The 72,089-nt window shown below is 41.2% G+C and overlaps 1 long non-coding RNA gene across 1 annotated transcript; it reads right to left on the reverse strand.

Annotated features, from left to right (window-relative positions):
- Window positions 1–31,863: 31,863 nt before the first annotated feature.
- LOC135051152 (uncharacterized) lies at window positions 31,864–34,294 on the reverse strand. The gene is made up of 3 exons (XR_010242073.1): window positions 33,806–34,294; window positions 33,273–33,367; window positions 31,864–32,504 (listed from the first exon to the last, which is right to left on the reverse strand). It is a non-coding gene; the product is annotated as an uncharacterized LOC135051152 (long non-coding RNA).
- Between the last annotated feature and the right edge of the window lie 37,795 nt (window positions 34,295–72,089).

Below are 72,089 nucleotides of genomic sequence, written 5' to 3' on the forward strand. Positions count from 1 at the left end.
ATTACTTTGCAACTTTCTCACCCACTCCGGCTCTCTTTGGGAAGGAAGAGGCATCACATTGCCTGTGCATCTAAAATGGGCTCCTCAGGTGAAGAGTCCCCCTGACTTCTGACATGTTACACGCGTGTACACACACACACCCACACACAGACCCCTTTCACACAGGAGCTATCGGGGACAGACCCACAGAGAAGTCTGTTAGAGAAACACAACGGATTTGCCAGTCCACACCCAGTGCCCTTATATAATGTGCAGCACACACTATAAACGCTTATCACCAATTGATATAACTATAATATATATATATATATATATTTATATATATAATATCTTTAAATGCTCCTTCCCTTGTATAACGGCTGGTACTTGTAGTAGCCGTGGCAGAGTAGAGCAGCGTGGATCCTCACAGCGGCGTCTGCAGGAGAAAATGGCATGCTGGTGAGTGAACTGGATGCCTGAGGAGAAGCTCCGCCCCCTAGCAATGGTGTGTTTCCCTCAGAACAGGGGAATCTTTATACTGGCCCCCGGGGGTCCCCACATGTGGGGAATACACTTATTTATCCAGGTAGAGAAAAGGTTTCATGCCGCTCAGAGCACGCCCCCCCTGCGCTCTCTACACCGGCTGAGAGACGTGGCGCGCAGCGTCCCCACTGCGCTGTACTTTACAAGCCGCCACCATGACCGGAGGACCTTCTCTGCCGGACTCCGGTAAAATACTCACCCGTCTTCTTTCTTCTGGCTCTGTTAGGGGGTGGCGGCAGTGCTGCGGGAGTGAACACGAGCCATGTTTGAGCTGTGTTCAGTACCCTCAGGAGTCCTGTCAGCAGAAGTAGAACCATTAAACTAATTGAGAAGTTGGTTCTATCTTCCCCCCCTAAGTCCCACGAAGCAGGGAAGCTGTTGCCAGCAGCTTCTTTGTAAAACAAAAAACCTAACAAAGTCTTTACTAGCAAAGCTTTGTAGAGCCCCACTAGAGTGCGTCCAGTCTCCTGGGCACATTTTCTAAACTGAGGTCTGGAGGAGGGGCATAGAGGAAGGAGCCAGTTCACACTAGTTGAAAAGTCTTAAAGTGCCGAAGGTTCCTGCGGAACCGTCTATACCCCATGGTACTACAATGGACCCCAGCATCCTCTAGGACGTAAGAGAAATTTTTATGATGCATTGTATAAACTATTATAAAACTATTATGTATATTTAGCAAAAGGAGGAAAGCTACTGTGCATTTTTATTTCTATTTTATTTAAAAGGGCATTTTTATATTCAACTTATATTATTTGCATTGTCCTGGACACACGCTCACAGATCACTGAAATAAATTCATAATACTTCTGGCCACAAGTATTGTAGGTGTGGGAGATTTCATCTGTATTATGTAGAGATGTGCACTTGAAATTTTTCGGGTTTTGTGTTTTGGTTTTGGGTTCGGTTCCGCGGCCGTGTTTTGGGTTCGACCGCGTTTTGGCAAAACCTCACCGAATTTTTTTTGTCGGATTCGGGTGTGTTTTGGATTCGGGTGTTTTTTTCAAAAAACACTAAAAAACTGCTTAAATCATAGAATTTGGGGGTCATTTTGACCCCAAAGTATTATTAACCTCAAAAACCATAATTTCCACTCATTTTCAGTCTATTCTGAATACCTCACACCTCACAATATTATTTTTAGTCCTAAAATTTGCACCAAGGTCGCTGGATGACTAAGCTAAGCGACCCTAGTGGCCGACACAAACACCTGGCCCATCTAGGAGTGGCACTGCAGTGTCACGCAGGATGGCCCTTCTAAAAAACACTCCCCAAACAGCACATGACGCAAAGAAAAAAAGAGGCGCAATGAGGTAGCTGTGTGAGTAAGCTAAGCGACCCTAGTGGCCGACACAAACACCTTGCCCATCTAGGAGTGGCACTGCAGTGTCACGCAGGATGGCCCTTCCAAAAAACACTCCCCAAACAGCACATGACGCAAAGAAGAAAAAAAGAGGCGCAATGAGGTAGCTGTGTGAGTAAGCTAAGCGACCCTAGTGGCCGACACAAACACCTGGCCCATCTAGGAGTGGCACTGCAGTGTCACGCAGGATGGCCCTTCCAAAAAACACTCCCCAAACAGCACATGACGCAAAGAAGAAAAAAAGAGGCGCAATGAGGTAGCTGTGTGAGTAAGCTAAGCGACCCTAGTGGCCGACACAAACACCTGGCCCATCTAGGAGTGGCACTGCAGTGTCACGCAGGATGGCCCTTCCAAAAAACACTCCCCAAACAGCACACGACGCAAAGAAGAAAAAAGAGGCGCAATGAGGTAGCTGTGTGAGTAAGCTAAGCGACCCTAGTGGCCGACACAAACACCTGGCCCATCTAGGAGTGGCACTGCAGTGTCACGCAGGATGGCCCTTCCAAAAAACACTCCCCAAACAGCACATGACGCAAAGAAGAAAAAAAGAGGCGCAATGAGGTAGCTGTGTGAGTAAGCTAAGCGACCCTAGTGGCCGACACAAACACCTGGCCCATCTAGGAGTGGCACTGCAGTGTCAGGCAGGATGGCCCTTCCAAAAAACACTCCCCAAACAGCACATGATGCAAAGAAGAAAAAAAGAGGCGCAATGAGGTAGCTGTGTGAGTAAGCTAAGCGACCCTAGTGGCCGACACAAACACCTGGCCCATCTAGGAGTGGCACTGCAGTGTCACGCAGGATGGCCCTTCCAAAAAACACTCCCCAAACAGCACATGACGCAAAGAAGAAAAAAAGAGGCGCAATGAGGTAGCTGTGTGAGTAAGCTGAGCGACCCTAGTGGCCGACACAAACACCTGGCCCATCTAGGAGTGGCACTGCAGTGTCACGCAGGATGGCCCTTCCAAAAAACACTCCCCAAACAGCACATGACGCAAAGAAGAAAAAAAGAGGCGCAATGAGGTAGCTGTGTGAGTAAGCTAAGCGACCCTAGTGGCCGACACAAACACCTGGCCCATCTAGGAGTGACACTGCAGTGTCACGCAGGATGGCCCTTCCAAAAAACACTCCCCAAACAGCACATGACGCAAAGAAGAAAAAAAGAGGCGCAATGAGGTAGCTGTGTGAGTAAGCTAAGTGACCCTAGTGGCCGACACAAACACCTGGCCCATCTAGGAGTGGCACTGCAGTGTCACGCAGGATGGCCCTTCCAAAAAACACTCCCCAAACAGCACATGACGCAAATAAAAATGAAAGAAATAAGAGGTGCAAGATGGAATTGTCCTTGGGCCCTCCCACCCACCCTTATGTTGTATAAACAGGACATGCACACTTTAACCAACCCATCATTTCAGTGACAGGGTCTGCCACACGACTGTGACTGAAATGACGGGTTGGTTTGGACCCCCACCGAAAAAGAAGCAATTAATCTCTCCTTGCACAAACTGGCTCTACAGAGGCAAGATGTCCACCTCATCATCATCCTCCGATATATCACCGTGTACATCCCCCTCCTCACAGATTATCAATTTGTCCCCACTGGAATCCACCATCTCAGCTCCCTGTGTACTTTGTGGAGGCAATTGCTGCTGGTTAATGTCTCCACGGAGGAATTGATTATAATTCATTTTAATGAACATCATCTTCTCCACATTTTCTGGAAGTAACCTCGTACGCCGATTGCTGACAAGGTGAGCGGCGGCACTAAACACTCTTTCGGAGTACACACTTGTGGGAGGGCAACTTAGGTAGAATAAAGCCAGTTTGTGCAAGGGCCTCCAAATTGCCTCTTTTTCCTGCCAGTATAAGTACGGACTGTCTGACGTGCCTACTTGGATGCGGTCACTCATATAATCCTCCACCATTCTTTCAATGGTGAGAGAATCATATGCAGTGACAGTAGACGAAATGTCCGTAATCATTGTCAGGTCCTTCAGTCCGGACCAGATGTCAGCATCAGCAGTCGCTCCAGACTGCCCTGCATCACCGCCAGCGGGTGGGCTCGGAATTCTGAGCCTTTTCCTCGCACCCCCAGTTGCGGGAGAATGTGAAGGAGGAGATGTTGACAGGTCGCGTTCCGCTTGACTTGACAATTTTCTCACCAGCAGGTCTTTGAACCCCAGCAGACTTGTGTCTGCCGGAAAGAGAGATCCAAGGTAGGTTTTAAATCTAGGATCTAGCACGGTGGCCAAAATGTAGTGCTCTGATTTCAACAGATTGACCACCCGTGAATCCTTGTTAAGCGAATTAAGGGCTCCATCCACAAGTCCCACATGCCCAGCGGAATCGCTCCCTTTTAGCTCCTCCTTCAATGCCTCCAGCTTCTTCTGCAAAAGCCTGATGAGGGGAATGACCTGACTCAGGCTGGCAGTGTCTGAACTGACTTCACGTGTGGCAAGTTCAAAAGGTTGCAGAACCTTGCACAACGTTGAAATCATTCTCCACTGCGCTTGAGACAGGTACATTCCACCTCCTATATCATGCTCAATTGTATAGGCTTGAATGGCCTTTTGCTGCTCCTCCAACCTCTGAAGCATATATAGGGTTGAATTCCACCTCGTTACCACTTCTTGCTTCAGATGATGGCAGGGCAGGTTCAGGCGTTTTTGGTGGTGCTCCAGTCTTCTGTACGTGGTGCCTGTACGCCGAAAGTGTCCCGCAATTCTTCTGGCCACCGACAGCATCTCTTGCACGCCCCTGTCGTTTTTTAAAAAATTCTGCACCACCAAATTCAAGGTATGTGCAAAACATGGGACGTGCTGGAATTTGCCCATATTTAATGCACACACAATATTGCTGGCGTTGTCCGATGCCACAAATCCACAGGAGAGTCCAATTGGGGTAAGCCATTCCGCGATGATCTTCCTCAGTTGCCGTAAGAGGTTTTCAGCTGTGTGCGTATTCTGGAAACCGGTGATACAAAGCGTAGCCTGCCTAGGAAAGAGTTGGCGTTTGCGAGATGCTGCTACTGGTGCCGCCGCTGCTGTTCTTGCGGCGGGAGTCCATACATCTACCCAGTGGGCTGTCACAGTCATATAGTCCTGACCCTGCCCTGCTCCACTTGTCCACTTGTCCACATGTCCGTGGTTAAGTGGACATTAGGTACAACTGCATTTTTTAGGACACTGGTGAGTCTTTTTCTGACGTCCGTGTACATTCTCGGTATCGCCTGCCTAGAGAAGTGGAACCTAGATGGTATTTGGTAACGGGGGCACACTACCTCAAGAAATTGTCTAGTTCCCTGTGAACTAACGGCGGATACCGGACGCACGTCTAACACCAACATAGTTGTCAAGGCCTCAGTTATCCGCTTTGCAACAGGATGACTGCTGTGATATTTCATCATCCTCGCAAAGGACTGTTGGACAGTCAATTGCTTGGTGGAAGTAGTAAAAGTGGGCTTACGACTTCCCCTCTGGGATGACCATCGACTCCCAGCAGCAACAACAGCAGCGCCAGCAGCAGTAGGCGTTACACTCAAGGATGCATCGGAGGAATCCCAGGCAGGAGAGGACTCGTCAGAATTGCCAGTGACATGGCCTGCAGGACTTTTGGCATTCCTGGGGAAGGAGGAAATTGACACTGAGGGAGTTGGTGGGGTGGTTTGAGTGAGCTTGGTTACAAGAGGAAGGGATTTACTGGTCAGTGGACTGCTTCCGCTGTCGCCCAAAGTTTTTAAACTTGTCACTGACTTATTATGAATGCGCTGCAGGTGACGTATAAGGGAGGATGTTCCGAGGTGGTTAACGTCCTTACCCCTACTTATTACAGCTTGACAAAGGCAACACACGGCTTGACAAATGTTGTCCGCATTTCTGTTGAAATACTTCCACACCGAAGAGCTGATTTTTTTGGTATTTTCACCAGGCATGTCAACGGCCATATTCCTCCCACGGACAACAGGTGTCTCCCCGGGTGCCTGACTTAAACAAACCACCTCACCATCAGAATCCTCCTTGTCAATTTCCTCCCCAGCGCCAGCAACACCCATATCCTCCTCATCCTGGTGTACTTCAACACTGACATCTTCAATCTGACTATCAGGAACTGGACTGCGGGTGCTCCTTCCAGCACTTGCAGGGGGCGTGCAAATGGTGGAAGGCGCATGCTCTTCACGTCCAGTGTTGGGAAGGTCAGGCATCGCAACCGACACAATTGGACTCTCCTTGTTGATTTGGGATTTGGAAGAACGCACAGTTCTTTGCGGTGCTTTTGCCAGCTTGAGTCTTTTCATTTTTCTAGCGAGAGGCTGAGTGCTTCCATCCTCATGTGAAGCTGAACCACTAGCCATGAACATAGGCCAGGGCCTCAGCCGTTCCTTGCCACTCCGTGTGGTAAATGGCATATTGGCAAGTTTACGCTTCTCCTCCGACAATTTTATTTTAGATTTTGGAGTCCTTTTTTTACTGATATTTGGTGTTTTGGATTTTACATGCTCTGTACTATGACATTGGGCATCGGCCTTGGCAGACGACGTTGCTGGCATTTCATCGTCTCGGCCATGACTAGTGGCAGCAGCTTCAGCACGAGGTGGAAGTGGATCTTGATCTTTCCCTAATTTTGGAACCTCAACATTTTTGTTCTCCATATTTTAATAGGCACAACTAAAAGGCACCTCAGGTAAACAATGGAGATGGATGGATACTAGTATACTTATGGATGGACGAGCGACTGCCGACACAGAGGTAGCTACAGCCGTGGACTACCGTACTGTTTCTGCTGCTAATATAGACTGGATGATAATGAGATGAAATTAATATATATATATATATATATAATATCACTAGTACTGCAGCCGGACAGGTATATATATTTATTATGTAATGACTGATGACGGACCTGCTGGACACTGTCAGCTCAGCAGCACCGCAGACTGCTACAGTAAGCTACTATAGTAGTATGTATCAAGAAGAAAGAAAAAAAAAAAACACGGGTAGGTGGTATACAATTATGGATGGACGAGCGACTGCCGACACAGAGGAAGCTACAGCCGTGGACTACCGTACTGTGTCTGCTGCTAATATAGACTGGATGATAATGAGATGAAATTAATATATATATATATATATATATATATATAATATCACTAGTACTGCAGCCGGACAGGTATATATATTTATTATGTAATGACTGATGACGGACCTGCTGGACACTGTCAGCTCAGCAGCACCGCAGACTGCTACAGTAAGCTACTATAGTAGTATGTATCAAGAAGAAAGAAAAAAAAAAAAAACACGGGTAGGTGGTATACAATTATGGATGGACGAGCGACTGCCGACACACAGGTAGCTACAGCCGTGGACTACCGTACTGTGTCTGCTGCTAATATAGACTGGATGATAATGAGATGAAATTAATATATATATATATATATATATATATAATATCACTAGTACTGCATCCGGACAGGTATATATATTTATTATGTAATGACTGATGACGGACCTGCTGGACACTGTCAGCTCAGCAGCACCGCAGACTGCTACAGTAAGCTACTATAGTAGTATGTATCAAGAAGAAAGAAAAAAAAAAAAAACACGGGTAGGTGGTATACAATTATGGATGGACGAGCGACTGCCGACACAGAGGTAGCTACAGCCGTGGACTACCGTACTGTGTCTGCTGCTAATATGGACTGGATGATAATGAGATGAAATTAATATATATATATATACTATCACTAGTACTGCAGCCGGACAGGTATATATATTTATTATGTAATGACTGATGACGGACCTGCTGGACACTGTCAGCTCAGCAGCACCGCAGACTGCTACAGTAAGCTACTATAGTAGTATGTATCAAGAAGAAAGAAAAGAAAAAAAAACACGGGTAGGTGGTATACAATTATGGATTGACGAGCGACTGCCGACACAGAGGTAGCTACAGCCGTGGACTACCGTACTGTGTCTGCTGCTAATATAGACTGGATGATAATGAGATGAAATTAATATAAATATATATATATATATAATATCACTAGTACTGCAGCCGGAAAGGTATATATATTTATTATGTAATGACTGATGACGGACCTGCTGGACACTGTCAGCTCAGCAGCACCGCAGACTGCTACAGTAAGCTACTATAGTAGTATGTATCAAGAAGAAAGAAAAAAAAAAACACGGGTAGGTGGTATACAATTATGGATGGACGAGCGACTGCCGACACAGAGGTAGCTACAGCCGTGGACTACCGTACTGTGTCTGCTGCTAATATAGACTGGATGATAATGAGATGAAATTAATATATATATATATATATATATAATATCACTAGTACTGCAGCCGGACAGGTATATATATTTATTATGTAATGACTGATGACGGACCTGCTGGACACTGTCAGCTCAGCAGCACCGCAGACTGCTACAGTAAGCTACTATAGTAGTATGTATCAAGAAGAAAGAAAAAAAATAAAAAACACGGGTAGGTGGTATACAATTATGGATGGACGAGCGACTGCCGACACAGAGGTAGCTACAGCCGTGGACTACCGTACTGTGTCTGCTGCTAATATAGACTGGATGATAATGAGATGAAATTAATATATATATATATATAATATCACTAGTACTGCAGCCGGAAAGGTATATATATTTATTATGTAATGACTGATGACAGACCTGCTGGACACTGTCAGCTCAGCAGCACCGCAGACTGCTACAGTAAGCTACTATAGTAGTATGTATCAAGAAGAAAGAAAAAAAAAAAAACACGGGTAGGTGGTATACAATTATGGATGGACGAGCGACTGCCGACACAGAGGTAGCTACAGCCGTGGACTACCGTACTGTGTCTGCTGCTAATATAGACTGGATGATAATGAGATGAAATTAATATATATATATATATAATATCACTAGTACTGCAGCCGGACAGGTATATATATTTATTATGTAATGACTGATGACGGACCTGCTGGACACTGTCAGCTCAGCAGCACCGCAGACTGCTACAGTAAGCTACTATAGTAGTATGTATCAAGAAGAAAGAAAAAAAAAACACGGGTAGGTGGTATACAATTATGGATGGACGAGCGACTGCCGACACAGAGGTAGCTACAGCCGTGGACTACCGTACTGTGTCTGCTGCTAATATAGACTGGATGATAATGAGATGAAATTAATATATATATATATACTATCACTAGTACTGCAGCCGGACAGGTATATATATTTATTATGTAATGACTGATGACGGACCTGCTGGACACTGTCAGCTCAGCAGCACCGCAGACTGCTACAGTAAGCTACTATAGTAGTATGTATCAAGAAGAAAGAAAAAGAAAAAAAACACGGGTAGGTGGTATACAATTATGGATGGACGAGCGACTGCCGACACAGAGGTAGCTACAGCCGTGGACTACCGTACTGTGTCTGCTGCTAATATAGACTGGATGATAATGAGATGAAATTAATATATATATATATAATATCACTAGTACTGCAGCCGGACAGGTATATATATTTATTATGTAATGACTGATGACGGACCTGCTGGACACTGTCAGCTCAGCAGCACCGCAGACTGCTACAGTAAGCTACTATAGTAGTATGTATCAAGAAGAAAGAAAAAAAAAAAAACACGGGTAGGTGGTATACAATTATATATATATTATATACAATTATATATATATATATATATATATATATTAAACTGGTGGTGATTAATTAAACTGGTGGTCAGGTCACTGGTCACACTATCAGCAACTTGCAAGTAGTACTCCTAAGCAGACAATCACAATATATACTGGTGGTCAGTGTGGTCACAATGGCAGTGTTGCACTCTGGCAGCAAAAGTGTGCACTGTACGTTAAAATATGTACTCCTGCTCTCAGACTCTAACTGCTCCCCACTGTCTCCCCCACAAGTCAGATATACAGTCACACTATCACTTCAGCAAGTAGTAGTACTCCTCCTAATGCTCCCGAAAATTACTAAAGTAAATATACTGTGTCTCTCTCTACTCTAGTCTCACTCTCTTCTCTATAAACGGAGAGGACGCCAGCCACGTCCTCTCCCTATCAATCTCAATGCACGTGTGAAAATGGCGGCGACGCGCGGCTCCTTATATAGAATCCGAGTCTTGCGATAGAATCCGAGCCTTGCGAGAATCCGACAGCGGGATGATGACGTTCGGGCGCGCTCGGGTTAACCGAGCAAGGCGGGAAGATCCGAGTCGCTCGGACCCGTGTAAAAAAACCTGAAGTTCGGGCGGGTTCGGATTCTGAGGAACCGAACCCGCTCATCTCTAGTATTATGTGTATTCTTAGACTTGTCATACTGGATTAAAATTCACTTGTTTTCAATATCTGTTTGGTTAGTTGAATTTTGTTGATGAAATTAAGTTTGTGCACTTTTGCTCTTTGATGGGTCAGTGTGCACAAACTTAATTTCATCCACAAAATGATTTCAAATATTGTATAAAATTCCCTTCAGGCTATGTGTATAAGGTATATATGAATTCACTTCATGCTTAGATTTTGGTCCTATCCCCAGCATATCTCATTATAGAATGCAAGTATTCCAAGATGTAGAAAAATCCCAAATATAAAATACTGTACTTCTGGCCACAAGTATTGTGGGTGTGGGAGATTTAATCTGTATTATGTACAGAGCCGGCCCTAACCAATATGATGCCCTAGGCAAGATTTTGGTTGGTGCCCCCTAGCACCACCGCTGGTTCCGCCTCTGACCTTGCACCTCTTTCCCAGCACTATCACCCCTCACCCATAGCAGTCCTTATTTTGGTGTTTGTATCCCCTAAAATGACACACATACAGTAGTACCATGTTACACATATGTTGCACATTATTAATGCATTTTTACATGACACACATAATACGCCTTACACATATTCCGAACACTATTGCACAACCAACCCACTCACGTGCACACAGCACTCACACTGCCACTAACACTGTGACCTCTGCCTATGCTTGAATACAGATGTGTCCTCATACATCTTGCCTCAATGCTAACGTCGGGCACCTTTTTTTATGAAAATCCATCTTATTTGCATTGCTAGGTGGCTAGGATACACAAGCTGCTTCTGCTGATTAAAATGATATGCAGCATGCCTGTATACTGTGTGCGACTGTGGCTGTATCTGCATATGAAATGCTACACACAGAATATAGGCATGTTGCATATCATTTTAATCAGCAGAAGCTGCTGATGCCCCTAGGCATATCAAATGCCCTAGGCAATTGCCTAGTTTGCCTATGCCTATGGCCGGCTCTGATTATGTGTATTCTTAGATTTATCATACTGGATTAAAATTCAGTTGTTTTCAATATCTGTTTGGTTAGTTGAATATATGATTTTTGCCAATAGCCTCCTACAGTAATCAGCTTTTTTTTATACCCCAACTGCTCCAAGAACTACATAGCAATTATACAGTACAGTATAGCCTGCTTCCCACATTGCAAGTAAAGCCTAGTCACCCTGCAGTTGATATACTTAAGGTTAAAGGGTTACCATGCCCAGAGGAGGTCATAATCCAGTAGTTGTTTAAGGGGATTATATAATCATATGCAAATTAAAAAATAAAGTATTTAGACTACCCTGTAAGGTATTTCATAGCAGTAAATTGTTTTAATCAATGACTTCTGAAATTAATGAGTGAATCGTTTTACTTCTTTGACCAAGCTAGGTTAAACCTTTGCTAATCAATGTATTGAATAGAATACTGAAGCAGTATAGCCGTTACATCAAAGCCAAAATCAATCTGAGCATTTTAACGAGATCTCTTCATTTACCAGGAAAAAAAAACAAAAAAACCAAACAAACCATCATATAGCAATGCAAATCTGATCCTTTAATGGTGTGGTATTTATAGAATAATTTAAATAGAAGGCTATGATTATCCGACCTAACCAGCATGTCAGTACACTAAGATATCACTAACATTTAAAAGTCAAGTAACACCTTATCTATTGAAATGGTCATCAAATCAACCTACAGTAGCATGATATTTATGGGAATAATTTGTGAACATATTACATGAGAGCAATAGTAATACATTCAAAAAAGCTTGTAAACAATTGTCCTTCTCAATCCAGCACTGTGCAGTATGGGTCCTGCATCACTGGATGCACTACCGCTGCAGATGTCACTAGAGTGACAAACTGCAGACACTAGGGGGTGGGGAGGGGTTGGCAATGACCTTCATTTCCCAAAATAGAGGTGCATCACAGTCATTTAGAGGGAGTGCTGAGGCCAGGATCTCCATTAGAAGATGTAAATTTCCTGGTCTCTTTGTAGGAACTGCAACAGCTGACTTGTAAGACCTTGTAAGGCCCCATGAGTCATGCAGCTGGCTGATGGTGTTGCAGGTGATCTGATAATGCATCTTAGGACACAGCACAAATCACTAATTCAAGCAGGAGGCGTCTACTTATATCAGACAGCTCCTGCTGCATTACAATACCAGTGCATTGCTGCTGCTTCCAATTAAGCAGCAGTGATAGGAGCTCAAACCTCATCTTAATTAGACCCACATTTAGCACAACAGTTAGGAGATATAAGCTAAGCCTTACCAACTGTGCTTTTCTGTGAAGAAACTTTAGTTCTCCTATAGACTTTCCTCACACTGAGCATTCTGGTAGTCACAGATCAAGACCACCCAGTAGACCAAATCCTCGTTTATCAGAGAAAGAGCGCACAGAATAAATGGCCAACTGTGCCTGTACTGTGACTGTACCTGTACAGCACTTTCTCCTGCAATGACCATTACACAATAAAAAGCAACTTACAGAGCAGCAGCTTGGTCCCAGGGTTAAAGCTCTTGCATCCTCTGCCTGTTCTGAGTTTCCAGTGCCACTATCTGCTGGTCTCAAGGGGGGACTGCAGTTTAAAAATCCAGTAATGGCTGCAGAGCCCGAGATGCCTCACAGTGCAGCTCAGCCCGAGATGCCTCACAGTGCTGCTCAGCCAGAGATGCCTCACAGTGCTGCTCAGCCAGAGATGCCTCACAGTGCTGCCGCAGCCCCATGAGGAGTATCTAGTGCTATAGTCCCAGAAGTATAATCTTGTCTGCCAGAGGTCTGAGAAAGGCCTGCTGCCTTGCCTGAGTGTCCGTCTGCTGTTCTGCCTGTTTAAGAAAGATATCTCTCAGTGACTTTGATGCAACAATGTGCTTTTCCAAACTACTGAGTTATTGGAATTAAACCACTAGAACAGAGGTTCCCAAACTGTGTGCCGTGACTCCTTGGGGTGCCTCGGGACACTTGCAGGGGTGCCCTGGGCTGGTGGTCCAGGACCAATTCAAATTATTCATGGTCAATATAATAGGCAAAACCAGCGCTGGTGGCTGCCAGTCATAAAATATGTGGCCAAACAGAAGCAAATCTTGTCCCTCACCACATAATTGACCATAAGGATGAAATATAAACGCAATCTACTTAATGTAATATTTCTTTCTACATTTCTCAATAAGAAATTTTTGGCCTAGGGGTGCCGTGAAAAAAATTCTGATATTCTAGGGCGCCGTGATTCAAAAAAGTTTGGAAACCACTGCACTAGAACATCTTAGAATCTGTGTTGATGGAGTTCCGAGGTGAAGCCCTGAAGTGGACAAATGCTCCGACTGACTCTAAAGACCCAGCATTGCAGGATCTCACTACTTTCCATGAGGCAGTAATCAGAAGGCTTTACCCACCCTCATGTCTTACCCTCAGCCCCAGCCAAAAGAAAAGGCTAAAAGAGGGACTAGAAAAGATGACTTAAGGCATCTGGAATCTGCCTTCTAAGGAAGGACATAGTAGTAAGAATCTGCTCTGACAGGTTTCTTTGCAGTTTGATTCCCTGCCACTAGGGGTTGCCATCCCTGCTCTGTTCTGTGGTCAGGTGGTTACTTAATACAATTATAGTTTACACCTGAGATCTGCCTATGAACTCTGCCATGTCCAACCATTCATTGCTGATCATTGATGTTGTTTGACGCTTCATGAGGTTCAGTATACTTCATGCCTGCCGTGTGATGTTTCTGCTGTGATTCTGCTCACAGCCATGTCTGGAATTGTCTTTTTCACGGTCACAGCAGCCACAGACTTCTATTTGGACTCTCTTGAATCTTGTCTCAGCCTTGCCCACAGCATTCTGTGTCTCTGCATATTTCTATGGTATTTACCAAAGTGTTTTCTATCACAATATGTCAAAGTGTCCTATAATATCTGCATTTTCATAGTGACTCTGTTCTGTAATATCTATGTATGCTGCATCCTGCAAGGATATAGCCTAAAGTACATTCACGTTTGCTGTTTAAAATAAATAAAATAAATAAAATTACTTTGTGCACCTGCAATTGTATATGCCATCAGTATTTAGTTATGCATACTGTGAATCCTAACATTTCTATAACAACTGGAAGTTTCCAAAATCAGAGAAATATAAATGAAGTCTGTGCACTGGACTGGTGGAATTTGGGTGCATCTAGAGCAAATGGTTAGTAGAAATGAGAAACGTTTACAATTATATTATAGCTTAAATAAGATATGTATGTGAACATACAAAATTTCATGTGATTATTACACAGGGGAAATTATGTTCAGTTATTTGTACTTAAGTTAATAGTTTTGTGGGTAGTTCTGATATGGACCCTTTATTTAATTAACCAGTCAGTAATCAGGAACTTGGTCATGATTATGCTCCAGAACCCAGTCTTTGAACAAGTTCTAAGATCGCTATGGTTGCACTATAACTATTATTGATTGTTAGAAGCAGGGGGAGACCATCTGAGTACTATTTTGTGTCACAGATAATGCACAATTGTGATAGAGTGTTAAACAACCTGTGCCACCTTTATGTTATCCATGGGTGGTTGCAGTAGAGAGGTGTATGGTATAATTAGCAGAGTGATAAAATACTTGTTGTGAGTGTTATATTAAGTTCTGCCCTCACTAAATCAGGACTTGGGGATCGGCATGATCACAGTCCTGATGCTAGTGTGGTACCAGTCAGGGTGACTCACTGGCTCTGGCCAAAGCCAGTGTCTAATTCAGAAATACCTACTGATGTCACTGATAAGTGGAAAACAAATAAAAAGGGAAAACAATCCACAGAACAGACATGCTTTACACACTGTCTAGAGCAAAACCCTCTAAATTTTGTGTGAACAATTAAATGTAATATTTAAACTGGCAATGGGAAGGTAATTAACAAGAAAAGGTGGAGGGGGTCATCAAAGGAAGTTTGAGAAACACCTCAACAATTTCCAAAGGATATTGAAAGGAAGGAGACAGGGGGAGGAAACTCAATGCTCTAAATGGGAATGTTCAGGAACTCCTATGGAGGGTTATGCAGTAGTTAATCACAATAGGCAGAAGGTGAAGCTACAAATAAAGCCAAGAGGCTTATATCTGATTACTTTTATATTCTTTGTCATAGAGATAACTTGTACTTTTTTTCCATGTGTGCAGTTAACCAAATGAAGGGCTTCAAATTAGAAAGCTGGATAGAGTTATATTGTTTCAAGTGCTTAGCTATCAGGCATTGGGCAATTGCAAAAACATGGGAGTCTAATTTTGCAGAGATGGGGTCAGAGTCTGGGTGTGAAAAACAAAGAAGGACCACAGGTATTTTTGGACAGGTGGCGAGGAAAGGATGGAACAAAATGTGTCCTAAAAAGAAGAAACTTTTGGTCACATCCACCAGATATGGATTATGATACATGCATTGCTGCAGCCCTACCAGCAGGAACAGGGATACATTTTAGAAAACTTATTCATACTAAGGTACCATCAATAGTATTCTGTACCTTTTTTGCATTTTCTTTGATAAACTGAAAGTTAAACTGGTGGCTATTTTTGTCCTTAATAGTCTCCCTATAATTCTCCTCTAATGGGATCCCAAGTCTTCCACTCCCTCTCATGCCTGCATTCACAGTGCAGGGTGGCCTACTGCTCACATACACCCATCCATTCCATCTCTGACCATGGCCCACTAGACATACACAGTGACATGGCAGATACTTGATGGAGAAATGTTGCACATTGCAGAGATTAGCGTATGTGTAATAAAACAAAAAATGCAACTTGCAGCCAAAAGCATTTATATTTTACTCTGAATACAGTCATGTGATGGTGAATTTAGATACTTTGACAAAAACTGATAAACATTGCAGGGGACCAGCAAAATCAGTGATACAATACTCATTGTGAAAACATACAGTATGTAGAGTGAAAGGTGGGATCACTCTTACCCTACCTATCCTGTCATGGGTGTGGTATAACAGATATACAGTGTCTAGTTTGACAGTCAATAGATAGACACCACATGTTAGACAGTCAATAGATAGACACCACATGTTAGACAGTCAAAAGGTTGACAAGGTCAAAAGGTAGACATGAAAAAAGTAGACAGCACAAAACATCGACATGGTCAAAAGGTACACATGGTCAAAAGGTTGACATGAAAATGGTCGACATAAAAAAGGTAGACAACATTTTTTTTGCATCCTTGGGGTTTGTGTGGATAGTTTTATAATCTGGGACCCCCAATTGTAGAAAGGCATCCGCTCGCCACGCTTATAACCAACTCTATAACTAACTCTATGCCGACATGGATAGAGAACTAAGAGAAGGTATGAAAAAGTACAAATACATGAAAAATTGAAAAAAAAACCCGTGTCTACATTTTTAATGTTGACCTTTTGACCCTGTCTACCTTTTGACCCTGTCGACAATTTCTACTGTCTACCATTTTCATATTGACCTTTTGACCCTGTCAACCTTTTGACCCTGTCGATGTTATGTCTGTGTAGCATATGGTGTTGATCTATTGACTGTCTAACTAGATACTATCTATCATCCGGATACTGCCTGTCATTTGGAGATTAAAATGCCATTATAAAGTACAGTACATGACATTAGTATGTGATCAAACTATACCTATATGATTCATACTTTAAAGGGTGCATCAAATGGAGTAAAACATGTATATCCTGTCTATATGTTCTTAACCTTTCATCCTAGACATCTGTTACATGGTCCCTTCCATCAGTTTAGCACATATTGCAATTCCAGACCGTAATCAAGCTGCCCGCACTGTTCTCTCAAGGAAAGCCTGTATAAAAGAAAGATTGACACTTACTGCAATAGTGCATCAATTTAAAACAGATGGTAAGACTGTGAATAGTTCAGTAGTACTAAATGAAATACCCCAATTTCTACATCCTGAGCAGTGATAAGAGAAAAGGGGAGATTATATTCCATTCCTATTCCATCAGAAATGATGTCAAATATACAGCAAACTTGAAGGCCCTTCATATTAAGATGAGCAAGCAGTTCTGCTACAGATAAAGATATCATATATATATATATATATATATATATATATATATTATATATATATATGATTTATATACTGTATATATTATGTTATTAGCTTATGATAAAGAAAAATTGGTTCATTCACAAAAACTACATGTTTCATAAATATTCCCATAGTTTGGTTTGTGTCAATAGAATTTGTAGATATATTTTTGTTATAGGATTTTACCTACAGTAGTTTTTAGTCTGCTTGTAAAGCTCCCCTCTCAGTACATTTACAGTACCATTATCTTCTCTCCTACTGAAGCTCTTTTTTCCACCAGAACTCACATGTCAATTTCTTTGAGAAATAATCATATTAGAAAACAATGGCTTAACTACTTGTCTTAGTGGAGAAATATATATGCAATATGATTGGGGTGAGGCATCATTACGAGGTGTCTGCAGATTTGGTAGGAACCACACATATGACAGGAAGCACGCGCAGAGGTAACAGACGCTCACGTTAATCCCTAGTGTGAAAAGAAGGATTGCATTATACTATGCACCTTTGACCTTTAAAATAATTGGTTTTCAGTTCTTTCTTCTATAAAATAGTATTGTTTTCAGTTCAAATGGAAGAAGTTGAGTCCACTGTCTATACTTCTTCTGTGCGCTATTTATTTAGTTATCATTATTACTATTTATTACCAGTTATTTATATAGCACACGCATTTTCCACAGCACTTTACAGAGAATATTTGGCCATTCACATCAGTCCCTACCCCAGTGGAGCTTACCATCTATATTCCCTAGCACATTTATACACACACACACACACACACACACACACACACACACTCGCACTAGGGTTAATTTTGTTAGAAGCTAATTAACCAACCAGTATATTTTTGGGTTGTGGGAGGAAAACGGAGTACCCAGAGGAAACCCATGCAAGTACGGGGAGAATATACAAACTCCACACAGTTAAGGCAATGGTGGGAATCGAACCCATGACCTCAGTGCTGTGACGCAGTAATGCAAACCATTACACCATCCGTACTGTCCTAAAGAGAAATGTGCCTTGAGGAAGATATTCAGATATCAAAACGCGTTGGAAGATGACTGTTTGGTGGAGCTCTCTCTTGGGTAGACAGTACAGTGGGGACCCAGGGATGCCTGTTACACTGTTATATCCATGCGCTATTGTCTACTTTTATATTGTAGACCATATGACCGGGTGAGAGTCCATTTTTAAACTGTGTTGTATTTTACATTTTCATCTTTTAATTAAAAAAACATTATTACACTATTGGAAGTTTTCCTTTATCCCACATATGTAATGGAACAATACCGACAGTGAATTGAAGGAAGGAATGTGATTCCAACTGGTTTAAGCCGCTCCAGTGAATGTGCTAATGTTTACGTATTAAGTAGACCATCATTTCCAGTAGGGGGCTGAAATATTGATTGTATAAAGTAAATTGTATTGAAGGTGTGATACACTATGACATTTTTCCTTCTGTTTTTGAGTGCAATATGAAGTTCTAAAGAAATTTGCTGCTTGGAAAAACACCAGAGGAGGTGGAATCTTGAGAGTGGTTATAATTTTGTTCACAGAGCCACAGGACGAAGTGGTGATATTGTGTCTTATATGTTTCTAATTATTTGGGTGGAAGCTACTACACTAATTTGTCCTATAGGCTGCTTAAAGGCGCATTTGAACAAATTACACAAGTATTTCTGTGTCTACATGTGCCCTAAAGTTCACTAAAAGATAAAGATACTATACAGTGCTTTCCAAAACCGCAGCGACTTCTGTGGTTTTGGCCACTAAATTTAAAGGGGCAATTATATTAAATACTAAATTCAGTGTTTTGAAAAGTGTTACATAGTAAATTTTACCACATAAACCATTTGCATACTGTAGCTACTTTTTATATCTTAAGAAGCTTGCTACAAGTTGAGTCCCCCATATCCAAAAATCATATACTGTATGCAAAATAATCTGAAATCTAAAATCTTTGGAGCGTGACTGTGATAGGGACATTTGCTTTTTGATGCTTCAATGTACACAAACTTTGTTTCATGCACAAAATGATAAAAAATATTGCATAAAATTACCTTCAGGCCATAAGTACATATAAGGTGTACATATAAGGTGTATATGAAATGTATTTTGTGTTTAGACTTGTGTCCCATCCCCAAGATATCTCATTATGGAATGCAAATACTTCTGGTCCCAAGCATTGTGGATATGGGAGACTAAACCTGTATCAGTCTAGCGTAAGATAGCTTTATGGGGCCTAAATGTATGTGCAGCAGTTAGTCTGTATTGACAAGGATTAATGCGCTAAAATAGTGATGAAACCTAAACAGACGGTCTCCCAACAAGTGTCATTATATAAGTATAGTCACAGAGAAAGTGGACAAGAATTATGGCTGATGAGAATACTAGAGAGCATGTATCCGTGCACATGTGGTTCTCCAAGATTAATGTTCTACAAAATTCTAAAAGTGAAGACAAATTTTGCATTTTAAAAGTATGTACTGTATACTGTACCTAAATATATATTTCTTGACACATACTGTATGTATATAATTATATTGTCTACATTTATTGTTTAAAAAAAATAACAATTTGCATAAGGAACAAGGGGGCAGATGTATTAACCTGGAGAAGGCATAAGGAAGTGATAAACCAGTGATATGTGCAAGGTGATAAATGCACCAGCCAATCAGTTCCTAACTGTTCATTTGCATATTGGAGCTGATTGGCAGGTGCCTTTATCACCTTGCACATATCACTGGTTTATCACTTCCTTATGCTTTCTCCAGGTTAATACATCTGCCCCAATGAACCATAATTCTAAATTCATTTGTATAAGGGTAATAAAGAGTAAACATAATATAACAGAATAGCAACATTCATGCAAAGTGTTCAAAAAGTAGCTTTTTTGAGAAGACTATGTATATCATGCAATGCAAATTAAATTCTGGTACACTGAAGGTGTTTTGAGGAGTAAAGAGAATACTGATAAAAGCATTGTGAGAAATATTCTTTATCATGTCTTCACTCTTGCAATGATAGTGGGGATGGGAAATATGTCTTCATTTATCTGAATTTATGTTAGCCTGGGATTTTAAGCAGGAGCTCCTGTTGATAAAACACAAACTCAGCTGTGAGGTTCTAAATTCTGTATGACTTACAAAAGTACATTATAACTTAGCTCCCTGCCATTCAGAAGCCAGTGGGAATCCAGGCTTGGTATTAAGACATGTAATACTGTAGTTCTTCAGCAATACTTTTTCATAATGTAACTGTCAGCTGACCCTTATGCTCAGACTCACTGGTTGATTTTAAAGATGTGTCCTGGGTAGTTTTTGTTACTGACTAAATGGTATTTACTAACATGTTTCAAAGATGGAAACTACTAAAATCATAACACCCTGTTAACCATTTGTTTACATATAATGCAGCGTATGAAAGGTTGCCATTATTTCATAGTTTTAACAATTTGAGTAAATAACTGCTAATTAAGATAATTTATGAATGCAGAAGTGCAAAATCAAAGTAAAAGGTTGCTTTGTGATATCACATGACTTTTTTTGTCTAAGTCAAATGATTTTCTGGGGAAAGCATGGATTTGTCTCAACTGTGGATCTGGGCGCATTGCTAAATACAGACTAAGGACATGAATACTTCTAGCTGTGCACCAACATACATAAATATTTTTAGTTAAATTAAACTTAATGAGTGTGGAAGATAAATTTAGGAGAATACTCTTTGTTGTACTGCAGGAATGCGCAATAAATCAAGATTATTTGGGACACCTTCAACAGCATTTAGTGAACATTGGGGGCATCTTTCAAAACTTCTAAACAAAAAAAGGGGCAAAGTGGCCAATAGCATCCAGATATTCAAGCTATGTAGCACAGTTTGTAAAATGACAGAAGCTGATGAGTTGCTATGGAAAACATATCCACTTTTTCTCTTTAAAAGGATTGATACATGTGTCCTTTGTTTGAAAAAGTCTATGGGCTATTTGTAGTAATGGAAACATGCATTAAAAACCTTGTTTTGGGGGTTATACTGCATTTCCTGTATATACTAAGACCTCGGGTCTTTGGTGTGGAGGGTAACATCAGAAAAAGCTGGCATTACCCTCTACAAGCCTATGGGTTTCTTTCTGCAACGTTGCTGTCACAGGGATCAGATCCCTCCCAGCAACCCCTGCGTCACTCTGGCATGCACAGATGGACTCCTGGGTCATAAAGCCGGAAGTCGAGGAACAAGCGGCCATAGCAAATGGCAGGTCTTATCAGGAGAACTGCCCTTTCGATACTAATTGCATATGTTTGTGCATATGCGATTAGAATTGGTACAGTAAGTAGCAGGACCGGGATGCACCAAGCAAGGTTGGTACATCCCACACTATATATGTGTGTTTTTCAACCAATGTAAAAATGACATGCAAAAGGGACATACTGTAGGCTTCAAAGACAGTTCCAATGTTCCCCCACTCTTAATATTAAGCTAAGGCATAAATTAGTTTTGGTCAAGTAGTATTTTTGGACCAAACCAGATAAAATGTAAATAATTGAAAGTGGAAATCCTAAGGTGGTAGTAGGATGAATTTCTAAGTCTTTTTACCATTAGTAGACACAGAATCATTTTCTGGTAGTGTTCCTAACACCAGGATATGGAAATTGACCTATGAATGGACTAAGCGGACCAGTAATCACTCTGCATCAAATTTTTGTGCCCTGCATGTTTGCATTTTTGTAACAAAACTTTTGCTGCAGCCCACAGAAGCTAGATATGGCTGACAATCAAACAGGGAGTGGATTTCTACAGGAAGACAGCACTCTGCTAGTTGCAGCCCAGACTGGCAGTCCTGGAAGGAGGAAACACCTTCTAATCGTTCTGCCTGTCCTGCAGGTGACTGACAGGTAGAATTCGAATAGGAAGTCACTGCCAGCAACAATGAAGTAACTGGGAAACAAGTGCAGTCACACAGACGGCAACTGAATCAGCTGATCTCACTGAAGTGGTGGATTTTACTAGGGGGAGGTAGAAGTCCTGCAGCCCATAGGTAAATTCTGCCACTTAATATAATAAAAAACAGTGATCATGTTGAGGGTACCGTATATCATTTTCTATATTTATCTGTCAATAGTGTGTGGTCGCCCTGCATAGATCATGCTGCAGAGCCCGTGGAAATTATATTTCCAACTACCGCCCTGTACAACAAATTAAATCATGATCAGTAGAAAACTATTTCTTGATTGTTCCAAATCAAAACAGGGATAGGGTTTTATTTTTAGGAGTCTATGTACTAAACCTTGGAGTGATATAAAGTAGTGAAAAATAAAGTACCAGCCAACCAGCTCCTGTCATTTTTCAAACACAGGCTAAAACATGGCAGTTAGGAGCTGATTGGTTGGTACTTTATCTCTCTCCACTTAATATCTCTCCATGCCACACTAACCCCTTAACATTTTTATTATCATTGATTCAAATTATACAGTATATCTTCATTTAGGTGGTCTTTCTAAGGGCTGATTATTTTAAAATTATTATTCTATTCCGTCCCTTCATCAGCTTTGCACAGATCTATCTCGATTTGTGTACGGTCTGCTAGCAGAGGTTGTTCTGTAATGGATGACTGCTCTCCTAACTGAAGTATAAATGTCACTAAATCGGACCTAATTAAAACATGGTGCAAACACCACCATTTACAGCAGAGGAAAAGAAGGGGAGAGAGAAATATTTGAATATTATACTGGGTAGCATGTTTTAGCACTGTACCAGAGAGGAAGGATCGGAAAGAAGGCTCTGGAGTTAATTGATTCAGTGATTTCACAGTCTAAGGAGCAAAACTCACTCTGAAAGCACATAGAAGATAATGAGGTCTCACTGGTTGATAAGATAATCCCTAGAGCTCAGACTGTGAAGTAGTATCTAATGATAACATGGAAGAAGTAAAAATAAAGGAAGGTTAAAAAAATATATAAAATAAATTATTGTAGCAGGTAAATGGTGCTACCATGATCTGAGGAATCATGATTAGAAATAAAAAGCATCAGAGCAAGTAGATGCTACTAAGAAAGCTAATGAGGAACAATTCCTGTCAGCATTTCTCTGTAGATTATATTTTGAAATAGTACCACAATAATTCTCACCTTGGCAGGGAACTGAGATGAGTCTTCTAGATGGAGAACAATGACCTTAACAGCATCTATCTGTGGCTTTCTGTTTATCAATTTCTGTTGTCCTTATTTCTTCAGTTAACATGTAATTACTGAGTGTATTGCCATGCATTGCAATTCAGATCCTTTGTTGGAGCTAACTTATGTTAATATATGTTTAGTTTATCATTGTAGATCTAGCAAGCATCACACTAAGGGCCTGATTCAGATTGGATTGCAAATTCTGCCAAGTAGCAGAATTTGCAAACCATGAGATTGGTATGCTGGGGGCCACCCATCGCAGGACAAAGCCGCCCAGCATGCTGACCGCCACCTCCCCCCTTTTTTATCAAACAGAAATTGCGATTGCATCGCAATTTCTGCTTGATAGCAGAAATTAGGGTTTCCTCCTGCCAGTAACTTTCCGATCGCGGAGGCTGTGTGTGACATCACGCAGCTGCAAGGATCATGCTCACGCCACGTCCCCGTTTTGATGTTGCAGCCCAACTTTCACCAGCTCCGCCCCCACAACACTCCATCTCCACCTAGGAAATGGAGCGTTGCGGCCCCCCCATCCCGCAAACGCTGCATCCTGTTTGCGCATGCACCCACATCCTTTTTGCAATTTTTGCAGTTGGATCGCATTTTGCGATCCATCCCGAATAAGTCCCTAAATACATAAGAAACTACATACTAGGATAAGAATTATGGATGATTCCATAATATTTACTAAATCTAAGGGAAATTGCTAAATATGTTTCCTGTTTTATACAGCAATTTTGAGTTTTTGCCTGTAGGGGACATTTTATTCTTATTTATTATGTAGACAGTGAGCATGGGACAGATGGTTAGGATGAGAGATAACTTGGTTTGATGAACAAGTATGTCTTGAGAGCTCATTTGAAGTTTTGTATAGATGTGGAGTGATTGATGGGGAGAGGCAAAGAATTCCAGAGATAAGCAGCAGCAAGTGCAAAATTTTGGAGGCAGAAGTGGGAGAAATTAATAAGTTGGCAGGAGAGGTAGGATGCATTTGTGAAGTGAAGAGGACAGGTGGGAGTGTAAAGGGATATAATGTCAGATATGTAATTGAAGAGGAATGGATGATGGCCTTATAAGTGAGTGCTAGAAACTTTAATTGGATTCTGAAAGGGAATAGGAGCCAGTGTAGGTTTTGTACGTAAGGTGAGATGACATAGTATGCTTAGAGAGGAAGATGATCTGGTCAGTAGCATTGAGGATAGATTGGAGTGGAGAGAGGTGGATGCCAGGGAGGCCAGATAGAAGGAGATTACAGTAGTCCAATCTGGTGATGACTCTATGATATGTAGAGTAATTGATCGCATCACAATCACTTTATTTTATGCTGCAGAACCTTGGACGGCCTAATGCACATGTACACTGATCAGACAGTGCATGTATGAGTGGCTATTATCAGAGAAGGATCTCGAGGATACCTCTCCAGGTGACTTATGTGATATTCAGCCTATAGACTAGAATGGCTAATGCTATATTAGTTAACGGGGTCAAGCTTGACAATTCTCACAAAATATCAAACCTGTGGGACTCTTATTGTGATCATTAACAGCGGGATGGCAGCTGAGATCTCTGATGCCTGCTGCGGAACCCCTGCAATAAATCCAGGGATACTTGCGTTTTGTGGATATTGTGGATATTTTCGTGGGATTTCATGTAAAGTTGGTTTAATAAATATGTCCCTCAGTGAGTGGGAAATTTCAAATTATTTGGTAAGTCAAGATAAAGAGAATACATGAGTAGGTGCATAAACAGGGGATACGTGAAAGTAAGCCTTACTTAGTAAGACTATCAAGGGCTGTCATTTCTAAACAGGGTCATAAGGAGGGCAGTCTGTCTGGTGTTGTTGTACAGAGCAGAGTGCTCTAGCTTGGGACAGCACCCTTGCTGCTACTACATCTTGCTAGCATGGTGCCATTTGGCACCCTGCAGACAGTTTCACTGCTGCAGTGCCAGTCAGCATGTCTTAGTCTTTGTTTTAGAGTGTGGAGGAAACCAGAGCATCCCAGAGACAACCCGTTCTCTGGGTAAACATGCAGTCTCAACACAAAATGTCATGCCCAGTTATGTAGAATGGCACATTCACCGCTCCCACTCAGCACCCCTGTCAATCATGCTGTGGCAAATGGGAGACTGCAAATCATGTAGAACCTATTCTGCACATGTGCAGTAATAGGATTGGTTACACCATTGCCACCTTGGTACTGTACGTAGTGTGTATAAAATATATGGACATGTTTATGTTGTAAAATAATTATGTTTATTTGGATATTAATGAGAGTCACAATGCTCCTAATGTTTTGAAAATGGTAATACAAGCTATGTATATGGTCTTAAAGATAATTGTTGTGTGCCAACATATTGCACCCACCCAGGGGGAATGTATTATTTTGTTGATGATGAAGGTTTCTTGCAGAGAGTACGTTCCTCACATACTGTAGCTTGGACCCAAGGGGGTAAATTTGCTAAAGACCAGTTTTGGGTCTGTTTAAAAAACAGCAACTATCAAATGGATATCAACAATTATCAACTTCAGATTGCAATCAAAAAAATATTTTTTTTTCTTTTTTACAAATTTTTTGTTTACCACTTGCTGAGTGATTCATTAGATCATCATATTGTGAATACCATCTCTACAGTACACAGTAGGTATTTCTTCAGTTTGTATTGGACTGAGGGCTCAGAGTTACTTTCGTACAATATCCTTTGCTTATTTTCCCATTAGGTGAAGCAAGGTATTCATCAAGGGCATCCACCTTGGCAGGAATTATTAATGCTTTACTGCTGAAGTGAAAATGCTGCAGACTTGTTAGAAGATCACCCTAGCATTGCTATCCCCCCCCCCCCCCCCCCCCCCCGCCACCACCACCACCACCACCACCACCACCTTTTTTCTTAAAAATGAACACTGCATGAAATGATCTACAATGCTTTGGTGTTAGCACCTGCAGAACCCCCTCACTTCTGCCCAGGTCATGGCACTGATAGCCAGGGCTCTAGAGAAAATTACAATATCAGTATGCAGCCTTCATTTTATTATTTATATTTATAATTTATTTTAATTTTATATTAAAAATGTAACCCTCAGTCACAATAACAAACACAAATATACTGCATAAGAGTGTAGATGATGGTAATTTTTAAAACTGTATATGTCTAAGTTCCAACAAGCAACCTCATAAAATGACCATTATTGATTATTTTTCAGCAGTATGGAAAGTGAAGCAGACTCCCAGCCTGTCTCTTTCTTCAATTGCCTCTCAAATAGTCTGTCCCATCTGTCATGCTCAAAGCCACAAAATATATACAGTATAAGATCATTTTTTAGCAGGATGGAAAGTCAAGCAGACTCTCACCCTGCCTCTTTCTTAACGCTCCATTGAGTGCACCTCTGGGACTCCCGGGTTCGGGCACAGTGCGCCTGACAGGTGTCTGTTAGAAAATCAGCATTAGCACCTAATTAACTCAATTCTAATGCTCTTAAAGTGATCAGTGACCTCCATTAGGATGTACAAAGAGAGAATATTCGAAATCTGATTAAAAAAAACTCATTTATTCACCTCACAGTAAGTAAAACAAAAAATACTAAAATTTAAGACCCGCCACCACATTGCCTTCAGTTTTCATGACAAAAAAAATCAAATGAACGTTAAATTATGAACAAAACTCAAAATATAGGCACAGTAGAGTCAGACTCACTCGGAATCACTGTTGGAAAGTTCAGCAGTAGAGATGCATTGGCACAGTGAAGTGCAAGGTTGACAGACCATATTTGCATGGGGCAGGCAGATCACTCTGTGACATTTATGGCATTCATAATTCGATATCCACAAAATATCCACAACCTTTGTAATTTTCATTCATAAAACCAAAATAAACAATTAATAGATGAAATTAAAAGGAAATACGAACCTTTAAAAGTCGGAGAGTTTGGGCGCAATGGGCCTGAGATGCCAGGAGGGTCACTACTGCACTCCATGCAGGAAGTGAGAAAACTGACTAAGGGGGTTTCAAACAGCACCTAGAGATAGGAAGGTACTATGAGGGACAGGCCCCTGTGCCCCTTTGGGGTGGAGAGGGGACAGAGAACTTTGCGGCACCTGTCTGGCCAGCTGAGCCCGAATGAGGATTAAACTGCCTCCCTCTCTCTCTGTCACTCATACAAGCATATTTATGAAAATGATTATCACTAACATAATGTAAAAATGTGTATTTTCACAACCTTTTCACATTAGTTTGGTATGACAGGCATGTGCGGTACAGTACTAATGGGCATTTGGAGTAGAATTCACAAAATTCTCCTCTAAGCCTTAAATTCGATTGCATTTCCAATACTTGTAATGGGAAATGAGATTTGACAGAATTTACTAAAAATAAATTGTAAAAAAATATCAGGGGAGACCTGTGATAATAACACTATCTTCAGATAGCATTAATAGTGCTTCCCTTCAGAATCTTTACTGCAGCTCAGCCTTCTCTGCATGCTGGCAGTGAAGGCATAGCTCGGAGACAGCATTTATGATCAGTAGTGATGAGCGGGTTCGGTTCGTCGGAATCCGAATCCGCCCGAACTTCACCTTTTTTTGCACGGGTCCGAGCAACTCGGATCCTCCCGCCTTGCTCGGTTAACCCGAGCGCGCCCGAACGTCATCATCCACTGTCGGATTCTCGCGAGATCCGGATTCTATATAAGGAGCCGCGCATCGCCGCCATTTTTCACTCGTGCATTGGAAATGATCGTGAGAGGACGTGGCTGGCGTCCTCTCAGTTGCTATGTTCAGAGGGCTGCAAATATCTGTGCTCAGTGTGCTGCAAATATCTGTGCTCAGTGTGCTGCAAATATCTGTGCTCAGTGTGCTGCAAATATCTACGTTCTCTGCCTGAAAAACGCTCCATATCTGTGCTCAGTGTGCTGCAAATATCTGTGCTCACACTGCTTTATTGTGGGGACTGGGGACCACCAGTATTATATAGGAGGAGTACAGTGCAGAGTTTTGCTGACCAGTGACCACCAGTATTATACGTTCTCCGCCTGAAAAACGCTCCATATCTGTGCTCAGTGTGCTGCAAATATCTGTGCTCACACTGCTTTATTGTGGGGACTGGGGACCACCAGTATTATATAGGAGGAGTACAGTGCAGAGTTTTGCTGACCAGTGACCACCAGTATTATACGTTCTCTGCCTGAAAAATGCCCCATATCTGTGCTCAGTGTGCTGCAAATATCTGTGCTCACACTGCTTTATTGTGGGGACTGGGGACCACCAGTATTATATAGGAGGAGTACAGTGCAGAGTTTTGCTTACCAGTGACCAGTGACCACCAGTATTATACGTTCTCTGCCTGAAAAACGCTCCATATCTGTGCTGCATTGTAGTATATATACTTATATAGTAGGAGTACAGTGCATAATTTTGATGACCACCAGTAAATAATAAATAGCAGTACGGTACAGAAGGCCACTGCTCTACCTACCTCTGTGTCGTCAAGCATACTATCCATCCATACCTGTGGTGCATTTCAGTTTTGCACAGTTTGCTGACCACCAGTATATAATATATAGCAGTACGGTACAGTAGGCCACTGCTCTACCTACCTCTGTGTCGTCAAGTATACTATCCATCCATACCTGTGGTGCATTTAAGTTTTTGTGCGCAGTATATATATAGTAGTAGGACATTGCTATTGATATATTACTGGCATATAATTCCACACATTAAAAAATTAAGAACAAAAATGTGGAGGGTGAAATAGGGAAAGATCAAGATCCACTTCCACCTCGTGCTGAAGCTGCTGCCACTAGTCATGGCCGAGACGATGAAATGCCATCAACGTCGTCTGCCAAGGCCGATGCCCAATTTCATAATAGAGAGCATGTAAAATCCAAAAAAATAAAGCTCAGTAAAATAACCCAAAAATCTAAATCAAAATCATTTGAGGAGAAGCGTAAACTTGCCAATGTGCCATTAACGACACGGAGTGGCAAGGAACGGCTGAGGGCCTGGCCTATGTTCATGGTTAGTGGTTCAGCTTCACATGAGGATGGAAGCACTCATCCTCCTGCTAGAAAACTTAAAAGAGTTAAGAAGGCAAAAGCACAGCAAAGAACTGTGCGTTCTTCTAAATCACAAATCCCCAAGGAGAGTCCAATTGTGTCGGCCACTTGGGTCGCTTAGCTTAGCCATCCAGCGACCTTGGTGCACCTCTTTTTTTCTTTGCATCATGTGCTGTTTGGGGACTATTTTTTGGAAGTGACATCCTGTCTGACACTGCAGTGCCACTCCTAAATGGGCCAGGTGTTTGTGTCGGCCACTTGTGTTGCATAGCTTAGTCACACAGCGACCTTGGTGCACCTCTTTTTTTCTTTGCATCATGTGCTGTTTGGGGACTATTTTTTAAATATGCCATCCTGTCTGACACTGCAGTGCCACTCCTAGATGGGCCAGGTGTTTGTGTCGGCCACTTGTGTCGCTTAGCTTAGTCACACAGCGACCTTGGTGCACCTCTTTTTTTCTTTGCATCATGTGCTGTTTGGGGACTATTTTTTAAATCTGCCATCCTGTCTGACACTGCAGTGCCACTCCTAGATGGGCCAGGTGTTTGTGTCGGCCACTTGAGTCGCTTAGATTAGCCATCCAGCGACCTCGGTGCAAATTTTAGAAATAAAAATGTGAGGTGTGAGGTGTGAGGTTTTGTGAGGTGTGAGGTGTGTGGTGTTTGTGAGGTGTGAGGTACAATTGTGAGGTGTGAGGTGTTCAGAATAGACTGGAAATGAGTGGAAATTATGGTTATTGAGGTTAATAATACTATGGGATCAAAATGACCCCCAAATTATGATTTAGGCTGTTTTTGAGGGTTTTTTGTAAAAAAACACCCGAATCCAAAACACACCCGAATCCGACAAAAAATTTTCAGTGAGGTTTTGACAAAATGCGTCCGAATCCAAAACACAGCCGCGGAACCGAATCCAAAACCAAAACACGAAACCCGAAAAATTTCCGGTGCACATCACTAATGATCAGCCATGTATGTCTACAAGCTGATCACTAAAGAAAAACAGTTAAAAAAGAAAATACTAATAAAAGAAAACTTGCCTGCAAGCTGCTGCAGCCATGAATTGGTGACCGGCTTCTTCTCTGTGTGTCCCCGACCAGCTGTTGCTGTGAATCTCCTGGTGGTCATCAGTGCTGTAAAGTGTTCTCTTACATGTGATGAATAATTGTAAAGTGTTTCCTTACATGTGATCAAGAACTATGAGCATTGAGAATTATAGTACAAAAATTTTGCATCTGTAACTATGCACAATAATCCTTACTGGCAACCAATCAGCTGCTCTGTATCATTTTTTAGTATGCAAATTATTAATGTTACTTCAATGCTGATTTGTGCCATGCGCAACTTCACTGTCTCACTTCTTCACCTTTTTCCCTTCTTCATGAATAGATCCCTAACTGACAGCGGCTATGTACAGGAGCACCATCAACGGTACCTCACTATTCACCAATCACTTCACAGGTCCAACCTGTGAAAGAGAGCTGCCTCTTAGTCTGCCTCCACTGGATGATAGGAGTCTGCATCTCCAACCATAGGCTGTCCAGCAAGGGGAAGCCCGACTTGGCTGAACCCCCTCCCTCTGGCACCCTGGGAGATCTCCAAAAGATGACAGCCAGGACAGGCACCATTTCACTACAGGCAGCACTTCTCACCGCCCATTGGCTGGCCACTACTCGCCTTCACAGGCCTGGAAATCTCCAGGTTGGCACACCTCTCTCCCCTTAATATGGCCACCATTCTTTCAACCTCCAACCACACCCAGAGCCCCACTGTAACGGTTATAGTTCATTCTTGCTCCATCTCCCATTGGACCCATGTGCCACTTCACTGAGACTGGCAGCTGGCAGTGTCCTCATGCCAGATGCTTAGAAAGTTCTGGCACTGTACTTATCACCCTGTGATAAATTTGGTGGTGCTAGCAATTCTGGTGGGCAAGAATACAATTTTTCATAGGCACCTCATCGGTCATTAAGAGTATCAGGACGATAAAGGCAACCAGACCCTTTTAGCCTCATGCACATGTCACACATAAAATTTACTTTGCATTAGGTGGGCAACCCAGGCTTACTTTAACAAACTAGTAGGGTATCACATATCCAATAGAGTCAGTGGTTTCCGATGATTGCTTCTGCCTGGACTAGCACCTCTCCCACTTGCCCTTAGGTGATATTTATTAGTATACACTAGGTCCTTGCATCACTGTCTACATATTAGATTGGGCACAATTATACTAGGTAAGGCCTTGATACATTTATATAATGTGTCAGTATTAGGGATGAACAAAAAAGAAAAAATGTTAACCATTCCAATAAGCATTTCTCTTTATAACACGTGTAATATCAAGAGCATAATAGAATGCCAAAACACCCTGATGTGCAGGGGATGGAATCTTACTCTCACAATCAAGTTTAACTAAGTTCCCAGAGTGACTTTTTAATTCCCACTAATTGCAGTATTTGTCTTAAGAAATTACATAATCGTGCAATACCTTAAATTAAAAGCAAGGTTTTTTATTTACAAATTGCATATCTACCACACACAGGTGGAATTGTCCACAGCAATGCTTAGACTGATGATGTCATCTCCCCCATTGCCCCATTAGTTGAATCACATGTCAGAAAAAAGGACTCGAAAACCGATTTCCACAGATGAGGGTACAGTCCTTGGTATACCAACTGTCCTTCCCAAAAGAAAGTCTGCAGCTTAACGCATTTCAAACCTTATAGCTTCTTAGGTTCTTCATCAAAAGCATGACATTGTCCCAGCAGTCCATATAAATACCCCTCTTAATTAGAACAGAACTTCCTGATTGGAGCCAAAGTTTCCCGCATTTAGAAACACTTGACGCTTCCAGATGACGTTCCATCCGTCCGAAAACCGGAACCTGGAAGTGACCGCAACCATCTTGTTGACATGCGGTCCATGTGCGTTCCAGCACATCACTTCCTCCTTCTGTTCATCTAATTTATTCAACCCAGCTCGATCTTCATTTTCTACCTTATTAGCATGTGAAGACCATCCTTCCCTATACCTAGGAAATATTTCATTAGACGGGCGCCATTTTACTGCGTTCCATATCCAACATCAAAGGTGGTTTGTACATATTGATTAAAAAAGGAGAAAAGTATATTATAAGACACGTTAAGAATAAATTGTCATATATCAACAAGATAAAAAATATTTTTTAAATTTTTTAATTCAAAGTCCACATTGAGTCCACTTGGGGATCAGTAGGATTTACCTAAAATAAAAATCCTAATGGCCAAAATACAGGCAACAATTGACCGATGGCCAAGATACCGACAAGGTCAAAATACCTACATGGTCAAATTACTGACATTTAAATGTCAACACGGTCAAAATACAAACATTTAACATATCGACAGGTCAAAAAGGTGACCTGAGTTTGTTTAAAAAAAAATTGGTGTGTATGTCGACATAGGTCAACATGGATACCATATACAGTAAGTGTACTGTGTACCCACACATGCTGCTATTATATTCCCCCTCCAGGTCCACTGGGATGGTAAAGTATGAACAAGTCAGTCTCAATGAAAAAATCATGAAAAACTCATGTCAATTTTTTGACATGTCGACATTTTAAATGGAAATATTTTGACAGTGTTGATATTTTTTATGTCGGCATTTTGACCATGTCAGTATTTCGACCATCGGTCAAAGGGTGCCGGTATTTTGACCGTCGGGATCTTGATTGTAGGTAAATTGACTGCATCCCTCCACTAGGGGTCAGAGCTTTTAACCAATAAATCCATTTCCTCTAATTTTCTGTTAATCTTACCTCCAAATCTCTTGTTATTCATGAACTCTGGCTCTTTATATTTCAGACAGTTTAGTTCTATGATGAAATGCCTTCACAGAAGTCACAAGTGCAATCTGAAAAGTTTAAATATTTTTTTTTCAAAGTACATAATATGAGAAAAAATAAAGAACTCAAAATGTGCAGATTTTTGGGCACAGAAGATACTCATTATGTTGCAGAGACTCAAACAGTGTATTGAACTCAGAATAACATTTGTTTTGAAGTACCCGTATTAAAGTATGTCAACATAAGACTTAATTGCAGTAAATTAAATGTGGGTGTGGACAAATGTTTTAAACCAAATGTGCAGCAATAGTATTTTAATAGCACCTATAACCCATTCCACATCGAAATGAATTACAACAAATGAATTGACAAAGACTTGAAACATATGTTCAATAAATTTAATTAGACAGTACTGAAAGCCTGGAAGAAGCATTGGGAACTGCATGAGGCATTTGGACAGACTCCTGACTGCTTTACTATTCATCAAAAATTTTGGAAATAATTACCTTCAGAAATCCAGTGTATTTTGTGTTGGCAATCACCATCGAAAATTACGATATAATGAACCCTGTGCAACTCATGGGGTTTTATCTGTCAATTAGAATAAGAATTTCACATCTAAATTCTAAATGGAAGTAGTTATTTACCACAGAATTTGTTTGAAAGGACCCCAGTAAAGGTCATTCCTATTTTTTCAGATATTATGATAGCTTCACAGAAATGTCTCTTTCGTATCTTTTCTTCACTTAAAAAAATAAGATTTGAAATGAAATTCTTATTATTTTAAAAGAAAGCAGCAGTTCTATCAATGTTGCAGATCCAATTACTGTAAGTGAATATACAAAAGCGCTGCTGAAATTAAGTGGGTAACAAACAAGAGGTAATTAAAAAAAAATCCTGAATAAATAAATAAGACAGCTATTGCTGTCTGTAGAGCAAAGGTCTGCAAACTCAGTCCTCAGGACCCCACACAGTGCATGTTTTGCAGGTCTTCTCACAGAATCACCAGTGAAATAATTAGCTACCCATGTGAACCTTTTAAAATGTGTCAGTGAGTAATTAATACACCTGTGCACCTGCTGGGTTACCTGCAAAAACATGCACTGTGTGGGGTCCTGAGGACCGATGTTTGAGAACCTGTGCTGTAGAGCTTACCATGTGGTAGTGTGTCTAAATCAGAGCTGGCCAAACCAGTCCTTGAGATCTACCAACAGTTCACATTTTCCAGACCGCCTAGCTGGTGCATAGGTGTAGTCATTACTAATTAAGATGTGCTGCATTCATTCCTAACTGACAATTCTACATATCTCCAGGTGGCCTGGAAAACATGAACTGTTGGTAGATCTTGAGGACCGGTTTGGCCAGCCCTGGTTTAAGTTGTTGCAACTTCAACAAAAAAAAGAACATTATAATAAACTATACCACATATTTTTGATAGTACCTTGAAGTATAAATAGAAGAAGAAGAAGAAGAAGAAGAAGAAGAAGAAGAAGAAGAAGAAGAAGAAGAAGGAGTTTTATTTATATAGCGCTCTTTCTCCAATAGGACTTAAGGTGCTTAAATGACAGCTCACTGACAAAACAAAACTGTTCTCTATAGAGGAAGATAATAAGAAAAAGATTATTTAACTAGAGGTGAGCGAATCCGGGTCTCCAAGAATTGGACCCACCTGATCATAGCGTTCCAAGCCTGGATCCGAGTACAGCTCAGGTTTTCCCGCCTGACTCCGATCTCAAAATGAGGCAAAATGTCGGATTCTCATGGGTTTTCTATTCTATAAAGGTCCCTGGTGATAGCGCCATCTTCACTCCATAGTGGAGCTTGTATTGACTAGACGTACCTGTGCTGTATCCATCCACGGGTGCTGTGTTGTATATCCAGGAGTGCTGTGCTGCAGTGTCAGATTAAGGTCAACAAGGGCCTGGTGCTTAAAATTATTAAGGACCTATTGTGTCCTTCTGCAGTGGGTGCGATCAGCATGGTCTGCACATGGGGTGTGTGGCATGTGGCTAGCACCATGGAGGGCATACAGTAGATGCTGCCTACCTCATTCTTTACCTCACCCTGGAGGGAAGCACTGCAGACTCACAGCATGGAGTGGCACAGAAACAGCTGTTTTCCTAGAGTTAGCATGGCCTTAGTGGAGTCAATGGAAATCTGTTTGATCATCATGTGTGGAGCCATAAATGGGTGCTAGCATATGCAAACCAATTATACCACGAGCCTTGCACAAAGGGTTCACCGTTACACAAGTTGAGTATTCATTTTTTTTTTTTGTGATATAGATAGATAGATAGATAGATAGATAGATAGATAGATAGATAGATAGATAGATAGATAGATTGTTTCAGGGCTGTACAGATGGTGTAATGGTTAGCATTACTGCCTCACAGCACTGAGGGCATGGGTTCAAGTCCCACCATGGATCTGTGTGGAGTTTGTATATTCACCCCATACTTGCGTGGTTTCTTATGGGTGCGTGGTTTCCTTCCACAATCGAAAAATATACTGGTAGGTTAATTAGTTTCGGACAAAATTAACCCTAGCGTCAATGTTAGTGCATGTAAATGTTCTAGGGAATAGATTGTAAGCTCCACTGAATGGGGCAGGGACTGATGTGGATGGCCAGATATTCTCTGTAAAGCGCTGTGGAATATGTGTGCACTTTATAAACAAATGGTTATAAATTATATATATATATATATATGTATAATCTAAAGGTACGGCACTCTACGGACTTGCTCAACCAAATAAATAATTCCAATAGCCTTGCTTCTCTTGGCAACGTTTCAGCTTTTTATTAGCCTTTTTCAAGCAGCATCATAACCAAACAGTGCTCATAATGTTTCTTAAATACCCTTACCTCTCCACGATGTCCCGGGCTCCAAACCGCGTCTGTGCACGTCACTGCCGGCTTCCTGGTGCAGCCTAATTCTTACTTCGCGTGTAGTACACCAAGCGTTCCCATGGCAACCCACAACTACGGCCCGTGATCTCCACCGCCAAGGTCTCTGCACGGCGCCCACACATACAGAGGGAAAAAGCCTCCCAGGCCCACACATGCAGTGACATCACCTCATACGGGTCTGTAAGAATCCGGGCATCTGAACAGAAAAAAACACCTATAAGAAAAAGTGCATGACAATACATTTAAAACAATGAATAAAACATATACATAAAAGCAAATGAACTCCAACTCACATAGTAATCATATCAGGAACTAATACAATAAATCATGTCAACAGAGATTTTAGAATGATGATGTTATACAAAAAATATCACAAGATTAATAAATCATGCCTCAAACATTTAAAGGCATTATTTATATAAATATATTTAAATTCAATTGCTCATTCAGGCCTCTCGGTTTAACTGTATCTAACACATAGATCCATCTGGCTTCACATTGAAGGAGCCTTTTCTGCCGATCACCGTGCCTCCCATCATCCGGAATGTGGTCAATCACCATATGGCGTAAATTAGCCATACTATGTCTTGCTTCCCTAAAGTGCCTTGCTATAGGTTGGTCAGATCCCTTTCCACTTAGCGAGGCTCTAATGGCCGATCTGTGTAGGGCCATCCGCTCCCGACAAGTGCGGATGGTTTTCCCCACATAGCAAAGTCCACAGGGACACTTAATGAGGTAGATAATGTACGAACTCATACATGTGAGAGAGTGCCTAATCTCATATCTGCGACCCGTGTGTGGATGAAAGAAATATTTACCCGCTATCATACGGCTACAAATGGTGCAACCTGTGCATTTATGGCACCCGTTAATGCGTCCGGTTACACCATCCTTGATTCTCATTTGTTTCGTGATGTCAGTATGTACAGTCCAATCACGGATGTTCTTCCCCCTTTGATAGCAATGTCTAATTTTAGTGTGTTTAAGATTTTTAATATCATTCTGCACTATAGGCCAGAGACTTGTACTACTATTTCTAATCTTATTGTGTGCTACTGTATATCTATGTACCCAATTAAGTGATTCCTTGGACCCATCAGCCATACTTTTAATAAATGTACTGTCTCGTGATTTGGCCATGACCTTGTTCTTAGCTGATCTTATAGTTGCATCCTTATAACCCCGTGACCTGAATTTACTGGCCATAATATTCAGATTCTTTTCCAACATATTTTCATCACTCGTGATCCTCTTAACCCTCAGCAATTGGGAAAACGGTAAGCTATTGATGGTAGCTTGAGGGTGAAAGCTATCAGCCCTCAACAGGGTGTTTCTGTCAGTGATTATAGAATATAAATTGGTGTTAATTTTATTGTCCTCATCTAGTATGATACTAACATCTAAGTATGTGATTTCCTCACGGCTAATAGTATAAGTAAACTTGATGGGACAATCCAAACCATTAATCCCTTCAATCAATTCTACTAGATGGGAATACGAACCACTCCAGAACATGATGACGTCATCAATATAGTGCTTATAAAACACTATACTTTCACGAACGTCACTGTTGAAGAACAATTGTTTCTCAAGCACTGACATGTACGTATTGGCATATACCGGTGCCACGGGAGAACCCATGGCACAACATGAACACTGATTGTAATATCTGCCATTAAAGTAGAAATAGTTGCGCTTAAGTACCAATTCAAGTAACATAAGAAAAAATTCCACATCTGGACCCTCATATAATGGATTGTCCCTTATAGTGATAGCAACAGCCTCCAACCCTCCCTCATGGGCAATGTTAGTGTAGAGGCTGTTGATATCCATGGTGCACATCCAAGTATTCCGGGGTAGTTCACCCAAATCCTTCAATTTAAGCAATAGGTCAGTTGTATCCCTAAGGTATGTGACACCCGCCTGTACACAGGGTTGCAAAAAATGGTCCAAAAATTTGGATATATTGCTGTAAAGCGAATCCCTTGCCGAGACAATGGGTTGTCCAGGCGGGTCACACATACTCTTATGGATCTTAGGCAGAGTATAAAGCAGCGGAACCCTGGGTTGATCCACCTTTAAAAAGCTACATACTTCAATATCAATGACCCCATCCTGCGTAGCTTTCTCCAAAATCAGATCTATCTCAGATTTATATACATCAGTGGGGTCTGAGGGTAATACCATGTAGACATTTGTCATTGCTAACTGGCTGTAGATCTCAGCACAGTACATATCTACATTCATCAATACCACCCCTCCCCCCTTGTCCGCAGGTCTGATCACGATGTCATTGTTATTACTCAAATCTTTCAAGGCTGTCCACTCAGCTTTAGTTAAATTATTCTTGTAAGGTTTAAGTGCTTTTTGATCATTCAAAACCTGTGAATCAAGCGCTCTCAGAAAACTCTGAATAGCCACATTGTTCGAAACAGGGTCAAAATGAGACTTTCTTTTGAAAATAGGACCCTCAACGGATTGTTCTCCTTTGTCCTGTTTAGTGAAAAATTCTTTAAGTCTTAATTGTCTACCCAGTCTGAACTGCTCCACCTTCCATTCAAATGCATCGAATGGTGTGGTGGGCACAAAACCTAAACCTTTACTGAGTACAGATTTCCCAGCATCTGACAACACATGGTTAGAAAGATTAAAGACAACCTCTACTTCTTCCCCTTGTTGTTCTTCCTTCCTTTTCCTCCTGCATTGGCTGCCCCTTCTCGTGTGTTGCCTTTTCCTCCATGTCCAGCACGGGTTTTCACCCCTAAAGGGGGCTTTCCTTTAGAGGTTGAGGGACCATCAGCATCGGTGGAATCCTCACCTGAGGATGAGGGAAAATCACTATAGGCGGACCGGTCTCTGGTACCCCGGAATCTCTGATTTCTCTGCCATCTCCTTCCAGTGTGGTTAGTATCTTGGCTCCCTGCAAGCCACCGGTATACATTCATCTCCTCATAATCCAAGTTGACTCTATCAAATTTACGTTTCTTAAATGCTATTAATTCTTTTTTGTATAGCATAACTTGTGAATTGAGTTTCTCCATCCAGTCACAGGAACAATCCTGTATGAGTTGCTCTTTAAACTGTTTTTCCGTTCCTTCAATTTTACTCCTAATCAGCTGTAGTTCCCTAGCAGATTCCTCCACTACCAGTGTCATCAAATCTAGGGAACATTTATTCAATATGGCAATCCATCGGCGTACAAATTCTTTGTTGTACCGCCCTATTGTGGGGATGTTGCGCACCCTAAAGCCTCTGGGAATCTTCTTCTCTCTCACATATTCAGATAATGTAATCCCGTGCATCAGGAAATCAATTTCTTTCTTTTTATGTTTTAACAGTGTATTGTATACATCATCATTAGAGGTAGACCCCTCAGTGTCAGCAAACCTCTCTTTAAATAAAGCAGCTTCCATTTCACTCTCAGAGAAAGAAAGAGTTTCCCCCACAGGGACTTCAGTCCACGTAAAGCCACTGGCTTGATCCATATTTAATAATGAAATGAGCAACTCGTTGTGAATCAGACACTTTGGCCAGACAGAGACAGTCTCTAAATGCTGTTCACTTCCTCCTCCACATGGTGTTTGTAAAGGATATAGTAAAAAGACCGTGGGTGCTTCAGGTTTTCTGGGTTATCTATCAGATAAATCTGAACTAACCCCATGCAGCAAACGTATAACCGGCACTCACACTTCTGCTGTCATCCTGCCGAGGTGCACATTGGTAAGAATCACCATATAATCCAAAGGTACGGCACTCTAAGGACTTGCTCAACCAAATAAATAATTCTAACAGCCTTGCTTCTCTTGGCAACGTTTCGGCTTTTTATTAGCCTTTTTCAAGCAGCATCATAACCAAACAGTGCTCATACTGTTTCTTAAATACCCTTACCTCTCCACGATGTCCCGGGCTCCAAACCGCGTCTGTGCACGTCACTGCCGGCTTCCTGGTGCAGCCTAATTCTTACTCCGCGTGTAGTACACCAAGCGTTCCCATGGCAACCCGCAACTACGGCCCGTGATCTCCACCGCCAAGGTCTCTGCACGGCGCCCACACATACAGAGGGAAAAAGCCTCCCAAGCCCACACATGCAGTGACATCACCTCATATGGGTCTGTAAGAATCCGGGCATTTGAACAGAAAAAAACCCCTATAAGAAAAAGTGCATGACAATACATTTAAAACAATGAATAAAACATATACATAAAAGCAAATGAACTCCAACTCACATAGTAATCATATCAGGAACTAATACAATAAATCTGATAGATAACCCGGAAAACCTGAAGCACCCACGGTCTTTTTACTATATCCTTTACAAACACCATGTGGAGGAGGAAGTGAACAGCATTTAGAGACTGTCTCTGTCTGGCCAAAGTGTCTGATTCACAACGAGTTGCTCATTTCATTATTAAATATGGATCAAGCCAGTGGCTTTACGTGGACTGAAGTCCCTGTGGGGGAAACTCTTTCTTTCTCTGAGAGTGAAATGGAAGCTGCTTTATTTAAAGAGAGGTTTGCTGACACTGAGGGGTCTACCTCTAATGATGATGTATACAATACACTGTTAAAACATAAAAAGAAAGAAATTGATTTCCTGATGCACGGGATTACATTATCTGAATATGTGAGAGAGAAGAAGATTCCCAGAGGCTTTAGGGTGCGCAACACCCCCACAATAGGGCGGTACAACAAAGAATTTGTACGCCGATGGATTGCCATATTGAATAAATGTTCCCTAGATTTGATGACACTGGTAGTGGAGGAATCTGCTAGGGAACTACAGCTGATTAGGAGTAAAATTGAAGGAACGGAAAAACAGTTTAAAGAGCAACTCATACAGGATCGTTCCTGTGACTGGATGGAGAAACTCAATTCACAAGTTATGCTATACAAAAAAGAATTAATAGCATTTAAGAAACGTAAATTTGATAGAGTCAACTTGGATTATGAGGAGATGAATGTATACCGGTGGCTTGCAGGGAGCCAAGATACTAACCACACTGGAAGGAGATGGCAGAGAAATCAGAGATTCCGGGGTACCAGAGACCGGTCCGCCTATAGTGATTTTCCCTCATCCTCAGGTGAGGATTCCACCGATGCTGATGGTCCCTCAACCTCTAAAGGAAAGCCCCCTTTAGGGGTGAAAACCCGTGCTGGACACGGAGGAAAAGGCAACACACGAGAAGGGGCGGCCAATGCAGGAGGAAAAGGAAGGAAGAACAACAAGGGGAAGAGGTAGAGGTTGTCTTTAATCTTTCTAACCATGTGTTGTCAGATGCTGAGAAATCTGTACTCAGTAAAGGTTTAGGTTTTGTGCCCACCACACCATTCGATGCATTTGAATGGAAGGTGGAGCAGTTCAGACTGGGTAGACAATTGAGACTTAAAGAATTTTTCACTGAACAGGACAAAGGTGAACAATCCGTTGAGGGTCCTATTTTCAAAAGAAAGTCTCATTTTGACCCTGTTTCGAACAATGTGGCTATTCAGAGTTTTCTGAGAGCGCTTGATTCACAGGTTTTGAATGATCAAAAAGCTCCTAAACCAAACAAGAATAATTTAACTAAAGCTGAGTGGGCAGCTTTGAAAGATTTGAGTAATAACAATGACATCGTGATCAGACCTGCGGACAAGGGGGGAGGGGTGGTATTGATGAATGTAGATATGTACTGTGCTGAGATCTACAGCCAGTTAGCAATGACAAATGTCTACATGGTATTACCCTCAGACCCCACTGATGTATATAAATCTGAGATAGATCTGATTTTGGAGAAAGCTACGCAGGATGGGGTCATTGATATTGAAGTATGTAGCTTTTTAAAGGTGGATCAACCCAGGGTTCCGCTGCTTTATACTCTGCCTAAGATCCATAAGAGTATGTGTGACCCGCCTGGACGACCCATTGTCTCGGCAAGGGATTCGCTTTACAGCAATATATCCAAATTTTTGGACCATTTTTTGCAACCCTGTGTACAGGCGGGTGACACATACCTTAGGGATACAACTGACCTATTGCTTAAATTGAAGGATTTGGGTGAACTACCCCGGAATACTTGGATGTGCACCATGGATATCAACAGCCTCTACACTAACATTCCCCATGAGGGAGGGTTGGAGGCTGTTGCTATCACTATAAGGGACAATCCATTATATGAGGGTCCAGATGTGGAATTTTTTCTTATGTTACTTGAATTGGTACTTAAGCGCAATTATTTCTACTTTAATGGCAGATATTACAATCAGTGTTCATGTTGTGCCATGGGTTCTCCCGTGGCACCGGTATATGCCAATACGTACATGTCAGTGCTTGAGAAACAATTGTTCTTCAACCGTGACGTTCGTGAAAGTATAGTGTTTTATAAGCACTATATTGATGACGTCATCATGTTCTGGAGTGGTTCGTATTCCCATCTAGTAGAATTGATTGAAGGGATTAATGGTTTGGATTGTCCCATCAAGTTTACTTATACTATTAGCCGTGAGGAAATCACATACTTAGATGTTAGTATCATACTAGATGAGGACAATAAAATTAACACCAATTTATATTCTATAATCACTGACAGAAACACCCTGTTGAGGGCTGATAGCTTTCACCCTCAAGCTACCATCAATAGCTTACCGTTTTCCCAATTGCTGAGGGTTAAGAGGATCACGAGTGATGAAAATATGTTGGAAAAGAATCTGAACATTATGGCCAGTAAATTCAGATCATGGGGTTATAAGGATGCAACTATAAGATCAGCTAAGAACAAGGTCATGGCCAAATCACGAGACAGTACATTTATTAAAAGTACGGCTGATGGGTCCAAGGAATCACTTAATTGGGTACATAGATATACAGTAGCACACAATAAGATTAGAAATAGTAGTACAAGTCTCTGGCCTATAGTGCAGAATGATATTAAAAACCTTAAACACACTAAAATTAGACATTGCTATCAAAGGGGGAAGAACATCCGTGATTGGACTGTACATACTGACATCACGAAACAAATGAGAATCAAGGATGGTGTAACCGGACGCATTAACGGGTGCCATAAATGCACAGGTTGCACCACTTGTAGCCATATGATAGCGGGTAAATATTTATTTCATCCACACACGGGTCGCAGATATGAGATTAGGCACTCTCTCACATGTATGAGTTCGTACATTATCTACCTCATTAAGTGTCTCTGTGGACTTTGCTATGTGGGGAAAACCATCCGCACTTGTCGGGAGCGGATGGCCCTACACAGATCGGCCATTAGAGCCTCGCTGAGTGGAAAGGGATCTGACCAACCTATAGCAAGGCACTTTAGGGAAGCAAGACATAGTATGGATAATTTACGCCATATGGTGATTGACCACATTCCGGATGATGGGAGGCACGGTGATCGGCAGAAAAGGCTCCTTCAATGTGAAGCCAGATGGATCTATGTGTTAGATACAGTTAAACCGAGAGGCCTGAATGAGCAATTGAATTTAAATATATTTATATAAATAATGCCTTTAAATGTTTGAGGCATGATTTATAAATCTTGTGATATTTTTTGTATAACATCATCACTCTAAAATCTCTGTTGACATGATTTATTGTATTAGTTCCTGATATGATTACTATGTGAGTTGGAGTTCATTTGCTTTTATGTATATGTTTTATTCATTGTTTTAAATGTATTGTCATGCACTTTTTCTTATAGGGGTTTTTTTCTGTTCAGATGCCCGGATTCTTACAGACCCGTATGAGGTGATGTCACTGCATGTGTGGGCCTGGGAGGCTTTTTCCCTCTGTATATGTGGGCGCCGTGCAGAGACCTTGGCGGTGGAGATCACGGGCCGTAGTTGCGGGTTGCCATGGGAACGCTTGGTGTACTACACGCGGAGTAAGAATTAGGCTGCACCAGGAAGCCGGCAGTGACGTGCACAGACGCGGTTTGGAGCCCGGGACATCGTGGAGAGGTAAGGGTATTTAAGAAACATTATGAGCACTGTTTGGTTATGATGCTGCTTGAAAAAGGCTAATAAAAAGCCGAAACGTTGCCAAGAGAAGCAAGGCTGTTGGAATTATTTATTTGGTTGAGCAAGTCCGTAGAGTGCCGTACCTTTGGATTATATGGTGATTCTTACCAATGTGCACCTCGGCAGGATGACAGCAGAAGTGTGAGTGCCGGTTATACGTTTGCTATATATATAAATATATATATATGAGAATCAAAAAATGGTCAGTGCGCTACTTCCCCTTTATCCACCATCAAAATATATATTAAATAAGTCTTTCCTGTAGTCTGTCTGTTATAGCACCCGAATTCCACAGGAGAACCTATGGATGGCAGCTCCGTCCTTCGAAAGGCCACTAGGTGATAGTGGAAGGAATCTAGAAAAGGAAAATGAAGAACAAGCACCTGATGGTGCAGTAATTTCAGATTTTGATTTCTGTCACGACAACACTCATATAGGTATTAAGCGTACCAGATGAGGAAATTTTAGCATGCATATCAAAAAACTGTTGTCTTCTATTGCTCACAGCCTCGGAAGTCGGAAAACTTCCAAGAAGACGACGCGTCACGGTGAGTCTTAAATCATCCAAAGCTCAGAGTGTGGTAGAGTCAGATCACAGCACAGGAGTTCTAAACATAAGCAAAAAATGCGCCTCTCATAGTGCAATATTGTTGTTACAATGCCGGACCATAAACCAATTTTATAGGTAATGAGTGTACCAGAAAGTAGAAGTATAACAGCACGTCACAGGTGGTCTTTGTCCTCCAAAACTCAATATGTGGTTGGATCTTGTTGGCGTAAATTCAACATACACCATAATGGTGAAACAGATGAAGTACCCAATGCTTTTCATCCCATAGGACTTCTTCAGGGGTACTAGATCTGGAGGTGGCTTGTTCACTGTGTCACAGTGAGCTGACTCTACCACACTCTGAGCTTTGGATGATTTAAGACTCACCGTGACGCGTCGTCTTCTTGGAAGTTTTCCGACTCCCGAGGCTGTGAGCAATAGAAGACAACAGTTTTTTGATGTGCATGCTAAAATTTCCTCATCTGGTACGCTTAATACCTATATGAGTGTTGTCGTGACAGAAATCAAAATCTGAAATTACTGCACCATCAGGCGCCTGTTCTTCATTTTCCTTTTATATATATATATATATATATATATATATATATATATATATATACTGTATATATATATTTCTAATTCCATTTTTTTATTTCATCATACAGTATCTTTATGTTTTAAATGTGTTTGTATCTAACCCTGACAAGTGATTATGAAATGTGTTCCGGTGTGGGAATAGCACTTATGCCATATTCATCACGTATGTGTAGTTTACATTTTTTAATTACCAATTACTGCAGTGAAGCTAAAAACTGATGAGCTTTGCTGGCAAGTGGGTCAATGAAAACACCAGTGGAATCAGAGTTACTTCATGGGGCAGTGATAACGAATGTTATATACAAATGTATCCTTCCTCATATAGCCTCAATACTTAATGAGTTGCGGCACACAGGGCGCAACTCATTATGTACAGCTCCCGTGCGACTCTGCCAGTGTCAAGTGTCTTTTTCCCAAAAAAATGCATCTTATGTACATCACTACGTGAGTACTGTAAGCATGAAATGCTACATTGACAGTGATTTCCTGTAAAAAAAATATGCACAAAATGACGCTCTGCATTAGTAAACATGCTCATGACTAGAAAGGCTGTTTAACATGACTGCAGCAATGATGAGTAAGGACACATCTATACTGTTCGTTGTGATCTTTACCAACTTGTCCGACATGGTGGCATCAGATTTAACCAAACCAGCAAGTGTTTTATCTGACCTGGTCGCACAGGATGCATGTGACTAGCGCTCGGGATTCCGGCGGTCACCATGCTGTTGCCAGAATCCTGATCTATCACAATGCCACCCGACGGAATGCTGGTACACAGGGACTATTCCAACTATAATAAAACCTGTGGTGAGTGCAGCGAGCCACCAAGCCCACTTTGTGGCAAGCACAGTGAGCCCGCAAGGGGCTCTGTTGCACTGACCCCCCTGCCATCATACTGCTGCTGGGATCCTGCATCAGTGGGCTGATTGCTGGGATCCCGGGCCGGCATCCCATTACCAACACAGATAGACAGCATGTGCGGCTACAGGGAAGATAAACTTCCCTCCGCTGCTGCCCCCAGAGGGACAAGAAGGTCCTTCTCCCTCCCTGCATCCTCCCCCAGTGTCTATCTGTGCTACCAATCACTGCTGATCAGTCAGCATGACAGGACCCCCCATCCAGCGACTGCAGACAACTCCCCCCCCCCCATTTCCCCCTGTGTACCTGGACTGGCGGGCTATTCTGGCTGTCAAAATGAAAGTCATAATGGTCGCAATGTTTCCAATGTTCCGATGGTGTGACCAATGTCCCGATGTTTGTTGACTTTTTTTTTACATATAAATAAAAAAAAAATACATATATATATATATATATATATTATTTTTTTATTTTATTTTTTGTAACTAAACTAATTTTGGACAAAGTTATATACATGTTTTACACCTAATTCACTCATTAAAAAAAATAAGCCGTTTTTGGAAAACATTATTGTCAGTTAAGTAGTTATTGATAAATATGTATGACAATGTGTTGTATTCAACAAGGTAAGTTATAGCATGCCCTGTGTTTAACAAACAATATATTTGTTACCACTTTGTGACAAAGGTAAATCCCCTGACTATTTTTATGCAACTACCAGGCTGTTATGATTAATATGTTCTTTTTTTTACAACCCAACAATGTAGAGGCCAATTCATCATTGGTTGTTGTAGTGCCTGAAAAATAAAATTCCTTTTCGCTGTATAGTGTGGAAATTAGCAATTATTTGTGTGGAGCTTCAGCAAAAAACATTGCTGGGGATGCAGCTCCAGTAATTGCAGTGGAGATGTTAGTAGTAAGTGTTAGCTATATCACTATAATGCCTGCTTTGATGCTGCAAGTGTGCAGTCATAAGGTTCTCCTATACGGCAATGCATGCAAAGAATCCATTGCGATAACAGGGTGCTGTAGATTGGGCTCTATCATTCCGTACTGCATCCTGCAAGCTTGAATTTGATAGGATTCAAGCTCTGCCTATCACTGACCTCTCTTTTGAGATGGGCATTTCTGGTGAGCCAAAAGTAGCTAGTTAGGAAGCAACCCATCTGAAACCAATGCAGTGGGCAAACAATGCTCTGCCCCTCCACAGACTCATATTAGAATCAGGGATCAAACAGTCCAGCAGTGGTGAGTGAAGACTGCAGATCAGCAGAGATGCAGAAAAGTTCCAGTGGCACAGGAAGATGCTAGAAGGCTCTGGGAACAAAAAGGAAGTTGGCAGGTTCAATGAGAGAAGACTTTTGTACTCATGAGTAATGAGGATGACAGCTGCCTGTGAGAGCCAAGGTAGAAGATGAGGACTGTAGAGGCTTCCAGTTGTGGTGTCACAGCATGCTGGAACCTGGTTCCTACTTACTAGGTCCAGCAGTGGTGGTCCCCCATGGTTCTGTTGTGGGTGAGAGCTGGATGGCACCTATTGCAGCAAGGTGCACTGACACTCTCCTCACTGACAGCCATCATGTTTGAACTATAAAGTGTTAGACATGATGTCTTGTTTGGCATCACATTTGAAGCTCCTCCCTATAAAAGTATCTCTGCAGTGTTCAAGTGCCAGATTATTAGACTCTTATCCTGTACTCCTGCGACTTTTCTGTTAGAGCTCCCAGTGTGTTCTGAAGATTCTCCTCACTTGCTTCTTTAGTACTGATCCTTGTTACTTTCTGGTTCCAACCTTAGCTATTCTAACCTGATTCTGCTTATCCTCGGGCACCACAATGCCCATCTGGTTCTGTACCTTTCCAACCGAATACATTTTAGTAAACCTCATAGAGACCAGTCTCACTCTCTGCCATTGTACCCACCATTACATAGAAATACTGTCAGAAGGCATATGGGGCATATTGTAGCTCAATCCCCCTTGCAAGGGTCCATGGTGAAGGCCATTAATACAGACTCTGCACCTATATTCTGGATCTATGTCAATCCTAATTGAGTTCTGCCAAGAGTTGTGACAGTATACTCTGGACCATGGAATATGGATGCGGCTGGTAATCCCTCACCAAAGGAGCTCCACACAATCAAATTAAGATCATGTAGACCCTAGTTTAGCGGGTTGATGCTATCCAGCCTCTTTAGGCACAGTCTACACCACCTGTGGCAGCTCAAGTTCAAATAGCAGGAGTCTAATCTCTGCAAATGCCAAACCTCCAAAAGATTGATGAGGACCTTAAAAGTTACTAGGGTTTTTAACTAGTGTTCAATATAATTTGAATTAGAGGCCACCAATTTACTGACAGAAAGAACAAAGGTGGCTTATATTATCACTTTGCTGTCAGGACAGGCCTTGGCTTGAGCCACTCAATTATGGGAAAGAAATGATCCTGGGTGCACAGTAGTACAAATTTCATGGATACCATTAAAAATAGAGTGACATTTGAGCTTGAAACAAGGGCCCAATCTGTAGGGAGGTAAAATCCTGTACATTTCAGGACTCTTGCTTCCCCACTCCATTGGAGGCCCTTGTCACCGCCTTCTGGCAGGTGTTATCCAAACTAATAAAATACAAATTAGGTTCCAAGTACCGCTATTGTCCTTGGATAATTTAATATCCCCCTGCATCATAGGGAAAGAGCTCAACAAAGGGAACAGCCTTGTTGCCCCAGTTACAGATTGTCTTCCCAGTTCTCAGTTCCTCTTGTGATTTATAAACAGCCCAAGCAGATTAGGAAATCTTATCTCTCACCAGTTGAGCAAGAAATTGGTTCTGTACATGCAGGGAGGCGTGGAGAAAATATGCTTCTTTGTGTTTCCAATGGCTATAAACCCAATTATATTGGGCCTCCCTTGGCCACACTGACAAGCTCCCACCCTTGCTTGAAATAAACCCCAAATTCTATCTTGGGGAATTTGTTGCCAACAGAAGTGACTGCAATCAATAATTGTTCTACATTGGGTTATTCAAAGTACAGGACCACCATCATTGAAGTCAATTTCTTGCCACCACCTTACTAATCCTATAGAGATGCTGCAAAGATACTGCCTATACACAAGAATGGGATTATCCATTGATTTATTACTGGAAAATGCCTCCTTGAGGATGTCACTTACTTAGACTCAAATGGTAACTGAGTATATACATGAAATTTAAAACAGGGCTTCATCTGAGAATCTAAGTCACCTGCAGCAGCTGGGCTCATTTTTTTTTATCAAAAAGAAGGATAGGAGTCTCAGGCCATATATAGATAACTGGGGATTAAATGCCATCATATTGAAGGAACAGTATCGTCAACCTTTCATCACTGAGCTCTTTGAACACATTAAGGGAGACAGAGTTATTTTTAAGTCAGATCTACATGGTTCCTACTATACTGTACAATTTGTTAAGTATTAGTTCTGGGTATGAGTGGAAAACTGCATTTATCACCCGTAATGGGCATTATGAATAAATGGTTATGCAGTTCAGATTAAATAATGCACCAGTCAGATTAACAAACCAGTCTTTGGATGGATCCGGAGAAGCTTTCCACCATTGTCAACTGGCCTTGCACTACAGGGTTAAAACATATTCAGCGAGATTTGTGATTTTGCATCTTTTACAGACACTTTATCAGGAATTATTAAATGGTAGTTTCTCCCATCATAGCTCTTACCAGGAAGTCATTGAACATCAAGGATTGACCTCCTGAGACTGAGAATGCTTTCTTTCAACCAAAGCAATATTTCACATCTGCTCAAGCAAATCTTGAACAGACTTTTCCTTAGAATTGGATGCCTCTACAGTTGAAGTTGGGATGTTCTCTCTCATAAAGACACAGTCAAGAAGTGGTACTCCTGTGTTTTTTTTTTCTTGCAAGTTTTCACCTCCCAAGAAGAATCATGCAGTTGGGGACAAGTAATTGCTTGCAGCACATGTTAGAAGGAGTAAAATTCCCTGTGACAGTCTTCATTGACCATAAAATCTGCTGTACATTCAAACAGCAAACTGTTTGAGCTATCAAGCCAGATGGTCTATGTTCATCAATATTTTTTTAATCTTGTCATCACATATTGCCCAGTGAGCAAAACTATATAAGCTGATGCACTGTCTCACACATACTTTACTACTGATAAGGAAGTTCCTTGTGAGGATAAACTCAATCTGAATCTGGCTTGCCTCCTTTATGTGATCAATAAAGTAAAAATGCCCCCCATGGCAGTTATTTGTTCCACCTGCACTTCATCCAAAGCTACTCAAGTGGGCACATGCTTCTTCTTTAATTAGCACATAGGGGTGAAGAAAATGTTGGACCTGATTCTCAGGAACTTCTAGTGGCTGTCAGTGCATCCTGTTGTAAATTATTTTGTGGCAGCTTGATCTGCTTGTACTCAGCATAATATCCAACCACAAGTTCCTATAGGGCCCTTGCATCCTCTTCCAACTCCTTATCATCCATGGATACATATTACCAAGGCCTTAATTTCTGAACTACCATCCTTTAAAGGGCTTGATACCATCTGGGTGGTGGTAGACAGGATTGATAAAGCAGCTAATTTTGTACCTAAAAAGGATTGCCCTCACCTGCAAATCTAGCCAACATCTTTATTAAATAGATCTTTATGCTACATGGATTTCCTAAAAATATCCCTTCAGACTGGGAATTACAGTTCACTACCAACTTTTGGAGGGCTCTCTGCAAGTGATTTAATATTACATTAATCTTTTCATCAGTATATTGTCCACAGAGTACCAGTCAAATGGAACTTGTCAATCATGACCTGGAGAAATTTTAGCAGGACCTATGTCTTTGCTAATAAGGATAATTCATTTTCACTGTTGCCATGGGCAAAGTTTACCCATACTAACATTTAGTATTTCCTGAGGCTTTAGGCTACATGCCTTTCTACAACCAAAATGGTTTCCATTGTTATTTTCCAGAATTGCCTTCCTGCCATTCAGTTCCTCTTCCAGCAGTTGCGGACACCATTAAATATTGTTTTGAAGTTTGGAGTATGGAAAGAGGAATCTACAAGAAGTCTCTTCCAATTACATATACTTCTCTGACAGGAAAAGATGAAGGTTCCTTTGTTAAACTTGGGAGATAAGGTTTGGCTTTGAATTAACACATCTACATTTAAAGGTGCATTTTAAAGGAAACTCACTCCTAGATTCTTTGGGCCATACCAAATTTTACAAGTTATCAATCCATTTGTTTTAAGATTGAAACTAGCCACTAACACTCAAAATTCCTACTATCTGCCAAGTCTCTCTTCTAATACCTTCTGCCATCTTGTTCGACCACCAGGAAGAATATGAAATAAAGCAGAATTTGGACCCCAGAATCTCCTGAGGAGCTACAGTAGTCAGTATTTGTTGGCTTGAAAGGGTTTTGTCCCTGAGTTGAGATGTTGGGTGAAGTCCACAGATGTCCAGGCACCTCAACTGGTATGCAAGTTAAATAAGAAGTATCCTCATGTTGTTTTAGGGGTGTTCTATGCCCAACCCTAAAGGGGGAGTTTATAATAAAGTACTCTTGAGCCCTGTTCCTACTAACTGGGTCTAGTGTTGCTGGGTCAGGGCTCCGTTGCGGGTGGTGCTAGTTTGTTACTGCCATGGAGGGTTGCTCTTTTTGCTAACTGGTGTTTGTTACTGCTGTGGAGGGTTGCTCTTCTTGCTGACTGGTGGTCCTTCTCCCTGGTTGATGCAGGTCCACCGGCATCTCTTCCCTCTCTCTGGAAGATATCATCTAGCTGACTGTTGCGGACAGATGTACTTCAAATGACTGTGACTCCCACAGGGGTGCACAAGACACTCTGATTGAAATATAAGGATGAAATCATATTTTGAGCCACATTTTAATCTTCTCCGTATAAGAGGGAGCGTCTGGGTAAGTTTCAAGTACTCTAGCATCTGTTCTGCTAGAGCTTCCAATGTGATTATCTGTGTTCTGATCTGATACATCTGGTGATTATCCTCATCTGACTCTTTGGTACCTCTACTTATGAATTTCTGGCTCCAACTTTGGCTATTCACCTGACCTGATTCTGTCCATCCCTTGGTTCTGGATTGCCCACCTGTTTCTCACCAATTCCTGTTAACTACTGTACTCCAGTACACCTCAAGGCAACAAGTCTCACTGTTTGCTATTGTACCCATGAGCCTATACTTAGGAACTCTGTCAGAGGGTTGCTACCTGTGTATCGGATACAGCAATTCCTGAACACCCTTTTGAGGGTCCTTGGTTAAAGCCATCAATACGTTAGATTCTGCACCTCTATTCTGGGTCCAGTAAAAGTTGTGACAGGTGTAAAGCAAATGATCTGTACAAAACTCCCCACTGCTGCCTCTCCATTCATACCAGAAGGCAACCTTGGGCTTCCACTTCATATATTCAGAGCCTTAACATACTACTAGGGAATACAGCAATAAGCAGTGGGCATTATATATTATATATTATTATTATTCAGCAACAGGCCATGGGGTCACTATAATTTAAGCATTAAGCTGCAGTTATTGTAAAGCCAGGCACTAGGCCTGTAGGGCTTTGTAGGTCAGGCACTAGGCCTATTCCACATGTAAAGTTGGACATTAGGCCATGGCCTTTATACTCTGATATTAGGTTCTAGTGAGTTCACTGCAGCCTTCAATTCACCCATCTCTTGCCAAAGTTATTTTCCTATCAAAATGTTGTCCCTTCTATTGTTAACTAAGTAACCACACAGCAATTTTACAGATTATCACTATACATTTGGTGTGGTGTATTAATAGGGGCAATTGTGGAAGCACATAGATTAACAATGGTCACTTTTGCTGCTTTAATATTAATTTTAGTTGGCTGAAGTTATTTAATGAACTGGTTTAATAAGCCATAATTTCTTTGTTACAATATTAAATATTTTAGTTCATCCTGCAACTATACATAGCAAAACAAAGGAAATAATCAATGTTCCACCTTATGCTCACCTATGCCAATTAAACTGATATAAATCCCATAATATGCTCAAGATGTTGAACAACCAATGGACAGACAAACAATGTTATAGAAACCATTATCCAGCCTGAACCCCTTAATCTTAATCAGAGTGTAAGGGCAACAGTTGAAAGGTTGACTTCACATCCAATCACAAGGGACTTCACTATGTCCATGGCAGTATCATATGATTGATAATGAGGACTGCTACCAGCTACAGTACTTCACTGCTGCAACTTGGATAACCCTACTGTGGTGCCATGATGACCCCTGCACTCTTTCACCCATTTTAGATACCATTATATATGGAGGAAATATTCCCATGACACTGTGAAAGCTTCCTCTACCTGTTTTGCCTTAGAGTTTTTCACTCTAGTTCCTGGACAGACTAATACTATCACAGCAGAGGAAGTGTCCCACCCAACCCTGGCAGCAAAAACACCTAAGCACAACTCACCAGAAATCCCAACACAAGAGCCCAATGGCAGCACATGTGAAGTTTCCTCTTCCAGAGAAACAACATTTAATGACCACTGCAGCTAATTGGAAAATGAATGAGAGGAAGCTCTGCGAAAGTACATGCTGTGAAATTGCATGTCTGCTGTGTGACCAAATGAGCAAATTATCTGGAAGTTGAGAGTGGGAGGGTTTGAAATTTCTAAGCCTAAAAACTGTACCAGTTGAGCTACTAGAGTCGCCTTATGCATTGAGAGCTTTGCAAAGCCTAGTAGGATGTCACCCCCAAACCAGACTAAGAATACCCACAAAGGATACAAGCAATCCCATCAAAGCTGACAGGTCCACTAAAAGAGACTCAAGTAAATTGACTCAGTTCCATGTTTGCCTGATTTGGCAGACAAAGGAGTGTTTTGACATTTTTTTCAATAATGAAAAGTTTGATAAAACAAAAATATGAGTGTTAGTTCAAATAGAAGTTTAAAACATGGGTGGACATGGACATATGATCAAATACGCCATCGGCCAAACATGGTGTAATTTCCATAGACAACACTGAAACAGGGCAATTTACCTAGAATCATTTCTGCAAACACACCCGTGACTTATACAAATTCAGATCAAACTGCACTTTTCGAACAGAGATCCCCCTAGCAGTGTGTTTAAAGAAGAATACACAGATCAGTGAGCTCTATGCAGTGCTTAATATATTAAAATTTGTTTTAATGGTAAAAAAATAGAAAAAAAATGGGGTGGGGTTCCCCCCCAAGTATAATCAAACCTTAGGCTCTTTAAACCAGTGCTCATTAAAAAAAATACAGGGGAAAAATGTGAGTTGTCCTCCTGTTTTTTAAGAACCAGAACCAGGCTCTTGAACTGATCCCGGTTTAAAAAATATGGGGAAAAATGTACTAGGGTTCCACTGTATTTTTTAAACCAGCACTAGGCTCCCCACTAGCCAGTAAGGTAATGCCACAGCAAGGGGGCATGTTTTTATTGGTCCATGTAGACATAGCATTAACCCTCCTAACTAGTCAGCTCTGGCTGGGGATTCCTGGGGGAGTGAGGACCCCCCCAATAAAGGGTTCCCACCTCTCCAGGCACCCAAGGTCAGGGCTGAAACGCAAGACTATCCCTGGCACCCCCATAGCCAGATTAAGGGAGGTCACAGGGCATACTGTACCCTGGGCCCAATTTGTTAGGGGGTCCCCCAGCAAGAGCACAACAACATTGCTAGCTTTCCTCCTTATGCTGTAGCAGAACCAGACAGCCAGAATGTGAGCTGGGCAGCATGCATTGCAGGCAGAGTATCAGGTTTTATGAGCTACCTATTGAGCTTTATGACCAAAGTAGAGATAGGAGGGTGGAGAGAGCTGTAAGTGACATGGGGATCCCAGCTTCTCCTCTTCCCTGACTGGGTGTCTGAGTCCTGTGTAAACTGTTATCTAATGAGGGTCTATAGAGAGAGAGACACACACACATACAGAGTCCTCATGAGTCCTGTACCAGTGTGTAAGTAGTACAGAGGCTGCTGCTGCTATTCTTGCATGTGACAGGATAAATTATAGATTTGTTTTCTATGTGTACTCTATGGTTGTTAAAGTTATCTTTGTTTCACTGCAAGAAAATTTTATAAAATAGTTCTCATTCAATTAGGTGGAGCTATAAACAGTAACCATGCATTATTAAACTATTAGTTTACATCTAATATACCCTATTGGGTTAAATGTAATATACACATTTCATACATCCTAACATGATCCAGTCCTGGAGGGGTAACATGCTGTCATCTGTGTTGAAATACCTTTCTTATCTATTAAATAGTTCAAAACAGGTGACACCAATCATATATTAAGAGGGAGAGGGAAGTCCATATAGAAAACATTTTGTCCCTCCTGGAATGGGTCATGTTGGGGGTATGCACAATCTAAAATAAAACACTTCCCAGTCTTCCACCGGTAGCCCCCTTGTCTTAAGTGCCCCGGGCACCCCCAAGGCTTAATCCGGCCCTGGGCACCCCTGGGCTGCGGGTGTCCATTACTTAGGTTTAGAGTTGTAAAATAAATTGTCTTTTCAGTGGGGACTACAGGTCCCAGCAAGCCCCCCCCACACATGCTGGTACTTAGAGAACCACAAATACCAGAATGTGGGGCACTAATTGGCTGCTAGTACCCATAGTACCCCTGTAAAATAAATATAAAAAAATGACAAACACATGAAAGTATAACTTTAATAAGCACCCTTGCACACTAACACTCACACATACTTTTCTACACTCCCTGTAGCCATTCAGTCGTCTTTTCCAGTAGCTTCCACATAACATGTAAAAAATGGTGTCACTCAGTGAATTAACTCATGGGGGCTACATTAGGGGCATATATGTTAAACTAGGAAAACTTTGATCCCCACACCAGATGTCCAAGATACAGTAAGATACAGATGGGTCCACGGTTATCTTGGTTAGTTTGCTGCGCCTAGGCACAACATGGTTTATTAACATAAACCTTTCATCTATTGTTCTCAGCTGCAATACAATACAGAGAACAATACAGCAGGGGATTAAGTCATTACAGCAGGGGATTAAGGTGGTCATTCCGAGTTGATCGCTAGTTGTTTTCGGTCGCTGTGCAGCGATGAGGCAAAAAAACGGCTCTCCTGCGCATGTGCATGTGGCGCAATGCGCACGAGTGACGTACTATTACGACGAACGATATAGTTTCACACAGGAGAAGCTTAGTGGATATACCACAATAGAACTGCGCTCAACCCCTAAGGTGTGTGTGTTTAGCTAACGAATGCACATCAGATGTAATAAAGGATAATGTATGAACAGACCCAAATATGAGTTTGTACTTGGATATAGAAATCACAAAAATAACAATATGATGCGAATTAATTGTTGTGAGCCACTGTATTTATTGTATACTGGCCAATCTAAAGGTGTGCGGTTAATGCCCAGGGTGGGCGATATTGTCTCTTATAAAGTTCATGCAGGTTATAATACAGACTGCGGCGTCTCACACATCTGCTGTTGAAAAGTCTTTAGGAAAAAAATAGTAATAATAACAAATGCTGGTGTTGGTAAAAAAATCTTTAAAACCTTCATGATGCCCTGAGCTTACGGTGGTGGCATAAGTGGGGTAAAAAGGGGTCTCTGGACTGGTTTCCCCTCTCTGCCCCTGCTGCCCGTGGTGCGTCCTTGTTCAGACGCCCCCAGTGTGCAGGTCGGTCAAAGAGGTGGACCTGTCTAGCAGTGGAGAAAGGATTCAGATGCCGCTCTGCAGAGCGACTAGCTGCGCCTCTCCCACCGCTTACAGAGAACTCACCTGTCGCCCACTCCAGCTGCATGCCGCGCTCCGTCACTGGCTTCCTCCGCTGTCTGGTATCCTAGCAGCGCTGCTGGCTTCCGGGTTGGTCCGATCACGTGACCGGGTCTTTTCAACGTGGGAAAGAGTCTTCCTGATGAAGTCTTTGAATCTGTAGTGGTTCTTTCTTTGTAGTTCCACCAACGCGTTTCAACCTTTCGGTCTTCCTCTTTCACACAGGGTCTAGCGAAGCATTTCAGTCGTACTGGCTGAGTGATTGACATGAAGTGGGCATTTCTGGGTGTCAACTGACCGTTTTCAGGGAGTGTTTGGAAAAACGCAGGTGTGCCAGGAAAAATGCAGGCGTGGCTGGGCGAACGCAGGGTGTGTTTGTGACATCAAAACAGGAACTGAACAGTCTGAATTGATTGCAAGCGCTGAGCAGGTTTTCAACTACTCTAAAACTGTCCAAAAAATCTTTGTAGCCGCTCTGCGATCCTTTTGTTTGCACTTCTGCTAAGCTAACATACACTCCCAGTGGGAGGCGGCATAGCGTTTGCACGGCTGCTAAAAATGGCTAGCGAGTGAACAACTCAGAATGACCACTTAAGTCTGACTTCCCAGTCTCAGTTGATCCTATTAAAATTTAAAATAAACATGGACCCATCTGTACCTGCCATTAGGTTTTTTTAAATTTCTTTTAAACAGTCTGTAATTCCAGCAACTATTACATTTCGTGAATTTAAGGGCCCACTCGAGGAACACTAGCCATCAGTTGCAGTGAGATTAATTTTACGAGTCCATTGCACTACAGTATATTACATTTCTCCCATAGTAAAGTTTTCATAAACCTCAGTCGGTTCAATGATCAAGAATAATCTCTGTATATTAAAAGATATTTAGAAAGATTTATCTGAGTTCTTTTTTTATAGTGTCCTTCATATCCTCCAAGGAATTTGTTACATTTCCATCTACAAGCACACCCGCAAAATCCCATGGTCAAACATAATGTAGTGTTTAAGAATGTTTTATTATTCACATATGATTAAATCCTCAATCATAAAAATATTTCTACAAGAGCAAATAAAATGTGTTTATCCGAACCGGTTGGTAAGAAAATTTTCACTGAACAACTTCCATAGAAATTTCAGGAAGAAATGTAGGAGGCCATAGTAAAAGAGAATGATGCATATCTGAAAAAGTAGTGTGCCACATTAACTGTACAGTAGATAGTCATCATTAGTATAACAGGACATTTGTCAACACGTTTCATCTTGATATTACCAAGGCACCAGAGCTGCTATGAAGCCCTATCTAATGACTTCTTTGTAGCTTTAAAATTCTGTGGAGTTCTGCTGTGTTCCTTATTTTGAGACTTGGAGAGATAGATAAAGAGACAGACAGATCTCTGATTGTTTACACTGCTAGAGCAGTGGCACAAACCCTAGCCTAACCAGATAGGAGGAGGACTAACCAGGAATGACGGAGCAAGGCAGATTGTGGGTTGGTCTGCAACTAAACAGCAGACCGAGACGGCTGGGTTGGAAAAGAGTGGTGGGTGGAGCTGGACAGAGCAGCAGACAGAGAGAGGGTGGATACTTGAGATACACTTGCGCTCACCCTATTGGTATATATGTTTTGTGGCAGTACTTAACAGATAAGCTAACCCCAATGAGCTTCAAAAAATGTCAATATAACTTTGAAGAGATCTGATAATGTGCTTTAATGGTGTTGTTTAGAGCTAAAAAAATTAATGTAACTCAGTAATGATAATTGAATAATTTTTACTATCCATAAAAAAACTCAAGAAAAAAACAAAACAAAAAACATATATAGGTAAGGAACGGGTGGTAAGTAAATGAAAAAATTCTATACAGAAGTAAAGCTGCTAATGTTATACTTAGGGTCCATTTCAGAGTGTGGCATCCCACTTCTCTGTATATGGCTGCCGGTGTGTATTGTAAGTCCAGAGCTTGTTAATAAACAAAGAAAACAATATTAGGGGTGTGTAAGTCAGATCGTCTTGCTGTGTTTTGGAGGGGTACCCCTGTTGGTCTAGCGGGGGAACCAGGCAGTGGTGTCAGGTGTATGGACCCCGGACCGACCCTCCTCACCACAGAGAACGGCATGTACCAAGGTGGCGCCTTGCTCCAGGTTCTCCTTAGTCACCGATGCTGCCCGGGGGGTGTCGAGGTCTTAAATGGACAAAGGGCAACAACTTTCAGACCTTTTACAGGTCTGTCTGTTGCGCCGATGGTCCACTTTACAGAGCCTTACCTGCTTCTCCTGCTCTGTGTCCCAGCGTCCGCTCCCATCTGTCTTCACTGCACTCGTCCAGCGGCTGTGGTACATTCACGCTTTCCCACTCTGCTTCCTGCTTCTGTCTAATTGGTCATGTGATCTGGTTACTTCACCCGTCCAGACTGGCTGCTTTCCTTCATCTGTGTTAAAGAAGACATGGGATAAAGCTCTGTAATTCTTAAACAAAAGAGTTCTGTTTAATGTACTGTGATGGGTTAGTGGTAAAGGTTGTGCTCCTATGCATATCGGCCCTCCTAGGCCTTTGTCAGGGAGTCTGTATATGCCATCTTTGATATGGGTTTTTTATACCCATTTCCTGTGACGTAATTGTGTGTCAGCTGCAATGGGAAGGGTCAGGGGCATGTTCAACTTAATGCAGTAATACATTATATGCTGAAGTAAAGAATAGGTTATGGATAATGAATATGAAATAAATAAAATTAAAATGAATCAATTAGGTGTAATTCAAAAGAAAAGAAAATATGACAAAAAGTAATAGAAAAAATAAAAATAAATTGTTTCATCATTTCACACGCAAACTGACACTGGCCAAATATTTTAGTAACAATTCCAATACACATGTAGAACCAAAAGTCAACCACGACAAAATCAAACATTCAAATCTAAAACCCATATCCACCTTCTAACCACAACACATGAGAGGTTCACTGATTGACACCTTTTAAAAACTGGTAACAAGGGATTTGGATAAATTGAACAATACAAACAAAAACACCAATCTAACACCATTAGAGAAACATGCCCTGAAAGAACTTACTGACAACAGGGATCTAGTGATCAAACCAGCGGATAAGGGAGGAGGGATAGTGCTTCTGGATAAGGACTACATAGAAGAATCTCACAGAATTTTAGGAGATAAAGATACCTATAAGATACTCCCACAAGACCCCACAACAGAGTACAAAAAATTACTAGGACGAATACTAAAATATGGGCTACAAAAAGCAATCTTGACACAAAAAGAACACAATTTAGTAGACACTACAAATCCAATCATCCCAGTCTTTTATTATTTACCTAAGGTATACAAGAATCATACAAAACCACCAGGCCGTCCGATAATTTCTGGGATAGGCTCATTAACATTCAACATGTCACAATATATTGACACTTATTTACAGAAATACGTACAGTTACAAAAATTGTACATACTAGACACAACAGATATCATGAAAACATTCAATACCATCAAGTGGTCACAGGATTATTGGATCTGCACAAGTGATGTGACGTCCTTATACACAGTTATATACCAATAACAAGGATTAGAAGCAATACACCATTTTCTCACGACAGACCCAACCATGGAAACAACACAAGCAACTTTCATCCTTAACTGTGTAGAATGCATCCTACAACACCATAACTTTTGGTTCGAGGTAACACACTACAGGCAGATTACAGGCACAGCCATGGGGACCAGGTTTGCTCCCAGTTATGCAAATTTGTTAATGAATAGGTGGGAGGACATGAACATTTGGAGCGGGCATGACTTTGGGGCAAACCTGGTCCTCTGGAGATGTTACATAGATGACGTGATTTTCGTCTGGCAGGGATCAGAGGAAAGATTAGTAGAATTCTACATTACCTCAATTCAAATAACAACAATCTAGTGTTCACCACAGATTACAGTCAGGATTCAGTACATTTTTAGACATCACTATTACAATAGAAGGCCAGTCATTATACACAAAAACATACCAAAAAAGCATGGACGTGAACAGCTACATCCTCAATACAAGTGGACATCACCCTAATTGGCTGCAAAACATACCATTAGGGCAGTTTAACAGAATCAGACAAAACTGTACAAAACTAGAAGACTTTGAGACACAAGCAAGAAAAATGAAGAAGCAGTTCTTAGACAAAGGGTATAAAGAAGATAAGCTTGAGAGAGACCTACAAGAAGCAATCAATACAGACAGAGAGACCCTATTGGTGTATAGAGAAAAAAAGAAATTAAAACTGCGTAGTCATTGGCACATTCTACAAGAAGATAACATTTTATCAGATATTCTTCCACAGAAACCTAAAGTAGTTTATAGAAAATCACCAAACCTAAAATCCAAACTGACACATAGCCATCTAGGCAAAAACGAATTAGTACAAAAGACGTTAACGGGTCAGAAACAAAGCAAAAGTTTCTACTACTGTGGTTCTTGCCAATTCTGCAAAACACATAAGGTAAAAACAAAAAAGGTAGAACATTTTGAATCAACCATTATGCAAGAATCATACAAAATACAAGAAAACATAACATGTCAGACCAAAGGGGTAGTCTATTTAGTAGAATGCCCATGTAAATTACAATATGTGGGAAGAACGATGAGACCTCTGAAAACAAGGATATCTGAGAAATATAAAGAAAGGTCTAGAGACACATAACCTTTCAAGCCATTTCAAAGAAAAACACAGTGAGAACCCAGCAGGAATGAAAGTTCTGGGAATCAAAAGCCTACAACACAATTAGAGGGGAGGGGAGGAGATTTCCAGAGATTTCCAGAGAAGAATAAATAGAGAGGAATTAAAGTGGATCTTCACACTAAAAACCTTGAGACCACGTGGTTTAAACGTGGATAATGAAGTTAGAGCAGTCATCACAGGTTAGGACATATACATTACATAACCCCACAAAATCAGAATACCGAACACTGTCCAACATAGGACTAGAGCAACTGCACTACACATATCAAATTATAATCTTATGTAGGGCAGTAAATAGAGCCTATTAAGCGAAAACATTTCTGTATACATAAATTATCTATGTACTCCTTATGGTTATATGTTAATAGTTAGATCACTAATAGTTAGCTTAACATATAGCAACAATCAGTCTGGCACATACCCTGGAAATCAACATATGGGTTAATGGAAACACATACATTTTAATTATTTTTTATTTTTATTTTTATATTTATATTTATTTTTATTTTTTCTATTTCTTTTTGTCATATTTTCTTTTCTTTTGAATTACACCTAATTGATTCATTTTAATTGTATTTATTTCATATTCATTATCCATAACCTATTCTTTACTTCAGCATATAATGTATTACTGCATTAAGTTGAACATGCCCCTGACCCTTCCCATTGCAGCTGACACAGAATTACGTCACAGGAAATGGGTATAAAAAGCCCATATCAAAGATGGCATATACAGACTCCCTGACAAAGGCCTAGGAGGGCCGATACGCATAGGAGCACAACCTTTACCACTAAACCATCACATGACTTTAAACAGAACTCTTTTGTTTAAGAATAACAGAGTTTTATCCCATGTCTTCTTTAACACAGATGAAGGAAAGCAGCCAGTCCAGATGGGTGAAGTAACCAGATCATGTGACCAAATAGACAGAAGCAGGAAGCAGAGTGAACGTATCACAGCCGCTGGACAAGTGCGGTGAAGACAGACGGGAGTGGACGCGGGGACACAGAGCAGGAGAAGCAGGTAAGACTCTGTAAAGTGGAACATCGGCGCAACGGACAGATCTGTAAAAGGTCTGAGAGTTGTTGCCCTTTGTCCATTTAAGACCTCGACACCCCCCGGGGAGCATCGGTGTCTAAGGAGCGCCTGGAGCAAGGCGCCGTTCTCTGTGGTGAGGAGGGTCGGTCCGGAGTCCATACACCTGACACCACTGCCTGGTCCCACCGCTAGCCCAACAGGGGTACCCCTCCAAAACACAGCAAGACAATCTTCCTGACTTACATGCCCCTAATACTGTTTTCTTTGTTTATTAACAAGCTTTGGACTTACAATACACACCGGCAGCCATATACAGAGAAGTGGGAAGCCACACTCTGAAGTGGACCCTAAGTATAACATTAGCAGCTTTACTCCCGTATAGAATTTTTTCATTTACTTACCACCCATTCCTTACCTATATATGTTTTTTGTTTTGTTGTTTTTCTTGAGTTTTTTTATGGATAATAAGTTATCCAATTATCATTACTGAGTTACATTCATTTTTTAGCACTACACAACACCATTAAGGTGCATTATCAGATCTCTTCAGAGAGAGGGTGGGGTGGTACAAAGTGTAGGTGGAGCAGCAGGCAGAGTTGAGCAGTCCAGGGGTATGATAGGGTGGAACAGTGGGCAGACTGATGTAACTTGTCTTTCTTAGGTCTTCATGGGGTCTCTCCTCCCGGCTCCCCCTGCGCAGCATGACCTGTGACTCTGAGGTCACGCTGCACAGTCACCAGCCCGCCAGCTGCCGTACCACCTGATGGGAAGCTGGCCATCACCCGCCGCTGAATGTGGAGGAAGATTCCCACCCACCCACCCCGCTAAATTGTTAAATTATGTGTGCAGGGCGGGTGAGGAGAGACAGGGCAGGGTGGGGTAGGTGGGCGGCTGAACACATTAAAAAGGCCAATCCCGGGTACCCCGGGAATCCCGGGATTGGCCATTTTTCAATCCAGATACCCGGGATTGAAAAAGTAGCCCGGGATTGGCCAACCTACTTGTACCAACATCTTTGTCTACATCTTGTGACTTTTTAATGAAATATGCATATGCAAAAATGACTTGTATACTTAGCACCTATACCCATTAGCTATCCTGTACATTGGAAAGTGTACTACCCACATAGGCGTCTCACAGCATGCAAAGTGACATACAGTGCATCCAGAAAGTATTCACAGCGCTTGACTTTTTCCATATTTTGTTATTTTACAGTCTTAATCAAAACTGGAATAAATTCATTTTTCCCTCAAAATTCTGCACACATTACCCCATAATGACAACGTGAAAAAAGTTTTTGTGATTTTTGCAAATTTATTAAAAATAAAAATCTAAGAAATTACATGTACATAAGTATTCACAGCCTTTGCCATGAAGCTCAAAATTGAGCTCAGGTGCATTCTGTTTCCACTGATCATCATTGAGATGTTCCTACAGCTTAATTGGAGTCCCCCTGTGGTAAATTCAGTTGATTGGACATGATTTGGAAAGGCACACACCTGTTTATATAAGGTCCCACACTTCACAGTGCATGCCTGAGCACAAACCAAGCATGAAGTCAAAGGAATTGTCTGTATACCTCCGAGACAGGATTGTCTCGAGGTACAAATCTGGGGAAGGGTACAGAAAAATATCTGCTGCTTTGAAGGTCCCAATGAGCCCAGTGGCCTTGATCATCCATAAATGGAAGAAGTTCAGAACCACCAGGACTCTTCCTAGCGCTGGCCGGCCGTCTAAACTGAGCGATCAGAGGAGAAGGGGCCTAGTCATGGAAGAGCTACAGCATTCCTCTGTGGAGAGAAGAGAACCTTCCTGAAGGACAACCATCTCTGCAGCAATGCACTAATAAGGCCTGTATGGTACAGTGGCCAGGCGGAAGCCACTCCTTATTAAAAAGCACATGGCAGCCCACCTGGAGTTTGCCAAAATGCACCTGAAGGACTCTCAGACCATGAGAAACAAAATTCCCTGGTCTGATGAGACAAAGATTGAACTCTTTTGCGTGAATGCCAGGCATTATGTTGGAGGGAATCAGACACTGCTCATCGCCAGACCAATACCATCCCTGTGGGGATGTTTTTCAGTGGCAGAAACTGGGAGACTAGTCAGGATAGAGGGAGAGATGAATGCAGCAATTTACAGAGACATCCTGGATGAAAACCAGAGCGCTCTTGACCTCAGCCTGGGGCGACGGTTCATCTTTCAGCAGGACAACGACCCTAAGCACACAGACAAGATATCAAAGGAGTGGCTTCAGGACAACTCTGTGAATGTCCTTGAGTGGCCCAGCCAGATCCCAGACTTGAATCCGATTGAACATCTCTGGAGAGATCTGAAAATGGCTGTGCACCGACGCTTCCCATCCAACCTGATGGAGCTGGAGAGTTGCTGCAAAGAGCAATGGGCAAAACTGTCCAAAGATAGGTGTGCCAAGCGTGTGGCATCATATTAAAAAATAATTGAGGCTTTAATTGCTGCCAAAGGTGCATCAACAAAATATTGAGCACATTTGTGAATACTTATGTACATGTGATTTCCTATTTTTTATTTTTAGTAAATTTGCAAAAATCTAAAAAAAACAACACTTTTTTTACGTTGTCATTATGGGGTATTGTGTGTATAATTTTAAGGGACAAAAAATAAATTTATTCCAGTTTGTAATAAGGCTGTACCATAAAATGTGGAAAAAGTCAAGCTCTGTGAATACTTTCCGGATCCACTGTATATAAAAGGCCATGCTTAATACTTTATTTCAAGGTTTAGTATATCAGTCAGCATCGATAATGATATATTTTAATGGACAGATCATGACATAATTGGGAAAGGCAAAATGGCTAGTGGAATGGTTAAACTGAGCTTTGAAAAGTATGGGCAGAATTCTACCCTGTTGATGTGTGCATACAGTATAAGGTCTGCCATCAATAGAAGTTGGCTAAACTCTCATAACAGCTCATAAGTCATAACAGCCTTAATTAAGGAGTGTCACTCTATCTGGAAACTAAGTACACATAAAGGTACACAAGAGGACTTCATTCATATAGTCTCAGAGGAAGGCATCCTAATACTGTAAGAACTACTTACCACTGTAAAGTGAAAAATATTGATAATGTTGTAAACATGAATACAAGCATCATACTACATGAAGCCCCGTCCACCTGATGACAAACCAGTGAAAATGTTATCAACCAGGAAGTACTGTAAGAGATGCTTTTGTTCACTGACTTGAGATAAGGATGGCAAGCAAAACCTATTAGAGGGAAATTTAGGCAAACTAAAGAACCATATTATTTTTTTTATTACAAAACTTACAGACAGTTTGATTTAAAAAATAATAAAACTATATACAATGCAGACTAATAGGACAGATTGCAATCATTACTTAGCTATTAACCACTGTGGATGGAGCAGACATTGGTTGGTTTGATTTTATGAATGCAGTCTTCACCACAATTTTGCTATGCTGCAACTCTTACAATCCTGCTAACTTGGCCTTATTGTCCTGTCTAACGTGGTTCTTTTGAAAATAAAAAAAATAGTAACCTTTAGACCTTCAGAGAAAATGAATTCAATTCGCAGTTGTGAATCTTGTGTTTTTATTTCTAACTGGTTTGATTTCATTTAACAACTTTTTGCAACTGTATAAACGCATGTTTTATTCAATTATCATGCCTTGGGCTCTGTGTAACCAAACTGTATAGTTTTTATGATTATTTTTGAACAGGTGAGGGAACACTTTGTAATGCTAACGTTATAATCATACTAGATTATTTATTAATGTACTATCTCAGATCGGGAAAAACAATGGTTACTTACCCAAAAGGGTTAATATGGTTCACTTGTGCTCCATCTAGAATCAGATTCAGTTGCTAATATTATTAATTGTTATGTAACTTTAGTTTGCTGACAAGGATTTCTACCTGCTAATTGAATAGGTCTGTGGCCTTAATCTTGCCATACACTGCTTTTATTGGGTAGTAATTGGAGTCTTTGTATTTGTCAGATCTCTATAAGTACAATTTGGACTCCAGGGTCATAAGTTTTCCCAATGAACTCAATTCTATTTTACCAAGCTTTATCACATCTGAGCATTGTAGGCAAATGGAAATTAACACAAATCAGATATATGTTTTTTTTCTTTACAATAATTTTTGGAACTGGCAGTTGCATCTAAGTTGCACCACATGTGCCGCAATGGTCACGCAACAGCGGCCACAGAGAGGATTTATTTACAAAGTAATGGGGAGTTGCAGCAAAATTACAGATGCGTTGTGACCGTTGTCAGACTGCATCTGCAATCCCATATGTGCGACCATAGGGCTACGAGTCTTTGTACGCAGCCACTGGGACTTACAAAGTTTCACGTTCCATTTTCCACACAGAGGGGGAGATTCAAATGTTTGAAAAGTCAGTTGGGAATCTGTTTTTTCCTATGTAATAGACAGGAAAAAACAGACACCCAACCGACTTTCCAATCATTTGAATTCCACCCATAGTATGTACATATGTGCAATATTATATAGGGCATACAAGGCTTTTGTGTATTTACTATACAATTTTCTGCAAGGCTGCTATAGTCAATAGTAAAAAAAAATTATCATTTTCTTTGTGGTTCTCTCCAGTAGATCCCGAATCACTGCAGATGATCAGTCTACTCTATTCTCAGATTTTTTGGACAGTATGCTTTATCTACATTAAAATTCAATAGCTCTTTAAAGCATGGAATATTTTTTTTTCTGCTATAAGTATACACAGACTCTCAGCTTGTAGTGTATTGAAGTATTTTTTATGTGAGTCTTGAACATGATAGAAAAGCGACAATGCAGCTTATAGCAGACATAATACCCTGCATGTGATATGTCACAAATAGCAAGCAGATGATATACTAAACAATATATATACCATGCTAAATTTTGCATGGTATATATATATGGCAACCACCCGGGCCAGGGCAGACACTGGCACAAGCCAACAAGGAGGGGCAGACAAAATGATAGGATCTTCAAGAGCAGTAACATCAAGGATCAAATGCTTATTTATTGTGTTTATGTAACACTCCATTAAATGGGTCATTATAATTCGTGTTTGGTTGATACTGAAAAAATTCCTTAAGCCGTAGCTTTCAGCCAAAATGGTGCAGATTTGAGTGCCAATCAAACGTACTATGATGGTTGGTGGGTACGAATGAGAGTCCTTTATTCAATACAGATTCCTCAATGGCAGACAATTGCCAGGATGATAGGTTAAAAATCAATTTTTGTTCTTCCTTGATGTTACTGCTCTTGAAGATCATATCATTTTGTCTGCCCCTCCTTGTTGGCTTGTGCCAGTGTCTGCCCTGGCACGTGTGGTTGCCATATATATACCATGCAAAATTTTGCATGGTATATATATTGTTTAGTATATCATCTGCTTGCTATTTGTGCCATTTCATATGCAGGGTATTATGTCTGCTATAAGCTGCATTGTTGCTTTTCAACCATGTTCAATTCTAAGGTGTTTTGCCAATTTCCAGACTCAAGAGATATGTTTGTTATAATGGGTTAAATTATACTATTTCATTTTCAGAACTATTGTGGTCTCTAACATACTATGGTTCATTAATGTTATGTATTCTTGTTTGGTGCCATATTTGAATTTGCGAGTTTATCTTTGATCTATACAAGTATGGAGGGCTTTGTTTATGTGTTCTGATCTGTATTTCTGTGTACATGAGTCCGGTGTTAGAGCCGGAGGACGCTTGCCAGGTTGTCATGACAACCAGCAGCACGCGATGATGTCATCCTGGTGCGACTTCCGGGTCCGCGGCCGCATGTCCCTGGTCTCCAGCGCGGGTTCTGTCACGTGGTTTTTTAAGCTTTATAAGGTGAGAGGGTCTGTATGTTTGTCTCAGCTTTACCACTTGTTACACACCCACCTATTGTCCTGAAGAAGGGGTTAATCGAGACTCTGAAATGCTGCATTGACATGGTGCATATTATTGCCTATCTGGGTGAGATGTATCGTTTTTCATCAATATAATCAATATAATTGCTTCAAAAATCCTAGAGTGCCGAGCTTTGTTTTGAACTATCGTTCCTAACTATACTGTGACTGTACTATTTTCAGCAAAGGCACACAGGTATTTAACACTGTTTATTGGAGTGCCGGATTGTGCACACATTCTATATACAGTATGTTAAAAGCTACATGTTCTTACTCCCCTTACAAGTAACTGCAAATGCATCACCAGTAATGGATACATTTCTAAGGCATAAGAGCAGGAAAGAAACAAGCAGGAGCTCCCTGACAATCATACAGCATGAGGAAAACATCTGATGATGTCATTGTCATGTACAGTAAAATAAGTTGCTTTTATATAGAGGGAGATGTCAGGAAGGCCTCAGCTTGGAATTTGCATCAGATAATTATTATCTATATTTTTAAATGTATAGGATAGTTTCCACTCAGCTATTAAGTACTCAAAATTGCTGCTTACTGGAGGATGCTAGAGGGCCACAGGGACCATGCAAGGAAACATCTAAGGGCCATGAAAAGAGATATTATTTCATGTCATGGAATCTTTAGAATTTAGTTTATGGATTGATTTCTTTTATTCAAACACTAAAATGACTTTTTTAAAGTTCTGAAAAGCATTGCTAATTGCATTGCATTGTTAAAGTAGCCAAAAGAATGTTCTAGACCCAGCTCACTAAGATGACCAATTGATTTACTGTACAGTGCTCCAATTTTAAGGTCAGCTGTTGCTTTTTACAATAAATTACTATACCACTTTTGATTCCAGTTTGTTGAAGACAATAGCAATAATGATTGCATTTGAGTGACTGGTCCTTGATAGATGTCTCCATTATATCTTTCCAGGTCATTTGAAAGAACAACCAATCACCACTTAGCTGAAACACTTACTAATTCTTCTTAAACATTAGCACCATTCAGCCAGCTCCCACCAGTTTCTCTCCTAATCAATTCACTTTAGTTAGTTCCCATAGGAACAACCCAATTTAAATGGCACACTCCTGTAGAGTCATATTGAGAGTCATGAACAAACAAGGGCTGTGAAGTACACAGAACAAAAAAAAATCATACAAAGTAGCAAGTACCTACTTCTATTACCAACTGTCTTCGATTTCTGTATATATTTTTTCAACATTAATTACACAGTACAGAACATTCCCATCAAACCAAAGAAATGATTGTCTGACTGTGCAACTTTTAAACATCTAGTATTGAGCTTGTAAGGAAAAAGTTTTACATCGCTTTTTACTCAGTCAATTTTTGTTTAATAGACATAGACAAGGGTAGGATATTTTTATAGCCTGATTGATGCAAGGCGTCAAATATTCTCATATTCATATGTTGTACAACTTGTGCTCTACAGACTTAAAAAGAAACACCCATGTGATAAAGCTCTAAGCAGAAGCTTTGATTGCTAAGGAAGCACAATTAGCACACTAGTGGCAATGTAGATTCCCAAACTAACTCAATAACTGGATGATATGTTTTAATTCAGCCTTTTATATCACCCATATACAAATGTTTCATTATTATTAATGACAGATCCTTTATTATGATTCTATGTTGTGTTCCCTAACTTTGCACTTTCCCCACTTAGGGGCATATTCAATTACCCAAGGTGTATGCCGTGCAGGTAAAACAATGAGTTTAATGCTCAGAACTATTGAATTATTTGCCAATTTCCTTGAGTGTTAAACCTGCAGTTACAGTAGCTTGTGCTAACCTACAGATTTTGCGTTAAGTGATGGACTCTATGGGTTTCCTCTAGGTGGTGCATTTTAAGGCAGATTTTTCCACGCAGCTCCTGAGGCTTTTTTTATTATCAAACTATGTAAATAAGTGCTATTTAAATGTGAATAAGTATAATTTTATTATTAATTATAAATCTTTGCTCATAAATTCATAATAAATAAGGGTTCAATAGCTCTTATTTACATAATTACAGAAATTATTGTACAAAATGTACATAATTTGATCTCTTAAAAAAGAATCAATTTTAGGGCCATTTTTGGAAAAAACAAATAGTTTTATACAGATAAAAAGAAAGTTTATGGAGATATAGATTTATATATACACTGCTCAAAAAAATAAAGGGAACACTAAAATAACACATCCTAGATCTGAATGAATGACGTATTCTTATTAAATACTTTTTTCTTTACATAGTTGAATGTGCTGACAACATAATCACACAGAAATTATCAATGGAAATCAAATTTATTAACCCATGGAGGTCTGGATTTGGAGTCACACTCAAAATTAAAGTGGAAAAACACACTACAGGCTGATCCAACTTTGATGTAATGTCCTTAAAACAAGTCAAAATGAGGCTCAGTAGTGTGTGGGGTCTCCACGTGCCTGTATGACCTCCCTACAATACCTGGGCATGCTCCTTATGAGGTGGCAGATGGTCTCCTAAGGGATCTCTTCCCAGACCTGGACTAAAGCATCTGCCAACTCCAGGACAGTCTGTGGTGCAACGTGGCGTTGGTGGATGGAGCGAGACATGATGTCCCAGATGTGCTCAATTGTATTCAGGTCTGGGGAATGGGTGGGCCAGTCCATAGCATCAATGCCTTCGTCTTGCAGGAACTGCTGACACACTCCAGCCACATGAGGTCTAGCATTGTCTTGCATTAGGAGGAACCCAGGGCCAACCGCACCAGCATATGGTCTCAGAAGGGGTCTGAGGATCTCATCTCGGTACCTAATGGCAGTCAGGCTACCTCTGGCGAGCACATGGAGGGCCGTGCAGCCCCCCAAAGAAATGCCACCCCACACCATTACTGACCCACTGCCAAGCCGGTCATGCTGGAGGATGTTGCAGGCAGCAGAACGTTCTTGGCGTCTCCAGACTCTGTCACGTCTGTCACATGTGCTCAGTGAGAACCTGCTTTCATCTGTGAAGAGCACAGGGCGCCAGTGGCGAATTTGCCAATCTTGGTGTTCTCTGGCAAATGCCAAACGTCCTGCACGGTGTTGGGCTGTAAGCACAACCCCCACCTGTGGATGTCGGGCCCTCATACCACCCTCATGGAGTCTGTTTCTGATCGTTTGAGTAGATACATGCACATTTGTGGCTTGCTGGAGGTCATTTTGCAGGGTTCTGGCAGTGCTCCTCCTGTTCCTTCTTGCACAAAGGTGGAGGTAGCAAGTGGCTCAGGTAGTGCAGCTCATCCAGGATGGCACATCAATGCAAGCTGTGGCAAGAAGGTTTGCTGTGTCTGCCAGCGTAGTGTCCAGAGCATGGAGGCGCTACCAGGAGACAGGCCAGTACATCAGGAGACATGGAGGAGGCCGTAGGA

The sequence above is a fragment of the Pseudophryne corroboree genome, chromosome 2 (genome assembly GCF_028390025.1).
Source record: "Pseudophryne corroboree isolate aPseCor3 chromosome 2, aPseCor3.hap2, whole genome shotgun sequence".
In the NCBI taxonomy this organism is placed as follows: Eukaryota; Metazoa; Chordata; class Amphibia; order Anura; family Myobatrachidae; genus Pseudophryne; species Pseudophryne corroboree.